This window comes from Dipodomys merriami, unplaced genomic scaffold, assembly GCF_024711535.1.
Source record: "Dipodomys merriami isolate MVZ:Mamm:240054 unplaced genomic scaffold, mDipMer1.0.p SCAF_33, whole genome shotgun sequence".
Lineage (NCBI taxonomy): Eukaryota > Metazoa > Chordata > Mammalia > Rodentia > Heteromyidae > Dipodomys > Dipodomys merriami.
In genome coordinates, this window is record NW_027204826.1 from 17,094,807 (window position 1) to 17,155,754 (window position 60,948).

The 60,948-nt window shown below is 57.9% G+C and overlaps 2 protein-coding genes across 5 annotated transcripts; one reads left to right on the top strand and one right to left on the bottom strand.

Moving 5' to 3' along the window:
* The first annotated feature begins 4,825 nt into the window (after positions 1–4,825).
* Znf710 (zinc finger protein 710) lies at positions 4,826–44,987 on the top strand. 4 transcript variants are annotated; one of them, XM_070043273.1, is made up of 5 exons: positions 4,826–5,268; positions 34,696–36,162; positions 37,693–37,884; positions 39,036–39,210; positions 42,755–44,987. In XM_070043273.1, the coding sequence occupies exons 2-5, from the start codon at positions 34,723–34,725 to the stop codon at positions 42,922–42,924; spliced, it is 1,977 nt and encodes a 658-aa protein (XP_069899374.1). In that variant the 5' UTR covers positions 4,826–5,268; positions 34,696–34,722; the 3' UTR covers positions 42,925–44,987. The 4 variants fall into 4 exon arrangements, with proteins under 4 accessions (XP_069899374.1, XP_069899370.1, XP_069899373.1 ...); XM_070043269.1 differs by lacking the exon at positions 4,826–5,268 and adding an exon at positions 28,795–28,941; XM_070043272.1 differs by lacking the exons at positions 4,826–5,268; positions 42,755–44,987 and adding exons at positions 28,795–28,941; positions 39,405–39,611.
* Positions 44,988–46,059: 1,072 nt separating this feature from the next.
* On the bottom strand, positions 46,060–57,047 carry Idh2 (isocitrate dehydrogenase (NADP(+)) 2). The gene is made up of 11 exons (XM_070043296.1): positions 56,880–57,047; positions 51,058–51,149; positions 49,964–50,129; positions 49,560–49,720; positions 49,339–49,482; positions 48,725–48,861; positions 48,410–48,561; positions 47,699–47,811; positions 47,488–47,585; positions 47,310–47,402; positions 46,060–46,924 (listed from the first exon to the last, which is right to left on the bottom strand). The coding sequence occupies exons 1-11, from the start codon at positions 56,995–56,997 to the stop codon at positions 46,837–46,839; spliced, it is 1,362 nt and encodes a 453-aa protein (XP_069899397.1). The 5' UTR covers positions 56,998–57,047; the 3' UTR covers positions 46,060–46,836.
* Between the last annotated feature and the right edge of the window lie 3,901 nt (positions 57,048–60,948).

Genomic DNA, 60,948 nt, shown 5'->3' on the forward strand with positions numbered 1-60,948 from the left:
AGCGCCACTTCTGTTTATGTGGTGCTGAGGAATTGAACCCAGGGCTTCATGTATGCTAGGCAAGCGCTCTACCACTGAGCCACCTTCCCAGCCCTGACCTCCCCCCCCAAGTCTTATTAAGGTATAATTCACACACACACACACACACACACACACACACATCCATGCATATAATTTGGTGAGCTCAGACTTAGATCACCCCAGCAGGGCAATTCGAGTATCCACTGTCTCCAGAAGTTTCCTTTTGTCCGCCAGAATTGTTTTATGTGGTGAGAATGATTATATTGTTTTATAACAATTGCTTAGATATTTCAAAAGCCAACTTCTCATTCATTTGGAGTGAAAGACTTGGCCCAGCCTTCCAGAAGCTTCCTGGTGAGCTAAGGAGACAGCCGCGCCCCCGGCCCCCCTCCCGAGGTGGTGCAGCCTGAAGTAGTTTACCTCGGAGAAGTTTGGTGAACTGGGAGGAAAGAGGAACTGGGTTTTTGGTGCTGATCTGGGCTCTGGATTGTGTAGTCCACTGTGGGAGGGTATTGTTTCCAAAGAGAAAAGAGCTTTTTGTAAAGGGAGATAAAGGGTGGGAACAGGGAGGATGGGGGAGGAGGAGGAGGAGGCAGGGCTGGGCAGATAGATGTCCGGAGAGAGGCCTGGCTGATGCCATTCTGTGGGTGGACTTCGTGAAGGTCCGGGGCACAGTCTCCCAGCCTGCCCTAGGCCTCCGTGTGTGGCCAGCCCTGTACCTGGGCTCTCTATGTCCACAAGGGCTCCGTAAACATTTATTATCTGTGAGAAGCAGCAGAAGAATGAATTCAACCATCTGAAATAGACCATCTCCGTGGCGCCGGGACCGGACGCTCCCGCGGTTGGTTTTTTGAGTCTTTCGTCTCTCTCTAGGCCAGGAACCCCGTGCTGAGCTGCCTGCTGGGGTTTTCAACCTGCGCCAAGCAGGTCAGGATTATCCATGACTCCCCACGTCCAGCCCAGCCCTTCCTGCCAGCTCTGAGCTCTGTCACCCTTGTTTCCTCTGCTCCTCCCCCCTTCATTGACTGGATTCCCAATGGAAGCCTTGATTTTTTAAAATCAAATATTATCAGGAGGCTGAGATCTGAGGATGGAGGCTCATTGCCAGTCTGGGCAGGAAAGTCTGTGAGATTCTAATCTCCAATGACACGGTAAAAAAGTCAGAAGTGGAGCTATGGCACAAGAGGGGGAGCACCAGCCAGCAGCCAGGAGTAGAAAAAGCTCAGGAACTTCACCCAGGCTCTGAGTTCAAGCCCTAGGACTAGGACCAGTGCGCGCGCGCGCACACACACACACACACACACACACACACACACACACACACGTGAAAAGGTCATATCCTTGGTGGGACCTACTCAGGTCCAGATTTTCCAGTTTACACAACAGTGTCATGTGTTTCCTGGTCCTGAGAGTCCACTCCCCCCCCCAGCTCCTTCCATCAACCCCAGGGGGTGGACACAGAGCACTCAGAGAGGAGTCACAGCAGGAGGCTTGGAGTAAAAGTGGGGTCGGAGGACAGGGCCTCCTTAGAAAAGGAGAAAACAGGGCCAGGAGTGGTAGGGCGCCCCATGATTCTAGCTCTCAGGATTACAAAAGAAGAAAGGGAGGGAAGGAGGAAGGGAAAGAGGGAGGGAGGAAGGAAGATGTTGAAAAGAACTGTAAATTGTACTAGGGGGTGGCTAATCCTGAGGAAGTTCCTCCTTCCACAGTTACAGGAAGTTTTTAATCTTCTCTGGGCCTCAGTTTCCTTGTCTGTAAAATGACGGCACCTAAAATGCTAGAGGAGCCTGACGCGAGGGAGTCTCTGTGAGGTTAGGACGCTTAGATAAAAGTGGAAATCTGCAAACCTCCCACCAGTCCAGCCCACGTTGGAAGGAATTAAGAGGAACCAGTCCTGGAGTACTATCATTTGTGAAGACTGCAACACGTGGGCGTCTCTATCTCTAGACAGGAAGAGCAATTTGTGGCACATTCCCAGGCAAAAAGGACTGCGATATGGTAGGTTTGGAGTAAGGCTGGTTTTGGTGATTTTGTAAAACAACAACAATAACAACAACAAAACTTTACACGTATATAGTCGCTTAATATCCGTGCGCGTACACGTAGAAACAGACACATTCAAGCATCCACTTTCAGTTTTGCTTAGTTGTTTGTTCAGACTCCCTCACAATCAGTTGTGGCCTCAAAAATACAAGGGTCAGATGTTGACACGCAGGGACACACGCAGGAACACGGGTGTCCCATCTTCTTGAACCCAGGGGCTGTGTGTGCTGCACATACCCTCTCCCGATTCACACCTGCTTCTGGGGCAGGCTAGTACTTCCTATCCACCCCTGCCAGGTGCTGGCGGCTCCCAGGCTCTGGGTCTGGTGTGGGTGTCCCCAACCTGGGCACCTTTGAAGGAATGTACTCCCGCGGAGGGCCTGGTGAGTCACTGGCTTCACCCCATAATCTCACGTCCGGGCTGCCAGGGTGGCCTTGCCTGTCCCTCCCTCTTTTATGGTCCTGATGAATAGAAACTCAGGTACCAAATGCCATGCTGGGCGGGGGCTTGGCAAAGCCTGAGGCCAGGTAACTTCCAGGTGGGGACTTCCGGCCACATTTTGGAGAACATTTAAAACTCTGTGGTTGGATTTGCAACCGGTTGAGCCTGGGCTCACGCACACCACCCAGTCTCTGAAACCCCCCCAGCCCTGTCCCCATTGTTTGAGGCTGTGGTTCACCCACACCCTTAGCAAATGGGAGGGGCTCTTGCTGTCCCCCCCTCTCCCACCTCCTTGTGCCAACCCTCCCTCCCAACTTGGACTCAGCCACAGCAAGTGCTTGGATTCCTGGAGCTTCCAAGAACCTGTAGGCCTGTCCCCTGCTACCCTGGGGACAGGCCGTGCTCTTGTCTGATTCTGGCTAGCACAGGCTGCAACTTTCTCCAAGTGCTGGAGGCCAAGCCCCTTCCTAAGTGCTTACTTGGTTTCCCCTTGTCTGTGGCATGGTGGCTACTCTTCTTCCCCTCTTCCTCCTCCTGCCCAGAAGCCAGAGCAAGAACCAAACTGATGGCTGCATGGTTAGCAGCTGGTGCTGCACCTTAACCCCGACCCACTGGATACTTAGCCAGGGTTTGCTGAAAGAATGCTCGATCGGAGCTGTGTTTTGCTTTGAGGAGCAAGTTTGGCATGGCCAAGCTAAGCGGGTAATTCCCGGTGTCACTGGGGGTGTGGTGAGCCAAACCCTGGCTTCTGTTTCCTCAGTCCTAGTCAGGAATAAATGGTGTGCAGAATGGCTGAGGGAGGGTGGGGCGGGGGCCGGGACCTGGGGGACACAGGGAGAGCTCAGGCCACCAGGCTGGGGGGGGGAGCAGGCCCTGAGGGGGAGTAGAGTCTTTGGGGAGACAATGGGGGGTGCTGGGAAGAGTGGGTGGAACTGAGAAGGGGCGAGGCCCTGGACACTGCTGGGGAAGAGGAAGAAGAGGGAGGAAGAGGAAGAGGAGGGAGGAAGAGGAAGAGGAGGGAGGGGGAGGAGTCCCCAGGACGGTCCTCAGCCCTGCCCTGTGTGCAGAAGCCCCTGGGTCCCCACTCTGGCCTCAGTTTCCCCCCCTGCCAGGCCCGGGCGCCCAGCAGGTGCCCAGTACTTACTTGGGAAGTGAGAGTGAGGGCAAGTTTGCCCCGGGAACTTTCTGGGTGCCCCGAGAGCCACCGGCCCGGGGCGGAGGTGGGGGGTGCTCCCACAGGCCTCCCCTGGCTTCAGCTTTGTTCCCCTTTTCTGCTGAGAGAGAGAGAGAGAGAGAGAGAGAGAGAGAGAGAGAGAGAGAGAGAGAGAGAGAAGGAAAAAAAAGGCGTGACTTGATTTTCAAACGAAACTCCCACGGCAAACAAAACGCTTTCAGAGAAGAGAGAGAGGAAGGGGGAGGGGGAGGGGGGGAGAGAGGCTGGCTCCCCCTGCCCAGGGGGGGGAGAGCTAGAGGGAGAGAAAGAGAGAGCTAGAGAGAGAGCTAGACAGTGAGGGAGGGTGGTAGAGAAAGAGGGAGAGGGAGGGAGGGAGAGCCAGGGAGGTGGAGAGAGGGAGAGGGAGGGAGAGAGAGGGGGAGAGAGAGAGAGAGAGGGAGAGAGGGAGAGAGAGGGAGAGAGGGAGAGAGAGGGAGAGAGAGAGACAGGGAGAGAAAGACAGGGGGAGGGGAAGAAAGTAAGAGAGGCAGAGAGGGAGGTTAGAGAGAGAAGGGGGAGGGGGAGGAGGAGGAAGAGCAGGAGTTGGAGGAGGAAGAGCAGGAGGAGGAGGAAGGAGAAGGAGGAAGAAGAGGGGGAGGAGGAGGAAGAGCAGGAGGAGGGGGAGGAGGAGGAAGAGCAGGAGGAGGAGGAGGAGGGAGAGCAGGAGGAGGAGGAGGAGGAAGAGCAGGGGGAGGAGGAGGGGGAGGAGGAAGGGGAGGAGGAGGAGGAAGAGGAGGAGGAGGAGGGAGAGCAGGGAGAGCAGGAGGAGGAGGAGGAGGAGGAAGAGCAGGGGGAGGAGGAGGGGGAGGAGGAGGAGGAGGAAGAGGAGGAGGAGGAGGAGGGAGAGCAGGGAGAGCAGGAGGAGGAGGAGAAGGAGGAAGAGCAGGGGGAGGAGGAGGAGGAGGGGGAAGAGGAGGAGGAGGAGGAGGAGGAGGAGAGCAGCAGCCGCGGCAAACTTGGGCGGCCGCGGCCGGGAAGGAAGTGAGAAACAAAAGAGAGATAAAAGGGCGGCGCTGCGGGCGCCGGGGGCGGGGCGCCCGCACCTCTTCACGTCAGCCCTGCCCCGCTCCCTTCTTCCCGGGAGGGAGGGAGCGCGAGGGGGGAGGGCGAGAGCGGGGGAGAGAGAGAGAGGGAGAGAGGGAGGAGAGAGAGAGAGAGAGAGAGGAAGGGAGAGAGCGCGAGAGCGAGGGAGAGAGAGAAGGGGAGAGCGAGAGAGCGAGGGAGAGAGCGAGGGAGAGAGCGAGGGAGAGGAGGAGAGCGAGGGAGAGAGGAGAGCGAGGGAGAGGAGGAGAGCGAGGGAGAGGAGGAGAGCGAGGGAGAGGAGGAGAGCGAGGGAGAGAGCGAGGGAGAGGAGGAGAGCGAGGGAGAGAGCGAGGGAGAGGAGGAGAGCGCGCGCGAGGGAAGAGCGCGGGCGCGCGGCGGAGAGCGCGGAGGGCCAAGAGCGCGGTCTGCCGCGGGGAGGAAGGAGGAAGAGCGAGGAGGAGGAGGAGGAGGAGGAGGCGGCGGCGGCGGCGGCCGGGACCCACGCAGGAGCCGCGCCCGGACCGGGGTGAGTGTCCCGCGCGGGCCGGGCCCGGGGCGCGGGGCGGGCGCCGCGGCCTCCCCGCCGGCCTCCCCGCCGGCCGCAAACATGTCGTCGTCGTCCGGTAGTTCCCGGTCCCCGCACGCCGGAGCCGGCGCGAGCGAGCGGGCGAGCGGGGACGAGGAGAGATGGCGTCGGGGGGGAGGGGAGAGCGCGCGGACCGGAGGGGGAGGGGGAGGGAGGGAGGAACGAGCGAGCGAGGGACGGAGACGCGCGGAGCGGAGACGGAAGGCCGGCGGCGGCGGCCCGGCCCGCGGGGGGCGCCCGCACGTGGGGCCCGCGCCCGCCCCGGACCCGCGGCTTCGCCCCGCGGCGGCCCTAAACTTTCCTCCCGGGCGCGGTCCCCTCCCCGCCGCCCCCCCTCCCCGCCGCCCCCGGGCTGGACGGCGCGGGCCCGGCCGCCGGCTCCCGGGGCGCGGGGCGGCGTGCGCGCCCTGGGGTCCCCGGCCGGGGCCCCGCCCTCCGCTCGCCCGCGCACCCGCGTCCTGAGGAGGAAAGTTCACGCCCGCGCGCGGGGAGCCCTCGTGGGGAGACCCGCGTGGGGAGGCCGGCGCGGGGACACCCGCGTGCGGAGGCCGCGCCCCCCCCCCCCGCGGCCTTCTTCCCGCAGAGCCCCGGCCTTCCGTCGGGGGCGGCGTCCTTGGCTGTCGGGGACCCTGGTAAACCCGCGCCTTCGGGGCCTGGAGCAGAGCCACCGGGGAGACGCGGCTCAGGCCCGGCCCCTGACCTGTCATCCCAGCTGTCTCCTCGCGACCCCCTGTGTGGCCCCCATGTTCCCCGGGGTGTCCCCCCCGTGGTCCCCCTCCGTGTCCTCCATGGTCCTCCTGGGTGTCCGTCCCCCACCCCCGTGGTCCCCCTCGGTGTCCTCCATGGTCCTCCTGGGTGTCCCCCCCCGTGTCCCTCTGTGTGTCCCTCATGGCCCCCTCGTGTCCCCCTGTGTGTCCCCCGTGTGTGACACACTGGTCATGCGCTTAGGTCACTTCCAGCTTCGCGCTCTCTGGCTTCTCAGTTCAGAGGTGAGGAGTGGGGAAAGGTCTAGAATGGCTGTCGAGTCGGAGGCAGGCAGAGTCACAGGACTACCAGAGATGCTGCACAACTTATGCTTTGTGACCCAAAGACGTTTCTGGCAAGACTGCACTTGGAAAAAGGATAACACCCCCCCCCCCAAAGTCTCACTGTCAAGCCCAGGCTGGCCTTGAACTCTCCATTCTGCTTCAGTGTCCCAAGGGCTTGGGATTACAGGCAGATACCACCACACCCGGCCCTGGTTTACCCTCGGTTTAGACTGGAGTATATAGATAAACACGAGGAAGAGAGCCCCCTGCCCCTTGGAGGACGCAGGCGAAGGTTCGCTGCTCCCACCAGTGCTGATCCTTTCTGTAGCTTGGTGACCCCCACATCCCTCTGACTCCCCATAGGCTGTGCCAAGTAGGGTCTCGGTTTGGAGAACTAAGGAATCTGAACTCCAGACGCCTTGGTCGATGATGGTGCCTCGGCCCTCAGTTCAGAGGAGGTTTGGGCTCCTCTGTAGGAGCCGGTGTACACTGTCTTATTTTCTACGCACTGCTCTGGGAGGTTTGACAGGCACTGGGATTATTAAGGGAACTGGCTATTTTTAATACTGACTTCAAAGTCCAGCAGTTCAGCAGGGTGGAAGTTTAGTCATCAGGATGTCCTAAATTACCATCTTGTTTTATTTTCGGTGGTACTAGGGATTGAACTCAGGACCTTGACTCTGCTGGGCTGGTGCCCTACCATCAAGCCATGCCTCTGGTCCTAAATTACCCTTACTCCCTTTTGTTTTTTGGATCTCCACTACTTCATACTTGATACTTTTTGTTGTTGGTGGTGGTGGTGGTCGAGAGGCCTGAACTCCTCAGGCCTGGTCGCTGTCCTTCAGCTCTTCCTCTCAAAGTGAACGCTCTACCACTTGAGCCACAGCACTGCTTCGGGCTTTCTCTGCTTATGTGGTGCCGAGGAGGAATTGAATCCAGGGCCTCGTGCATGCGAGGCAAGCACTCTACCACTGAGCCACCTTCCCAGCCCCGCCCCCCACACTTGGTACTTGTATGTGGTTTATTTAGGATTGGACAGAGAAGAAAAAATACGGACCTAAGGAAGGACTAGAGCTCCACACAGATGTGCATCTGTGGATTCGATGTACTAGAACGTTCGTTTTGGGGAGTGTGGAGGTCTTGCCTGTGTCTTGTGTTTGTTTGGCTCTGTCCATGGCTAAGCTCTCTTGGTCTAGCCCTCGGTGGGGTCTCCATAAATACTTGTAGAGTGGATGTACTGGACATTAGAAGCGAGCTTTTCCTCTCGTGAGGAGCCCAGAAAAGACGCGCAGAGACAGGGACAGGCAGATGATTGATGGCTGCCGCAGAGTTGTTCGGTGATTCATTGTTTCAAACAAGCTCTAGACAGGTGAGTCGGGAGGGGGCTGGGAAGAGAGGATGGAGAGAGGGTGGAGGTTCCAACAAACAATAGAGCAGGTTGGAATTGGACTCAGATCTGGGGAGAATGATAGAATTTTAGATCCCAGGCCTGGGTTATGGTAAATGCTGGATGTAAGTGCATATACCAGCTCCCTGGTCCTCCACGCCCTTCTTGTTTGACAGCCTGGAAAGAGAGCACAGAGGAGTTAAGTCATCTGTCCAAGGGGCACAGAGCTGGTACCTGAACCCAGGAGACTTCAGACTTGGCCTCTCCCGAATGCTGTGCCAAGGGATCAGGCATTGACGCTTTGGGTTCTTCTGGAAGGGTAGCAGAAGCGAGAGGAAAGCCATAGTCCTTGCAGTGGAGGGAGGCTGGTCAGGTGGCTAGAGGTGTCTCCTGGGGAAACCGGGTAGGGCTGGGGTGACATCCAGGGCCCTTTGCACGGGCTGAGCCCACCCTCTGCTTTGATTCTGGTGGGGATTGTAAAGCTGAGCAATGCCACTTTCCTCCAGGCTGCTCAGTGCTGTCCTGCAGGACCTGAGCTTCTTCTCGCCGGCACGCGGACCGGCCTTTTGCGGACCGGCCTTTTGCGGCTGTATGCTGTAACCACGGCCATGGGGTCCCCCCTTCTGGAGTATGAAGTCTCGCTTCCAGGCAGACATTAAACTAATAACTACATAAATACTCTTTTAATTACAGTTGTTATAAATGCGTCAAAGGAAGAAGTTCAGAGGCATAGGAGCCAATAATTAGGGAGGGGGAAGGGACACCTTCCTGAAGGCAGAGCGCTAACACAGCACCCTGGGGGAGGAGCCTTCTGCTAGGATGCCAAGGTCTTGAGAGAGAGAGAGAGAGAGAGAGAGAGAGTGTGTGTGTGTGTTGAGTGTGTTGGTAATGGGCTTGAACTCATGGCCTGGGTGCTATCCTTTTGCTTTTTTGCTGGGCACTATACCACTTGAACCACAGCTTCATGGTCAGCTTTTCTGCTTAATTGGAAATAGGATTTTCAGGGACTTTATGCCTGGGCTGGCTTTGAACCTCAGTCCTCAGATCTCAGCCACCTGAATAGCTAGTATGACAAACATGATCTCTAGCAGCCAGCTTTAAGAATATTTGGGGGGGGGGGCGGTCATGGGGCCTGAACTCTGGGCCTGGGCGCTGTCCCTCAGCTCTTCAGCTCAAGGCTAGAGCTCTACCACTTAAGCCACAGCGCCACTTCCAGCTTTTTCTGCTTATGTGGTGCTGAGGAATCGAGCCCAGGGCCTTGTACATGTAAGACAAGCGCTCTACCAGAGCCACCTTCCCAGCCCTGTTGCTGAGCTCTTGTACTCAAATTTAGCACTCCACCACTTTGAGCCAGAGTGCCACTTCTGGTTTTCTGGTGGTTCATTGGAGATAAGGATCTCATGGAGTTTCCTACTCGGGCTGGCTTTGAACCAGGACCCTCAGATTTTAGCCTCCTGAGTAGCTAGGATGACAGGTGGGAGCCACCAGAGCCTGGCTCGAGAATAACTTAAAAAAATATTTTTCTATGCAGCGAGCAGTGAGTTGGCATCTCTTTTTTTTTTTTTTTTTTTTTTGTTGGTCGTGGGGCTTGAACTCTGGGCCTGGGCGCTGTCCCTCAGCTCTTCAGCTCAAGGCGAGCGCTCTACCACTTGAGCTACAGCGCCACTTCCGGTTTTCTGGTGGTTTATTGGAGATAGGAGTCTCACGGTCTCTCCTGCCCGGGCTGGCTTTGAACCGTGATCCTCAGATCTCAGCCTCCTGAGTAGCTAGGATTACAGGCGTGAGCCACCAGCGCCCAGCAGTTGGCATCTCTTTTGAAATAAAGGGAGAGGGAAGTGGTCATTATAATTATTATTTAATTTGTTTAATACAAACATCTGCACTGCTTTCAAAGTTGAGTATTGACCGCTTCTGGCTTGATCTTTGCTGAAGAAAAAAAATCCAGGGTAGGGGACAAAGCTAAAGGTGCTGGCCATGTATAATACAAGACTGTAACTTATAGGGTACAGCTTTCAGTGTGTGTGTGGGGGGGAGAGTTATGTCCTTAAGAAACAGAACATGTCCCCATGTGCAGTGTTGTATTTGTTTTCTAGAACATCACAGTGTCAGCCGCGTGTGAGTTTGCACCCAGTTACTCGAATGTATGATTGCATAGGAGGTACTCAATAAATGTTTCCCGAATGTGTACATTTTGGTATTTTTTTTTTTAAGGCTTTTGGCTGTTGTTGGTTCCATTTGGCTTTTTGTTTTTGGTACCCGTCCTAGGGCGTGAACTCAAGGCCTAGATGCTGTCCTTTAGATTTTTCACTTAAGGCTAGCGCTCTACCACTTGACCCACTGCTCCACTTTTGACTTTTTACTAATGAATTGAAGATAAGGGCCTTAGGGACTTTTCCTGTCCGGGCTGGCTTTGAACCGCCATCCTCAGATCTCAGCCTCTTGAGTGGTCAGGATGACAGATGTGAGCCACCAGCGCCTAGCAAGGCTTTTTAGCTTTTGGTCCTAAGTAGGACTGGAGACATTCAGCCGCCTGCCTGGCTGCTTCAGGATCTTCTGATGCTTGAATAATTAACCACCAGCCGCTGGAATGTTCCTCCCCAGCTCTGGGACACCCATCCCTCCCCCAGGCCCAGGCCCAGGCCCAGGCTCCGAGCCATGGGCAGTGAATCCTCTTAAGCTCCGCTCCTGGCTTGTCTTCTGCCCCTCCTAAAGGCCAGCTTGGTAACTCAAGCAGACTTCTTCAGTTTCCTCTGCGGAGCTCAAGGGAAGGGGGCTTGCCCCTTCTCTGGTTGTGGGGGCTTTTCCCCCCTGGTTGTAAAACAGTTCACGTCCTGTCACGCGTGGGATGATAAAGTCTCAGCCTGGAAACTGCCCCTCCTGCTTTTTTTCACTTGGGGGGGGGGGTGGAGGCCCTGGCCTGAGGGATGCCCTTGCCTCTGTTTCCCCAGGTGTTGTCCTCAAGCAAGGTCAAAGGTGAGCTTGCCTTGCCCTCTGACCGCCGTCCCTCCATTGTTCCTGTGGTCACTCAGGAAGGTCACCCCGAGAGCTGGTCCTGAGGGGGCGTCGTGTGGAGTAGAGCGGGTTTAGTTACCATGGCTGGCAGCCACTAGGGTCTTGGCTGTGTTCTAATCCTCCCTTTTCCAGAAACCACTTCCTGGGGCCTTATAAATGCTCTTAGGTGTCTTGTCTTTGGTTTTGGTGCTGGTCCTGGGGCTTGAACTCAGGACCTGGGCACTGTCTGTGAGCTTTTTTTTTTTTTTTTTGTCTCAAGGCTAGTGCTCTACCACTTTGAGCCATAGCTCCGCTCCTGGCTTCTTTTTCTGGTTAATTGGAGATGGTTTCACAGGCTTTCCTGCCCAGGCTGGCTTTTGAACTATGATCCTCAGATCTCAGCCTTTCTGAGAAACCAGGGTGACAGGCTTGAGCTACCCTGGGCCACTCCATGTTAGATTTGAGGACAGAGCTGTGAGAGGTGCGGAGATGTCAGCCAGGCTGGGCTGGGGAAGAACTTCCCTGTCCTGCCCTTCTGCTTGTGGCGGTAGCTCGGGCTAGGGTCTGTCTGGTCCTCTGGGACCCCAGATAGGGCCAGGGCTTAGGTCTTCCCAGAAAAACCTCAAGGACCCCATGCTAGGAGTGCTGGCATGGAGATAGTCATCTGTCAGGAAACGAGCCGGGGTGTTTTCCGGGAGGAAACTGGAGAACAAACATCCTGCCCCCGAGTGGAGACCACCAGCAGCTGGTACCCCCACCCCCAGGCTGAAGATTTCCCGAGCAGCCCAACCCCCTAGCCCTGGAGACACCGTGGGCTCTGGTCAGTCCAGTTCCTCAGGCCCAGGAGTGAGGGGGAAGTTACTAAGGAAGTCACATTGCTTAGGCTAACTTGAGCCTTCCTGTTTCTTCTGCCAGCTTCCTCCTTTCCCATTCTTCCCCCTCTGCCGCCATCCGGGGCCTCTGAGGGCCTTCTCTTCCCAGCTGCTTTGCTCTCAGAAGGGACCGGTCCTCGTGTCACCACCCCTGTGCCCTTCTGTCCACGCAGGCCCAACGCAGCCAGGCCACGGCCTCCAGGAGGCCCCAAGTGCCTCCTCTTAAGAGAACCAGCGTGCCAGCTGCTGCCCGGGTGGGTTTCAGAAAACAAAAACACAAAGGCCCAGTTCCTGAAGGGCCGACAGCTGGGTTTCCAGGAAGCAGGCGAGGACTTGTGCCACGCGGGAGAGACGGGCCCGGGTGGGGGAGGGGCGGTCTCCCCTGGGTGGGCCTTGGGGACATTTTCATTTACCCTCTCCTAACATGTCAGCAATGCCAACCAGCTCCCTCCATCCCTTCTCCTCATTAGGTGTCTGGTGGGGGGCCGTGTCCTGCCCTTCCTCCCACCCGGCCTCTTCCCTCCTCCTGTTCTTGACAGCCCACCCCAGAGCCCACTGTGTCCACGTGGAACTTGTCATTCTGCTGAGGTGGCAGGTTAAGATTTGGAGAAGGTAGGGGGGTCACGTGTGTGTGTGTGTGTGTGTGTGTGTGTGTGTGTGTGTGTGTGTGTGTGTGTGTGTGTGTGTGTGTGTGTGTGTGTGTGTGTGTCAGGGCCTGGTGGTTGTCCCTGAAGCTTTGTGCTCAAGGTTAACGCTCTACCACTTAAGTCACAGCACCACTTTCTGGCTTTTGGTGGTTCATTGAAGATAAGGATCTCATGGACTTTGGTATTTAGGCTGGCTTTGAACTGAGATCCACAGATCTCAGCTTTCTGAGTAGCAGGGATTATAGGTGTGAGCCACCAGCATGGGCTGGGGGTTGGGGGGAGTCCACAGTTAACGATGTTGTGTGTGCTGAGTGGGATGGCTCGCCTGTGTAGTTGGGTGACCCGGAGACTCTGCTGGTCGCTGCCTCCTGGTGCGTTGGTAGCCGAGTGGACGTTTGCCTCTCTGGCCAGGATATAGGACACAGGGCAGGGACAAGAGCAAAAGCACAGGTTGTGTATGTACTGTGATAACAGCCGGACTCCCTCACCCCCCCTCCCATAGCATCTCTCCTTCCCTCTGTCTCCATCTCCGTCTCCTTCTCCTTCGCTTGTCCCCTCTGGGTGGATGGCCACAGGGCAGGCTTCCTGGTGTGTCTCGGGTGCAGCTGGTTGTGTTAGCATCGTCTGGGTGTGAATCTGTGCACCTCCAGTCCTTCTCGTGGCTTCCTCCACTCCCTGACCCCGGGGAGCCTACCTGGAGCCCTGGTTGAGCCACAGAGCAGGTTGGTTTCCCGGCTGTAGGCAAATCAACATTGAAAGCAGGATTGTCCTTAGCCAGGCTGATGGTTGCATAGGGACATTTGGTAAATACCGATAAATGTTAGAGCAAGAATTGATCCTCATAATCCCCAACTGGCGGTGACCAGGCCAGGTCCTCTCATGAATTCCTCTGTCTTCTGCATGGACGGATCAGGCTGTTTCTGGATCGTTACAAGCACATGGAACCCTGCATCCTGTCGTTTTTCTCTCTCTTCCTAGAATATTATGGCAAGTAAACGTCTGAAAACGCTTTGTGTTGTGAGCGCACATAGGCTTTCCAAAACCTTCTCAGCTCCCAATAGCCACCTGCAGGACCTCCATTCTCCCAGGATGGACACCTGCCAGCGTGGGCCCTTTGATTGCTCCACCTAGCCAAATGATTGGACATTTATTTAAAAAGCCAGGTGCCAGTGGCTCACACCTGTAATCCCAGTACACAGGAGGCTGAGAGCTGAGGATAACAGTTTGAAGCCAGCTTGGTCAGGAAATCTGGGAGACTTTTCCTTCTTTCTTTTTTTTTTTTTTTTGTCGGTCGTGGGGCTTGAACTCTGGCCTGGGCGCTGTCCCTCAGCTCTTCAGCTCAAGGCGAGCGCTCTACCACTTGAGCTACAGCGCCACTTCCGGTTTTCTGGTGGTTTATTGGAGATAGGAGTCTCACGGTCTTTCCTGCCCGGGCTGGCTTTGAACCGCAATCCTCAGATCTCAGCCTCCTGAGTAGCTAGGATTACAGGCGTGAGCCACCAGCGCCCGGCACTCTTCCTTATTTCTGACTAACCACCAACAAGCCAGAAGTGGAGCTGTGGCCTTGTATGGAAAAGCTAAGAGACCGGACTGTGCTCTGAACGCAAGCCCCAGGACAGGTATATACAACTATGGCACACTTAAACTCCAGCTACAAACCAGCCTCTGACTAAATGTAAAGCACTCTCCTAAACTGTTATTGGGCTGAAGAGGAAATAAAGAATAGAGTGACATATATTTAGAGAAATGTTGAAAGCCACAACACCATGTCACCAAACCTATGGGAAACAGCTGGCACCCTTCTCTTCCCCTTAAATGCTTTCAGTATTAAAAAGGAGAGAAGAAAAAGAATAAACAGGACATTCAGCCTGAGATCTTAGCGAAAAATACAAACAGCCCTAAAGGAAAAGAAGAAAAAAAAGTAAAGGCAGAAATGAAAACAGCGTTCCAGTGAAATTAGCAGATACATCCAAGCGAAGATTGTTTCTTTTTTTGGTGGGGGGGGGGGGGGTCTGGTCATGGGGCCTGAACTCTGGGCCTGGGCGCTGTCCCTCAGCTCTTCAACTCAAGGCTAGCGCTCTACCACAGCGCCACTTCCAACTTTTTTCTTTATGTGGTGCTGAGGAATTAAACCCAGGGCCTCATGCATGCAAGGCAAGCGCTCTACCACTGACTGAGCCACCTTCCCAGCCCCGAAGATTATGTTTCTAAACAGACAAGTCCACTAACCTCTGGCAAATGATTTGAGCAATAAAATGGATAAAGGAAACACAATAACAAGAATGGGAAAGGGGACAGATCTGGAAGAGATTTTGAAGATAGAAAATTGATGCGGAGAGAATGAGGGAAGGTGAGACATTGCTCCAGAAGAAATGTACTCTTAGCTGGGCATTGGTGCCTCACATCTTTAATCCTAGTTACTCTGGAGGCTGAGATCAGAGGATCTCAACTCAAAGCCAGCCGAGGCAGGAAAGTCCTTGAGACTCTTATCTCCAATTAAGTGGCCCTGTGGCTCAAAGTGGCAGAGAGCTACCCTTAAGCAGAAGAGCTCAGGGACCACCCCCAGGCCTTGAGTTCAAACCCCAGTACTCTTTATCTGACTTATGTAATTGTGACCCCTGTGTCTATCACCTTCATAATAGTAATTTAAAAAAAAACACAACAGTAGCTGAAATTTGAGAATCTCAATTACATGGGAGCTTTTCTGCAGCTGCATGTGTACCTCCTTGGGGAGGGTTTAGTGATTTCTTATTCAAGTGCTGCTTCCCCTAGCCCAGAAGTTGTGTACCCCAAGTGTCATGGCTAGTTAATTTCAAATTTGGTAAGACCCTCAGCAGCACACTGTTCCTTGGCTTTAGCCAGAAATGGAGAGCTCTCCAGTTCATTCTAAAAGTCAGTCACACGGATAGGCCTGAGCATAGTGAAGAGAAGACCCTGTTACACAATCCAGAAATACACATACACATACACACATATTTTTGGTCGGTTGTGGGGCCTGAATGCTAGGCCTGGGCACTTTCCCTCAGCTCTTCAGCTCAAGGCGAGCGCTCTACCACTTGAGCCACAGCGCCACTTCCAGCTTTTTCTGCTTATGTGGTGCTGAGGAATTGAACCCAGGGCCTCATGCATGTGAAACAAACACTCTACCACTGAGCCACCTTCCCAGCCCTCCAGAAATATTTTACACACAAGCTACCCATCCCAACCCCATGTTCTGAGAAAAAGGAAGAAAGGTCAATATCAGGAGAACTTAATTAGTAACTGTGCTGTGCTAGTGAGTTAAAGAAGTAAAACTACTACAATATATGTAAGGGGAGAAATTGATTAAATTGAACAGCCATTTCTCCCTAATCAATATGCTGTAAAGGGAATCGAAGGGTATGTTCTCAGCATGATAAAGTATCAGTGTTATAAATAACTAATAAACACTGGCGGCATCGCTGGTACGCCCGAAACGTGATAATGCCACTGTGGTGATCATTGTGCTGAAGCAGAGACAGAAGAGTGTTAGAAATAGAAAAATGGTAAATCTGTAAATCGAGCTACTCAGGAGGCTGAGATCTGAAGATCTAGCAGAAAAGTGGGTTGCAGGAGATGGCCAGGTGCTTCTGTGCGCATGCGTGCGTGTGCATGCGTGCGTGCCCACGCACACGCCTTGCTGGTGGCGGCCATCAGTTTCCTGCTGATTAGCTCTGTTCCTCTCTAGCAGCCAGCAGAGCCGGGACGGCCCGTTGGCTGAAGCTCCTCTCTACCTTCCCCAGCCTCCCGCTGGCTCTTGAGTCCCCCGCTTCCTGCCTACCTGGGGTCCCTGCACCCTTTTGCAGGCCTTTGCAGCCCCGCTTTGTTCCGTTTCTGGGCAGGGTGCCCAGGTTCCCACCGCCTTGGGTTTTGCCTGCAGGTGTGTTGGTTTCATTTGCACAGCTGGCACCTGGCGGGACTTTGGAGTCCCTGCCAAATCATCCCCCAGTTGGACCAGAGAGCTTCGGTCATCTGAGTGGCCGGCCGTTGGCTGTGTCGGGAGGCGCGGGCGGGGCTGGGATGCGGGGTCCCTCTTGGGCATCGTCACGCCCGAGCAGCAGGACAGGCAGACCTGGCAGAGGAGGTGAGCACTGGGGGGTGGGGCGCTGGGCCAGGCCATGGCGTCCGGGTGTGTGGCATGGGGGCCTGTGTGGTGTTGATGTCACACGCGCCACGCTGAGCTGGGGCGGAGGAGACCGTAGGCGCCCCATGTGGACAGACTCACCATGGTTGCTCTACTGCCCTTGCAGGCAGCCGGCCGCAAGGGCTGGGCTCCCAGGGCAGTGATGTCCCATCTCTTCTGGTTGTTTTGTCTTTGGCTGGTCCTGCCGCCTGAGCCACAGAGCCACTTCCTGCTTTTTCTGATTAGTTTATTGGAGATAAGAGTCCAGTCCTCCAAATCTCAGCCTCCTGAGTAGCTGGGGACAGACAACCTAACATTCCCAATCTGGACCGTTTCGTGTTCTCCCAGCATCTCAGCCAAATCTGGCCAGGCTTTTTCTTCAGCTGCAAGCAAAGCCCTGACTGTCCTAATGCCCAGTGTGGCTGAGCCCACCGCTTAGGGACCCACATGAGTGGCACACGTGGTGGCCACACGTGGTCAGCCTGGCGCCTTCCGCCCAGCCAGTGAGGATGTTCTCGGCAAGGTCAGCCAGGGTCATGCAGGACTGGCCATCACATTGTCAGCCAGGTTTGAAGATGAGTAAGGATTTCAGGATGAGGACACAGCCCTACACCCCCAAGTCGGCCCAGCCATCAGTGTGGCTGCTTGCGGTGTTCTGTGTGGTCACAAGTTGGGGTGCTCTGTGGTAGCCTGGGGACTTGACCTCCAGAGTCACTGAAGCTCCTCTCCTGGTCCCAAATCACTTCTTTTTTTTCTCCCTTTTTGCTGCCTGTCCTGAGTTTTGAACTCAGGTCCCGGGTGCTGTCCCTGAGATTTTGTGCCCAAGGCTAGCACCACAGCTCCACTTGCAGCTTTTTGGATGGTTCATTGGAGATGAGCGTCTCACACAGCCTTTCCTGTTGGGACTGGCTTCGAACTGGGATCCTCAGATTTCAGCTTCCTGAGTTGCTGGCATGACAGGCAGGAACCACTGCCACCCGCTGCTTCCTTTTTTTGTTCTTTATCTAAACTCAGACACTCCCTTCCTCCCATCCCTGCGGCTTCCTTCCCCTCCTCCCTTGCCCCCCCTTCCCCCCATGGCTCCTATCTCTCTTATCTGGGGAAGCCCTTCTCTCCCAGGGCCTGGCACGGGGGAGGTCCCTGGAGGAGGCCACTGTGGATGGTTTGGGCCAGTGTCTCCCTTCTGAGTGCTGGCCCTCCCCCGGGCCCTCTGGCTCTGTCCAGATGGTCGGTGCTCATCCGGCGCCGGCGGTGAGCTCTCATTGTGAGCGTTTGTCACTCGCCACATTCAGCTGTCAGCCTCGCCGGCCGCAGTGGCAAGAACGCCTGCTCCATTCCCCGGGGACATGCCAGGAGGTGACAGAACCGACCTGGCCATCCATCCCAGGGACAGCAGCTCCCACGAGGGCCAGGGCAGGGCGTGGGAAAGGTTAGGCAGAAGCTGGACCTGTGAGTACGTGGGCTCTCGCGCCCCTCGTGATGCGGCCTTCCCGTGACCCCGTCTGTAGCCACAGTCCCCCTCCCCCCCATACTGGAGGCCGGTCGGCCTTTCTAGAGTGGTGACTTGTGGCTTCTGCACAGAGGCCTTCTGGGAAGGGAAGGGGAGGGAATAGCAGAAGTAGGAAGTCAGGAGTGGGGGGAAGTGGTCCCCATCGGCAGCCCCTTGGGACGGAGTGATGCTCGTTGCCTGGTGTCTGGGGTGCTGTAGGCCCACGTGTGCACTGAGGAGGCTGGGCAAGGAGGCCCGAGCCCCTGCCCGGCACAGGGCCTTCCTCCACCAGGGGCTCGGCCTCTTGGACTTCAGAGGGGGACCAGCCAGGACCTCTGGGGGAAGAAAGCTTGGTTCTCCCACCCGTCCTGCCCAGCAGGAGAAGAGGGCTGAGCTGGGCTGAGCTGGACCACTGCAGTGGCCGTGAGCCAACAGTTTTTAACCAGGAGGGAGCCCCCGGAGTCAGCACCCCAACTCAGGAGCCACAATGAGTCCACACATAGAGTGGTAACATGGATATGGTCCCGGGGAGAAGACACTGGCAGCTTGGGGGGGCGGGCAGCCGGCCAGAGCTGTGCCACCCAGTGACTTCCCCACCGCCCGCAGGGCGGGGAAGGACGGGCCGGTCCCTGTCTGTGGCCTTTTCTATCTACTCCAGCGGATAGTATTTTGTGCAATCTAAGGGCTTGAACTCGGTCAAGGCCTGGGTGGTTGTCCTTGTGGCTCCACCACTTGAGCTACAGCTCTGCTTCCAGCTTTTTGCTGGTTCATCGGAGATTAGAATCTCATGGACTTTCCTGCCTGGGTCGGCTTCAAATCTCCATCTGCAGATGACAGGCGTGAGCCACCGGTGTTCCGCTCAGACTGTATGATGTTTTTGTTTTGAGATTGCCAAACTTGACAGAAAAGTGAAGAGCCGTTGGCCTGCCCCTTGTGGCCATTTGTCACAGACAGGTGGTTGTGGGGTATCAGTTTGAAAGCGAGGTGCTTGACCCCTAAATACCTCAGCCTGGTATGTTTCAGGAGGCTGATGTGCTAGGCCAACCTCTGGGGCTGAGGGCGGGGCTCAACTCAACCAATCGTTACTGCAGCCAATTACCTGTGTACACAGCCCCACCCACAGGCTGGACTACTCAGAGTTCCCCAATTGTCCTCCACAAAATGAGTTTTCCTGGCTGTTTTCCTGACCCAACAAGCTTCCTGCCTTTTATTCCATTTTGTTTCCTCAGTCTTTCAGCCCAGAAAGGCCTGGGTGCTGGGTGTGGATCTGTGTGGTGAGGGCTTTGCCAGCCAGCTGCCTTCTAGAATGGCGCCTGCATTTGAATAAGTTCAAGTTCCGTTTGCATAGTTTCAGCACTAGCCTGCCGGTGTCTTCACTGGGTCTCCGGGGAGGTCCTGAGCACAGGGTGCCCCTCACCCCCCACGTTGTTCCCTTTGTCCTTGCCAGTGAGTCAGACACCCCTCAGCAGGTGTAACTTTATATTGTATTTCTGCCATGTCCCAGCTGACTGTACAGATGATTGTAGGCACTCTGCAGCAAGTCTGACCGGTCGGGCAGGTGTGTGTCCCGACCCGTGGGCCGGCAGCTGGGGGACTGGGCACAGATACCACGGTTTGGGGGCGGGAGACTGGATCAGGTGCAGGATGGCTGCCCTGAGCTGCTGGGTATAATGGGATATGGGCCGGCCTTCCTCAGGACTCCAGGTGGTGGCTCTGAGCCTTTGTCACCAAGGCCCAGGTCCCTGCTGGAGCTGTGCCGGTCACCTCCAGCCTGGACCTGCCCTGACTGCCAGCTGTTACACACTCCCCTCCCTGTGCCTTGCTGGCTTACACCTGGGATCTGGGAACGCCAGATAGCCACAGCCTGGTAGGAGCCAGCTCAAAGGCTCTGGCCAGGATGCCCCCCTGGGAGCCTCTACCTGAGACCTGTGCTGTGCGTAGTCTCTACTCCTTGGGGGTCTAAGGCTGCTGGCGAGGTCCTTCAGCTGGGAGGACACGTGCGAGCGTGGCAGGCGCTGTGGACATGCAGGCTGGGGGCAGGGCTGCAGGGAGAGCTGACCACTGCCTCCCTGTGGGTCCGCAGCCTCCTCCCTCCCCAGTCCCCATCCTGTCCTCCAGGCTCTCCCCACAGTGTCTTCTCCACTGCTTTACCTGGGGCAGGAGCGGAGCTCGGCATCCTGTCCCTCTTGAATTTCTACTCGTCGTGTGTGTGTGTGTGTGTGTGTGTGTGTGTGTGTGCGTGCGTGCACGTGCGCATACATGGGGGTATATGCTAGTACACGTGTGTGCATGGCAGTACTGGGGCTTGAACTCAGGGCCTACACACTGCCTCTTCGCTTTTGCTCTAGGCTAGCATTCTACCACTTGAACCACAGCTCCATTTCCAGCTTTTTGGTGTTCATTGAAGATCAGAGTCTCATGTATTTTCCTGCCTGGACTGGCTTTAAGTCTCAGTCCTCACACATCAGCCTCCTGAGTAGTTAGGATTACAGATGTGAGCTGCCAGTGTCTGCCTTAATATCCTAAAGCAACTCCTTGCAGCCTCCTGGGAAAGTTTTCCTGACCCCCGTCTGCCCAGATCTGCCCTTTGACTGGACTGCTTCAACGCCAGCTCTTGAAGCCAGGCAGGGCCCTTGGTGTGCCAAGTTGTAGCTGCCCAATTTCCTGCCTGCTGCTCCTACCATGCGATAGGATGGTGAATATGAGGTTAGTGCAGCTCATTCACTGACACCACCATAGCAGTATGTGGGAGAGCAGGCTGGCACTAAGTAGGCACTCAATAAACACTCATGGCTATTTGCATATGTTGAACTGAAATGCAAAAGTGTCTTTGCATTGTGGTTCTATTAGGCTTTAGCTCCTGAGCTCCTGTGTCTTCTCCAGAGGTCCCTCTGTCCAGCATCCTTGAGAGCTTTGGAGCCTCTGGGTCCTGTTCTAACTTCAGCCTTCTTGACAAAGATGGCAGAGTCCCTGCACCCCCTTCCCGCTGCCCACACCAGATGCGCCTCCTGCTTCCCGGGGCCCGTCGGCCTCCATTGCTTGTAATCACAGCCCACACCCCTGGGCCAGCATAGACAGAGCTCAATAGACAGGGAAGGCTGAGACTGCTCAGTCAATCAATCAATCAATAAACCAATCAGTCTTCCTCCCACAGCCTCTCCTCCCTGGCGTGTCTCATTACCCAGGTCTGATGATCAGGCAGAAGCAGCCTCTGCGTAAAGGTGACCCCATTTCAGGTTTGTCAAGGCAGTCAGGAGGGGCAAGAGAAAAGCAAGACAAAGAAGGGCGCCCCGGATGTGTGTCTGCCGTCTCCGGGGACGTCTGGGAGCCTCGGTTCCCGGGCGGGGGCCGTGTGCGAGCACGGTCAGCCCACGGCTGGTGTGTGCAGACAGGACGCGAGACGCGCAGAGAGCCCACACGGTCCTCCTGGGCTCACCAAGACCCCAAGCCCAGTCACAGCAGCACACACCTATAGTCCAAGCTGGGAGGCCAAGGCGGAAGGATTGCTTGAGATGAGGGGTTTGAGGCCAGTCTGGGCAATGTAGTGAGATGGCCATCTCAAGGAGAGAGAGAAAAAAGAGGAAGGGAGGGAGGCAGGCAGCCAAGTGTGGCAGTGCACACCTGGCTTCTCAGCAGTTGTGAGGCTGAGGCAGAAACATGGCCGGGCCAAGGCCAGCCCGGGCCTCACGAGACTGATGACCGTCGTAGCCGGGCTATGAGGAGGACCCTATCAACACAAGAACAGCAAAGAGAGCCAGGAGCTGGTGGCTTATGCCTTTAACTCCAGCGACTCAGGAGGCTGAGACCTGAGGATTGCAGTTCAAAGGAAGCCTGGGCAGGAAATTGTCACGAAGCTGGAAGTGGAGGTGTGGCTCAAGTGCCTTCCTTGATCCCTTCCTCTTTTTTTTCTTTCTCTCTCGTTGAGATGACCACCTCACTATATTGCCCAGACTGGCCTCAAACTCCTGATCTCAAGGCTCAAGGCGCTCGCCTTGAGCTGAAGAGCTGAGGGGACAGTGCCCAGGCCCTGAGTTCAGGCGCCAGGACCAGCAAAGAAAGAAGGAAAGAAAAGCAAGCAAGCCCACCCTTTCCCCTTCCGTATCAGCCCCTCTTGAGACTCGCGGGGCGCAGTGCTTTCCTTCAGTGCTGGCCTTCTGAGCATCACTGTGGGTCCCGCTGATGCAGTCCCAGGGAGTAAGGCCCTGGTGTCCGAGTCCCCCCCAGCCAGGGCCCCGGCCTCCACTGGGGCCCTCGGCTGCCCAGGCCTAGAGCTGTCCCCATGAGTTTCTCAGTCACTACCAGGTCCAGGACAGGGGCAGCTGACCCTGAAATAGAGCTGATGGCTGCCAGGGAGCCCTTCTCGGGGTGCCATGAGTTTGGGGGATGGTCACAATAGCTCTTTGATGTCTCTCCCAGGAGCCCACTGTATTTTCCGTACTTTGCGCAGTGAACTTACGGTTCTCAGCCTCTCCCTCTCCGGAAAGGAGAGAAGGAGGAAGGAAGAAAGGGCTGGCATTGTCCTGTGATTGGCACCGCGTGTGAATGGGGCCGCTGCTCCTTTTCAAGCGCCCCTTTCCATCCCCTGCACGCCACATTCATGCTGGAACATTCTTTCTTTCTTTCAAAGCTTCTGTCTTTCTCTCCCCCGCCCTTTGTGTGTGCCCTCCTTCCCCTCTTCTGCCTTTCATTCCCCCTCTGCCCACCTCCCTCCGACCGCTCTCTTCTCCTCTTTTTTCCCCTCCCTCGGCTTCTTCTATTCAGTTCCCCTTTTTCTCTTTTCTTTTTGCCTCCCTTTTTTTTTTTTTCCTGATTCTTTTCTTCTTTTTCCTTTTGAATAGCGCTTGTGTTGCGAGGGAAGGGAGCAGTGGAGAAATGCTTTCATTCCAGAAGGGAGCCCATGGGTGGTTTTCTTTTTTTTTCCTCCATCACTTCCCAGCATGCACTGAGCTCATGGGTCTCCGTCGGCTCCGTGTTGAGGAGTGGCAGTGTGTGGGAAGGGTCCCTGCCAGGTGAGGGGCCCCTGGGAGCTGCAGAATGGAACGCCAAGCCCAGCAGCTGGGAGGCACTGTGAGCTGCTGCCGCCTCTTCTGCTGGCTTGGGGGGGGGGGAGGCTGGTGTTGGCAAGGTCAAAGGTGAGCATGGAGCCACACGTCGCCCCTCTGTCAGTGCCCAGACAGGGCTTGGGCTTGTTAGAGATGCTGTGGTGAGCTCACGAGAGAGCTGGGCACTTGCAGACTCCCTGTGGCTGCCCCATAGCTGCGGGAGCCGTGTGCCCCAGGTTGACCCGGCCCCAGAATGTCCCTGGTGAGGAAGGATCTGCCAGCTGTGGCTTCACACACAGCTGTGTTGTCACATCATGTGCGACAGGACCAGAGGTGCCCCCTGCTACACTCCTACACTACCTGCTGTAAAACCTGTTTGGGCACCTGCTTCCCTGCATAGAGTTAATCACAGCTCCCTTCGTATGCTGGCACTTTGATGGTTTTGATGTTGCTGCTATGACTCATTGTGGTCCTGAGGTCAGAGACTATACTGTGTGTGTGTGTGTTTGTGTGTGTGTACACGCGCGTGTGCCCATCCTGGGGCATGAACTCAGGGCCTGGGCGCTGCGCCTGCACTCTTCCACTCCTCAAGGCTAGTGCTTTGGAGCCACAGGTGCCACTCCGGTTTTCTGGTGGTTCATTGGAGACAAGAGCCTCAGGAACTTTCCTGCCCAGGCTGGCTTCGTACCACCACGGCCAGATCTCAGCCTCCAGAGTAGCTGGGATGACCGGGTGAGCCACTGGGGGGGTTGGGGGGGTAAAGGGGGACGGGGGGGGGCGGGCATGGCTGGAGCCACCAGGCTGTCATCTCTGTTGTCATTCTCCCAGACATTCCCCAGAGAATGCCACTCCACCCCTCTTACTCCACCCACTCCTCCAGCCAAGCAGGATCGCCACCCGCCAGCCGGGAGGAGTGTGTGGACCTCAGGAGCCGAGGCCTGGAGGTCAGAGGGGACAGCTTCTCCTCCTCCACACTCGTGCCTGGCCCGCGGTGGGAGTGGGTGCTGCCTGAGCATAGAATCGGGGGTGTAACTTGTCACGGCAGCTCCCGCGGGCTCCTCGGGGACCACCTGTCTCCCCCTCTCCCCCCCCCCCGTCTCCCTCATCCAGAGAAGAGGCCGGGGTCTCCCCCAGGAAGATGCGGGGGGGGGGGGGAGCCAGGTAGAGGCTGGCAGGAGCAGGGAGGGGTGGCGGCCGGCCGGCATGGAGGAGAAGGGCGGGCTGTGAGTCAGGAGCTCCAAGCCTCCTGGAGGGCGGGGTGGCTGCACGCTTCCTCACACCCACTGTGTGGAGGACCCATAAGCGCCTGGGGGAGACACGGAGGGGGGGGGAGGAGGGGGAGGAAGGATGGAGCAGAGCCGTCACCCCAGCCTGCAGGTGGCGGGGAGCAGCAGGGTTGTTCCCCTTTAAGAACGGGCATCAGGACCTGGCTGTGTGGCCCCCAAGCTAAGAATAGCAGGGAGGCTGCAGGCTCCAGCTCCTGTTTAGTACTTCCCAGGCGGAGGCCTGCCTAGACTCCAGGCCAGCCACAGGCCAGCCACACGCGCAATCTGCTGGGAACATTGTCCTTACAGCTGACTGCCTGGGACTGGAGGCGTGTGCACCACGGATGCTCGTGGCGCCGGCCGTGGTGTTCGCATGCGGGCTGAGCGCCTCCTCCCTGTGTGTCTTACTTAAACCGTCGCTGAAGGCTTGGACTACAATGCCTGACGCCCTGCAGCGCGGTGCATGGACAGGCTAGACTGCCGTTCCACCCAGGGACTATGAGGAGAGACTGGGCGTACGTTTTCACGACTGAGCCCTAAGGAGCCTGAGGCAGGAGGATGGGGAGCTCAAGGCCAGTCTGGGCTATCTTACTGCACACTGTCTGGTGGGGAGGAAGGGAGGGAGAGGAGAAGGAAGGAAATGGAACAGGTGCAGCCATCTGAGTAACAAGGGAATATACGCTGTGGATGGAATGGTGCCGGCAGAGGCCACTGTATTCGTAGGTTACAGGTGGTACCTTATGTGTCACCTGCTTGGATGTCCCCTGTTGTCATCGTTATATGGGACAATTTTTTTTTTTGAGCCAAGGCATGGGCCTGTCCCACAGCTTTTTTGCTTGAGGCTAGTGCTCTACCACTTGAGTCACAGCGCCACCTCTAGCTTTTTTGCTGGTTTACTGGAGATAAGAGTCTCAGTGACTTACTTGCGCAGGCTGGCTTTGAACCGCGATCCTCAGATCTCAGCCTCTCGAAGAGCCACCGGCTGTCCTCTGTCTGGAAGTAGTTTACCTCCAGAGTGTGCTTTGAGCAGTCATATTCTGAAGGCTTCCTCCACCTTCCTGGATCTCAGAAAGGTCCAGAAATAAGTTGGTCCCCAAGGGTATCGTTGTGAACCAGCCGTGGGCGCCGTGGGCTTGGGTGAGGATTAGATGAGGTCATGTGTTTGCCCGGGCCGCGCAGCCCCTCTCAGGGCCGTGGGCCAGTCTGTCCCGCTGGCATGCGGGCTTTGTCTGTACACACGCTGCCCAGAATCTTCTAGGAAGGTTCTTCTGTAAAAGTCTGTAAACCACAGTGGGCCTTCTTTGGTTTGGGGTATGGCTGTCCCTCTTCTCCTGTCCTTCATCCTGACTATCTGAGCTCTTTGTCGAGGGCGGGCGGGCGGGGGGGGGGGGGGCGGTGTTTCCAGGAAGAGGCACACGCCTGTGTGGAGGGGGGCATGCTGGGTTTTGTAGTTCACCAGGCAGCGTGGTCTTTTGGGCTTTGCACCTGCAGGGGTTGTGAGATCTGAGGTAAGCGATGAGGTTTTCTCACTCAGGCCCCTGGCCCAGGGCCATCTGTTGGTCCCCTGCTCCGTCCCCTGTGACCCCAGCCCCCAGGGGCTCTCCTGAGGGCTGAGCACTGGAGTCGGAGTTTCCTGCGGACTGAGGTTCATGCCCAGCCTCTTGTTCTTTCCTTGAACCCGGTCAAGTTGATGTGTTTCCTCGTGCTCATCCTGGGCCGGGTGGTGTGTCTGGTGTGCATGCACGCGCTGCAGCGGCGAGAGCCAGGCTTGGAGGCACAGCTCAGCTGGTAGAGGGCCAGCGGTGAGCGAGTGCTTCAGGTCTCCTGTTGGAGACCCAGTCTCAGAACAGGAGGAGAAACGAATCAAGCTGGGAGTGGTCCTGTCTCAAGTGCAGTTCCACCCTGGTAACCTGGCTCCTCCTTAGTATCTGAGTCTTCTCTGGCCTTCTTGGAGAAGCAGCTGTTGGGGGTGGGAGAGTTGCTTGTTTCGTGTGTGTGTGTGTGTGTGTGTGTGTGTGTGTGTGTGTGTGTGTGTGTGTGTGTGTGTGTATGTGTGTGTGTGTGGTACTGGGGTTTGAACTTGTGGCTTCATGCTAGCTTACGTTGTCAAGGGGGTGGCCTATCCTCCAGCCCAGCCTTCGGTCAGTTGCTTTCGAGCTTGGAGTCTGGGACTTTTCAGAGAGGTCTGGTATTGGAACTTGAGCCTGCAGATCTCCTGAGTGGCTGGAATTACAGGCAGGAGGCACCCACCCAGGCAGGGCCTGGAGGACCCCCTCACAGCCGCTGGGGAACGCTGGCGTCTTGTTTTATTGGTGTCGTCTGCTGGAGTCACACTGGCATTCAGGTCACCTGCGTCTGCGTCAGATCTGGGCACCATGGCCCAGAGCCCCCACCCACGGTGCTGCTCACCATCCTGGTCCCTCAGCGAGAATCGGGTTGTTCTGGACACAGGCTCAGGACCTGCCCGGAGCCTGCCTGCACCTCCCGTCTGTCCAGCACCTCGGCCTCTGTGATCGAGGATGCCTCGCCCCAGGCCTCCTCCTCCTGTGCCTCCTGGGACGGCCTCTCTGCATGCCCGTCCCTCCCGGCTGGACTGTGCGGTCAGGTGTGGGTAGGTGGACTTGTGCTCCACTCACGTGCGTGTGACGTCTGCGTGTGTACGCTCAGCCAAGCCAGCCGTTCCTCCCTCCCCCGGCCGCCCAGGCCGTACGTGAATGGAGGAGAAGCTGTGTTACTCTGAGCCTGGCATCATTCTGCAGAATAAATGCTGATCACGGCAGGCACCGGCTTTGGGGGTGGGCGGGGAGGTGGCGCTGCCCGGGTCTCTGTGGGCGTGGAGGCCGGCTGTGGGAGGGGAGGCCGGCCCCGGCCCTTGGCACCCGCCTTCTCGCTGCTCCGGTCATCGGCCCCTTCCGTCTCCAGGCTTGAACCTGGGTCTTTTTTTATTTTTTAAACAGAGTTATTCTATACTTTGTGGCACCCCATGAATTTCCTGCCTGATATACTTTGCGCTGGTGTGTGTGCCTCTTAATCTCGTCTCAACCTAAGAGTGGGGTTCTGGGGTTGGCCATCTTCTGGGCCTGAGAGCAGATGGATGCTGATGTCCTAGTGGCAGTAACAGCCCTTTCCCTGGGGCCCTCCCGTGCGCGTCAGCCCTGCTGTGTATAGCCTTCTCTCCAGAGCTCACCATTTGTGTTATTTCCCTTCCCTTTTATTTTTATTTTTTCCAGTCCATCGTGGGGCTTGAACTGTGGGTGTGGGTCCTGTCCCTCAGCTCTTCAGCTCAAGGCGAGCGTTCTACCACTTGAGCCACAGTGCCACTTCTGGTTTTCTGATGGTTTATTGGAGATAAGAGTCTCACAGACATTCCTGACCAGATTGGCTTTGAACCACAATCCTCAGATCTCAGCCTCCTGAGCAGCGAGGATGACAGGTGTGAGCCACTGGTACCTGGCTATTTTTTATTCTTGTTTGTTTGTCTTGCCAGTACTAGGATTTGAATTCAAGGCCTTATACTTGTTCATCTGACACTGCTACTGATGCCACACCTCCATCAACCCCATTGTGTGTGTGGGGGGGGTGTATCCTAGTATCTTAATCTTCTCACAGTAGTTACAGGTGTGAACCGCCAATGCCTGACTCACCACCTTGAACTTAAAGTGGACATGAGGTTAGACTCAGTTTTCATTTATGCCCTGACATATTGGGAAACTTGGCCAAGCCCCTCAGTACCTCTGAGCCTTAGTTTCCTCCTCTGTAAAATGCCCTTTGTTAGTAAGCTGCTAGGCTCCGTGTACACGATCATCCGCAGGACCTCAGCTGGACCTCAGCTGGACCTCTGCCGGCCTAGGGGAGGGGCTCGGTGTGTGTAGTCTCTCCCTGCTGCGGTCTGGGGGGCTGTGTGAGGAAGTCCCGCCCACAGCGGCCCCGCGGAGGGGCCGTCCTGGCTTCCTCCTCCTCCGGCTCCCCAGAGGCCGGGCCTGCCTTTCAGGGGAAGTGTGGTGTCCTGATCACTCTGGGGGCCCGGGCTCACTGTGTCCTGGCGTGGGGTGGGCCAGAGTGTCACACTACCTGTGGGGCATCCACAGCCCATCCACGGTCACCGTGAGACCCGGGGGCCCGGCGGGGGTGGGGCAGTGAGGAAGTGTGGCTGGTCCTGTGGCTGGGGCCGTGGCAGCGGCCGTGGGCTCCAGGCTTCCCTTCTCACTGGGCACAGCGTGGCTGCGGTTCTCTCCCCCCGCCCCCCGCCTCCTGGGGTGTTTGGGGCCTGGCTGACCACACCTCGCTGGGCATCCTGCCACTGCTCCATCCTGGGTGGGGCGCAGCTTCTGGGGGGAGCAGGGGTCCCTCCCCCCCATGGGCCCTGTTCTCTAACCCCCACCTTCCCATGATCCTTCCTGTCCAGAGGACCGCACTGGAGGGGCCGGGGTGAGGGGTGGGGTTTCCCTTCCTTCCTTTTTTCTTTAAGCAAGAGATGAGTAAATGTCCTGAGGCCACAAGAGAGGACTCTGGAGGGGACCAGAGGGAAGTGGAAGGAGGGAGAGGCAGGAAGCAGAGTGTGTGTGTGGGGGGGGGAGGGTTGGACTCCCCTGCACCGGAGGAGAGATGGAAGGAGAGAGATGCCGGAATGCTCCACCGAATGGCAGAGCGAAGGATGGGGTTGCCATGGAAACGGAAGAGGGGAGGAACAGAAGGAGAGGAAGACAGGATGGAGAAGGCAGGGCTCCGGGAGGGAGGAGTCCAGGCGCAGGGTGAGGAGGGGGAGAAGGGGAACCGAAATCCCACCAACAAGAACGCCGACAGGGCAGGCCCGGCAGGGCCCCCGCACCCAGCCTGCGGGGTGCCTGCCTCAGTTTCCACACGGGTGAGATGAGAATGTTCCTCCCTGCTCCTCAGGAGCCCTTAGGTCTAGAGGGAAGTACATGCCTGCTCGCAGACTTCCTTCTCTGGAGATTCTTATCTGTGGCCCTGGAACTTGTGAAGCCCACTCTGGGTTTGTGGTGGCTGTGGTTGGCTTGCTTGGTGTTCTGTGATGTGAACTTGGTGACTTTGGAGTTCACCCGATCACCTTTGTTGGAGGAAGAGTTTTCTTTTTTCCTTCTGGAATTGGAGGAAAGACAAGGAATCTTCCAGAAACAGGAGGCCGGCTGTCCCTTGCCCTGCGTGTGTGCAGGGGGAGGAACTGGTCAGGAAAAGGAAGTGGAGGAGGGGGTGGAGAACCCATCAGTCTCTGAAGAGAGGGAAAGAGGGTTAGACAAGACCAGCGGCCGCCTCGTGGGGCTTGTGGGTTGGTGGCAGGAGTTGGGGCTCAGCGAATCGCTCTACAGAGAAAAGGGGAAGCTGAGGCAGAGAGAGAATCAGGGCTGGCGGGAGCTGGAGGCCTTGCACAAGGCCCCAGCATTCGGCTTTCCCTTCCTCTTCCTCTGGTGGGGGGGAGGGGGGGTTACCTGTGGGGCCGGGAGAGGACTGTGGGGAAACTGTGGGGAAACGCCAGCCAGGTTTCACTTCCCGGTGAAGTCTGGGTTCTGCTGGTCCTCCCTAGCCCCAGGGGAACAAGGACCCAGAGCCTCCGCACCCTGGCCGCACAGCTGGGATAGCCTGGACTGCCCAGTCTTGGCAGGCTGCTGCCCCCCGTTGGCCAGCTGCCCCGGGTTTGAGCTTTGCTGGGTGCTAGCTGACACCTAGTAGGCGCTCAATTGAGGCGTTGGCATCAGACTCAGTTGTGGGAGTGGAAAGAACCGGATGAACAGGCCCAGGGCAAACCCGTCCCCGTCAGCCGCAGGAGTGGGCGTCCTCTGGAGCCGAAGCAAAGCCGCCGTCGCAGGAGCCCGAGCCCCTGTGTCTGGGGTCGGTTTGTGTGTATTTCTTGGTGGTTGTTTTTTTTTGAGCTTGTACGAGGGCTTGAACTCGGGACCTGGGCTCTGTCCTTTAGCTTCTTTTCATTCAAAGCTGGACCTCTACCAACTTGAGCCGCATTTCCGGCTCAAGTTGGTTGGAGATGAGTCTTGTAGGCTTTCCTGCCTGGGCTGGCAGCAAACTGGGATCCTCAGATCTCAGCGGGGAACCACCAGCGCTTAGTTGATTTGTGTTTAGAAACCAAGGCTGGCCTCTTTAACTCCTTCCCAGGGCTGGGATGACAGGAGGGCACCACCATGCCCAGTTCTTTTAGTTTGTTGAGATGCCGCACTCGGTGGTAAGGGTTCGTCAGAGAATATCTGCACATAACCATGTTGCTCTGGTGGTTCTTTCTCCAACATAGCTCTTGCCCTTCCAATCCCAAATCAGATCGGACTTTTGTGGGGGCTCAGCATCTGTGCCCCGATGCCCTGAGCCCGCTGGCCTGCCCTGCCTCCCTCCACAATGGGGTGGGAGGGGTCTCAGGCCAGGGAGGAGTGACAGGGCCCAGGCCCTGTGCAGACGAGGAAACCGAGTCACCGGCCCAGGGCCACAGGGTCACAGGGCTGGGAGCAGAGCACTGCAGCTTGTGGGGGGGGGCTGCTTGGGGGTGAGGAGGGGCTGCTGGGTCTCAGGGGTCACACGTTCCTCCCTCCCCAGGGACAACAGCAAGCTGAGGGAAATGGCTGTCCCTGTCCCCACCTCCCAGTGCCACAGCGGGTCCCCTCCCCCTCCAGGGCTTTGTTTCTTGGCCTCTACAGCCTGCCTCTCTCCTTCCTTTCCCCTTTCCCTCTCCTCTCCTCTCCTCTCTTCTCCTCTCTACCTCCCTCACTGCGGCTCCTCCTCTACCCCTCCTTCCTAGTGTCTTCATTTCCTCCCTTCCCCCACGCTCTCCTTCCTGTGCGCCCTCCCCTTCTCTCTCCCTTTTTTCTCTTTCCTTCCTTCCTCTCTCCCTTCTCCATGACTTCCCTCCCCCAACTCTCAGCACAACGACATTCAGCTTCTCCTTCCCTCTGTCTTTCTGTCTGTCTGTCTGTCTGACTGTCTCTTCTCCCTGCCTTGGACATTTGCTGTCTCGGGTGCTGTGTGGAGACCAGGTTAGCGCTGCCGAAGGCCCCGCTGCGTCTAGTGGATGCCCCGTCCGAGGCCGGAGCCCTCTGAATCCCTCTATTTAGGACGTGGGGGGGCTTTTGTTCTGTGTCCTTGCTCTTGGGGGGCCGGTGCCGCTGGGGGCGGGGGGCTGCACCCACTGGGCTTTCCTGCCGCTCTGCTCTGGGCATGGGAAGGGGTGAACCAGAGGCTGGTGTTGGTGAGGCGGGCCCGCTAGGGGGCGCTGCCCAGCCGCTCCTCCGTGCTTGGAGACTACAGGCCCAGACGCACGCGTTGCCCTCCCCCAGGTGGTCAGTGTGAGAGAAGGAGGCTGGGCTCGCTGGCAGGGGGCGGCTCCTGCTGGCTCCCAGTGACTGGGACAGCCTCCAGTAGGCCCAGTCAGAGCCATGAAGTCTGCTAGGGGCATTGGGCCGGGGCCACTCCACTGCGTTGTGTGGCTGTGAGATAGTGGCGGCATCTTACTCCTGGGGGTGCGGGCGGGCGGCACTGAGCTCCAGGCGGCTCCTCTCCCAGCCTGACCACCTGTTACTGCCGGGCACCGGCCTCCCGGCCATCTCCTCACCACCCCTGGGGGAAATGGGGAACACAGAGGACCGGGCTTGAGGCCACCACGTGACCCAGAAGCCACTGGGATTTGAACTTAAGACACAGTGCCAACTTCCTAGCGTACGCCTTGCCAAGATCAGCAGGTCCTGCCTGGGGGAAGTCTAGAGAAAGTGCCAAGTGCATTGCTGGCTCAAAACCACAGCGGACACACAGGGAGCCAGCCGGGTGCTGTGTCAGGCAGCTGGGCGCGGGGCGGGGACACCCCTAGCCTGCTGAGAAAGCGGGGTGGCTGCCTGCCGGCACCGCCACAGCTGGGCGTGGTGGGCTCCTCCATGGGTCGGCAAAGCAGGCCCCCCCCCGCCCCCTGCTGCCGGAGCTTCGCCGATGCTTTTTGCACAGATGAAGGAAAAAACGCTCAGTTCTTAGCCGGGCCCTCAGAATAAGCAGAGTTTTCCTGAACTTGGGGCCTGTGGTTGAGAAATATCTCTCAGTTCTGTATCCTACAAACTATCGTGGTGTGTGTGGGGGGGGTGTTGTATACTCAACACCCAGATCCTCCAAACCTCGGCCTCGGGTGGCGGTGGGTGCTTAGGGTTTTGAAATGCATCTTATCACCTGCTGATCTTGCAAGTTTAGAAGGGGAAACTGAGGCACGGGAGAGTGGCTGCACAGCCACCTGGGACAGCTTGGGGCTTGAGGCCAAGCTGCTCCTGGTTAGCTGTCCTTTCCAACAGCTGCTGGGGGACAGGGCCTGAGCCCCTGCCCTTTCCCTCCCGACTCCTCTTCCTCTCCCCCTTTCCCCCCCTCCCCCGTTCCAGATGGACCCCAGTCCCGCCACGCTGCCTATGACCCCACAGTGCAGAGCTGCTCTAAGCTTAATCTCCAGTGTCTGTCTCAAGACAGTTCCTGTCTGGGGTATTTATAGACTCTGGAAGAGGAAGCTCCGCTGGGGGGCCGCAGCCCCGGGCCTGGGCCTGTTTCCTGAGGAAGAGCTGTCCGCTGCCCACATGCCTGGCTCCAGCCCTGGGAGTGAAGCCCCTGGTGTGCATGCATTGCCCTCCCTCTGCTGGGGCAGCCCTGGGCACGCCGAGGTGCACCATAGGCCCGGGAAGCCCTGGTGGGCGCAGGAAGGAACAGCTCGGCTGGGGCTGGCACCCCAGGGCGGGCGGATGGGGGGACGTGCTGTATGCTATGCACAGGTGCACAGGGCTGGCTGAGCAGGTGCATGCCTGGGCTGCTGGCGTCCAGGAAGGGAGGACACGCAGTGCCAGGACAGGTGGGTGGCCTGGCTTCGTGGACAGGAACTGGTTAGATAAGAGACTGACTTTGAACCTGGGAGCTAGTGTTTTTTGTTTGTTTTGGTGGGGTTTGAACTCTCTGGGCCTGGGCGCTGTCTCTCAGCTCTTCAGCTCAAGGCTAGCGCTCTACCACTTAAGCCACAGCGCCACTTCCTATTTTTTAATCAGCATGAGTGTGTGTGTGTGTGTGTGTGTGTGTGTGTGTGTGTGTGTGTGTGTGTGTGTGTGTGTGTGTGTGTGTGTGTGTGTGTGTGTGTATTCCCCCTTGGGTGCCATTCTTGGAGCTGGTTTTCCATTACTTGAGGCTTGGCTCTATTTCCGGCTTTTTGGGTAGCTAATTCGAGATTAGTGTCTCAAGGAGGGCTGGGAATGTGGCTTAGTGATAAAGTGCTTGCCTAGCGTGCATGAAGCCCTGGGTTCAAGATGCTCAAGGACTTTTCTGGCCTGGCTAGCTTCGAACCATCATCCTTAGACCTCGGCCTCCTGAGTAGGTAGGAGTATAGGTATAAACTACTGGCGCCCAGCCGAATTTAGATACTTAACTATGTAATGTTTCCTTAATCGAGAAAAGTAACGGTCCTCTCCTCAGACAGGCGTTTTGCACCAGAGCTGACGAGGTGGCAGCCGATGTTGGAGACCAGATTTATTTTTGTATGTTGACTTGTTTTTATCCTATATATAAAAAGCCATTCTCCAGCCAGAGCTATGGCAAATGGTGACAGTTGTTTAACACCTCACAGTCGTCTAGAGGGCTGTGTAAAATTAATTACCCCGGTGGCAGAGCCAGCAGGACCGCTGCAGGGTTGAACGTGGTCTGTGTCATGTTTGAGTTGATGCTGGTTTTGACCAGCTCTTCACATAGTGGCATTAGTTTTTGCTTTTTTTTTTGGTCAGTCGTGGGTCTTGAACTCTGGGCCTGGGCGCTGTCCCTCAGCGAGCGCTCTACCCCTTGGGCCACAGCGCCACGTCCTGTTTTCTGGTGGTTCATTGGAGATAAGAGTCTCATGGACTTTGCTGCCTGGTTTGGCTTTGAGCTGCGATCCTCAGATCTCAGCCTTCTGAGTCGCTAGGATGACAGGCGTGAGCCACTGGCACTGGACAGTTTTTGCATTTCTGAGTTCAGTTTCTGAAGACTTCAGGAAGGACTTACAGGGTACAGTTGGCAAATCATGGCAGTACAACCTCCCCGATCGACATGTGGGAAGACAGGCCGGTGGGGCGGGGCTTATCCAGGAGCCCACAGGGAGATGGGTAGATACCGTTAGCTCCGTAATTACACGCGTGTCCAGCTCTCCCGGCACGGAAAGAAAGACCTCGGGTCAGCATAGCCAGTCCTGTCCATGCTATATAGAACTTCCCTCCCCTCCTCTCCCCTCGTCCCTCTCTTCCCTTCCCTCTTTCCTTCTTTCCGTGCTGGTACAGAAGGGGTTTGAACTCAGAGCCTTCTGAGCTCTCGTGGCGTTTTCACTCGAGGCTGGCCCTCCACCCTCCGAGCCATGGTTCCACTTGCAGCTTTTTGCTGGTTCATTGGAGATTTCAGAGTCTCTGTCTTACCTGCCTGGGCTGGCTTGGCATCTCAGGTCTCAGCCTCCTGAGTGGCCGGGATTCGGGACGTGGCCTGGCGGCAGTAACCAGCGTCCCCTCCTCTCCCCACAGCGATGCCCTCCTAGGCGCCGCCGCGGGATGGAGCGCTTCAAGGACTCAGGGACACAGACCGACGCGGTGGTGGTGCTCTCGCTGGCTCAGGCTGCCGTCCTGGGCCTGGTCTCCGAGAATGAGCTCTTCGGGGCGACCATAAGCGCCGAGGCCTTCTACCCTGACCTGGGTCCCGAGCTGTCCGGGGCCACCGCGGGGGACCCCGGGCCGCCGGGCCCTGACATCTACCAGCTGGCGTGCAACGGGCGCGGGCTGGAGGAGCCGGTGGAGGAGGAGGTGCTGGAGGTGGAGGCCGCCTTCGAGAAGCACACGCGGCGGAAGACGCGGCCGCCCGTGCGCCTGGTGCCCAAGGTGAAGTTCGAGAAGGTGGAGGAGGACGAGGAGCAGGAGGTGTACGAGGTGTCGGTGCCCGGGGTGGACAAGGACGGGGGTGCGGCGGCCGAGGCGGTGGCCGAGGCGGCGGCGGGCGAGGCGCTGGTGCAGAGCAGCGCGGTGCGGATGATGGACCTGAGCGCCTTCGGCCGCAAGCTGCGGCCGCTGCGGCCCGCGCCCCGCACGCCCCGGCCCGAGCTGGACGCGGCGCCCTTCGAGCCCCCCTTCCCCGAGCCGCAGCCCGGCGCGGCGCTGCCGGGGCCCGAGGCCTTGCCGGCCGAGTGCGGGTTCCCACCGGCCCATCTGGCCCCGCTGGGCGACCCCGAGGTCCCCGCCCTGGCGTCCCCCGAGCCCGGGAAGCCGGAGTCCGGCTTCGTGTGGCAGGAGGCCGGGGAGTTCGAGGCGGATGCGGCCGGCTCGACGGCCGAGCGGCACAAGAAGGCGCAGCTGGACCGGCTGGACATCAACGTGCAGATCGACGACAGCTACCTGGTGGAGGCGGGCGACCGGCAGAAGCGCTGGCAGTGCCGCATGTGCGAGAAGTCGTACACGTCCAAGTACAACCTGGTCACGCACATCCTGGGCCACAACGGCATCAAGCCGCACTCCTGCCCGCACTGCAGCAAGCTCTTCAAGCAGCCCAGCCACCTGCAGACGCACCTGCTCACGCACCAGGGCACGCGGCCGCACAAGTGCCAGGTGTGCCACAAGGCCTTCACGCAGACCAGCCACCTCAAGCGCCACATGCTGCTGCACTCGGAGGTGAAGCCCTACAGCTGCCACTTCTGCGGCCGCGGCTTCGCCTACCCCAGCGAGCTCAAGGCCCACGAGGTGAAGCACGAGAGCGGCCGCTGCCACGTGTGCGTGGAGTGCGGCTTGGACTTCTCCACCCTCACCCAGCTTAAGCGCCACCTGGGCTCACACCAGGGCCCCACGCTGTACCAGTGCCTCGAGTGTGACAAGTCCTTCCACTACCGCAGCCAGCTGCAAAACCACGTGCTCAAGCACCAGAACGTGCGGCCCTTCGTGTGCACCGAGTGCGGCATGGAGTTCAGCCAGGTGCACCATCTCAAGCAGCACTCCCTCACCCACAAGGTAAGCCCGGCGCTCCGTGACAATGCACGCCCAGCATCGTCCCCCCGGGGGTTAGCTGCAGGACCACTCTAGCAGGAAATAGAAGGGAGTGTCTGCTTTCTTCAGCTGGCACCCAGGGCCCCCACCTGTCATCCTAGCTACTCGGGTGGCTGAGATCTGAAGAGTGGGGTTCAAAGCTATCCTGGGCAGGGAAGTCTGAGAGACTCTTAACCTCCAATGAACCACCAGAAAACTAGCAGTAACATTGGGGCTCAAAGTGGTAGAGTACTAGCCCTGAGCACCAGTGCTCAGGGACAGCGTCCTGGCCCTGCGTTCAAGCCCCACTGATAGGCAAAAAACAACAACAACAATAAAGGCAAGCAAGAGCACAAGGCCCTGAGTTCTAGAACCAGGTTAGTTGTTTTGTTGCTAGTAATGGGTTTAAAGTTGTGCTTGCTAGGCAGGTGCTCTTTGGCTGACCCACGCCTCTAGTCTCCTGTGTGCGTGTATGCGTGCATTGTGTGTGTGCCATAGCTTTAAACTCAGGGCCTGGGTGCTGTTCTGAGCTCTTTGCTCACGGTTAGCTAACGCTCTACTTGAGCCACAGCTCCACTTCAGGCTTTTTTGAGTGACTGATGATAAAGAGTCTCATGGACTTTCCTGTCCAGGCTGACTTTGAACCCCAGTCTTCAGATCTCAACCTCCTGAGTTAACTAGGGTTACGGATGTGAGCCAGCAGCACCCAACTCTAAATTGATTTTTTTTTTTTGTAAATTGATTTTTATTTTTTTTATTTTTATTTTTATTTTTTTTGCTTATGTGGTGCTGAGGAATCGAACCCAGGGTCTCAGGCATGCAAGGCAAGTGTTCTACCACTGAGCCACCTTCCCAGCTAAATTGATTTTTAAAATAGGAGAACTTACTAAGTTTTTTTCCCCCTCAGTCCTGGGGCTTGAACCAGGGCCTGGGCACTGTCCCTGAGCTTCTTTTGTTCAAGGCTGGTACTCCACCCTTTGAGCCACAATGTCACTTCTGGCTTTTTCTGTGTATGTGGTACTGAGGAATCGAACCCAAGCTTTATGCATGCAAGGCAAGCACTCTACTGCTAAGCCACATTCCCAACCAAGAATTTTGTTTTGAATGAAATGTTTATAGGACCCCCCTGCAGGACCCACAGAGCGTCATTTGAGAATCACTGACTATCTTCTCTCTTTTCTAGATGGGAGGCCGGGCAGAAGTGGGGAGGACGCTCTGTTGTTTGCCCCTCTGTCTGAATCTTTCCTTTCAGAATGGGTCAGATAGATCTGATGCCCAAGGACTGAGAGATGTAGGAAACACTGGGGAAAACCACGCGTGCATGACTGAATGAACACACGTGTGTCTCTGGGCGTGGGCACAGTCCTAAGTGTACACATGTGCGGGTGGCAGGTTGGTAAGGCCACTTATGGCCTGCCTTCTCCCGGCGGTGCTCAGCAGCACCCGAGAAAGAGACACATCTTAGGCCCTGTCCATGATGGCACGTGTGTCATTCTCTCCCCCCCACCCCCCCAGGGTGTGAAGGAGTTCAAGTGTGAGGTGTGCGGCCGCGAGTTCACGCTGCAGGCCAACATGAAGCGCCACATGCTGATTCACACCAGCGTCCGGCCCTACCAGTGCCACATCTGCTTCAAGACCTTCGTGCAGAAGCAGACCCTCAAGACACACATGATTGTACACTCGCCTGTGAAGCCATTCAAGTGCAAGGTACCCGGCGGACGCCTCGCCTGCCGGGGGGTGCGCGGACAGGTCAGCCTGGCTGGGTGAGGTCCACAGCGCAGAAGCTGCGGAAGTTGTGTTGGTGGAGATTCGGGGACTCAGGCAGTAGTCCCAGTGCCACCGCCACTGCCGAGGCCCGGGTCTGGGACTCTGTGGTGACGTGGGAGTCCTGGGCTTTTCAGCCCCACGCTGGGAGAGGAGGGGGGCGGCCACCCACGTCTCAGTGGATGGCCAGCAGGAAGGGGCTTTGCCCGGGGCCCATGGCTCATACCTGTCATTCCAGCTACTCAGCAGGCTGAGATGTAAGGATCAGCATTCAAAGCCAGCCTGGACAAGAAAGTCCAGGACAGCCTTTTTTTTTTTTTGTCAGTCATGGGTCTTGAACTCTGGGCCTGGGCGCTGTCCCTCAGCTCTTCAGCTCAAGGCGAGCGCTCTACCACTTGAGCCACGGTGCCATTTCCTGTTTTCTGGTGGTTCATTGGAGGTAAGAGTCTCACAGACTTTTCCGCCCCAGCTGGCTTTGAACTACGATCCTCAGATCTCAGCTTCCTGAGTAGTTAGGATGACAGGCGTGAGCCACAGGCGACTCCATGATAGTCTTTTTGTTTTTGGTCTGGTTGTGGGGCCTGAACTCTGGGTCTGGGCACTGTTCCTCAGCTCTTCAGCTCAAGGCTAGCGCTCTACCACTTGAGCCACAGCGCCACTTCCGGCTTTTTTTTCTGCTTATGTGGTGCTGAGGAATCGAACCCACGGCGGCATGCATGCAAGGCAAGCGCTCTACCACTGAGCCACCTTCCCAGCCCCTCTATGACAGTCTTATCTCCAGTGAACCACCAGAAAACTGGAACTGGTGTTGTGGCTCAAGGTCTTGAGCAAAAAAGGCTGGGGCCTGAGTTAAAGCCCCACAACTGACCAAAAAAAAAAAAAAAAAAAAGCTGGAAGTGGAGTTGTGGCTCATATGGCAGAGCACCAGCTTTGAACTCTAAAGCTAAACAAGAGCCCAAGGCCCTGAGTTCAAGTCCTAATACTGGCACACTGAAGTAAAGTAGAGGGGCTTGCTCGGCCCCGGGAGGAGGCCCCCGGAGACAGGAGGGGTGGAGTGGGGCGGGTCCTGCGGGCTCACGGCTGCTGTGTTCCAGGTGTGCGGGAAGTCCTTCAACCGCATGTACAACCTGCTTGGCCACATGCACCTGCACGCTGGCAGCAAGCCCTTCAAGTGCCCCTACTGCTCCAGCAAGTTCAACCTCAAGGGCAACCTGAGCCGGCACATGAAGGTGAAGCACGGCGTCATGGACCTCGGTCTGGACAGCCAAGGTGGGTGGACGGTGCGCAGAGGACGGAGCGGGAGCCCCAGCAGCGTGCCGCCCGCGGGAGCCGCCCGGCCAGCTCGGGGAGCGGGGAGGCTGACCAAGGCCGACTCCTCGGTGGGGTGGGCTCAGAGCTGGAGAAGGGGGTGCCCGGGGGGACGTGCTGGCAATGACGGTGGGGTATTTATGTCTGCTTCCTAGGAGTGACGAGAGCACGTGAAAACAATAATAATAATAAAAGTAATAACTTATGTTGGTTGCGTGCTGTGTGACTGTGGTCCCCACAGCGGGGTTTTGCTCTGGCACCGCCTCCATGCCCCCACAGAGGCAGAAACTAAGGGGGGGAGACCTTGGGGGAACTCACATGGGATCACAGCTCACAGGAGGCCTTAAGTAGATGCCTCGTTCTCGGGAGCTGACATTTGATAAAGGACGGTGGGGGGGAAGGACAGACACAGGGAGGGGTGGGAGAGGACAGTAAAGGACGGCGGAGCGCCCTGCGGGTGTTTGAAGGGCACACAGAGGCTAGCGCCGAGCTTCCCAGCAGCCGAGGCAAAATGTCACACAGGCTCTGCCGGCCCGAGGGCCCCCCCCCCCCCCCCCCCCGTGCTCAGAAGAGGTATATACATGGGCCTGCCATTAAGATCTGGGAGAAATTTCCGGAGAGAATGCCACCCCTCCACAGCCGGTAGACGTTCCAGAGGCTGTGACAGAACTTCCCCGGGGGTTCACGGCCTCTCCCTTCAGCCCTGGCCGCACAGCTGACCAGCGGTCTGTCCCTCTGAGATGGGGGGTGACTGGCGCCTGGGATTACAGGTAGATGGCGGCAGTCAGCACCCTGGCCTTGGTCTCCAGCAGTGACCAGCGGATGCCCTGAGCGTGGGACTGGCCTCCTGAGCTGAGAATCTTTGGCATTCTTATCCCAACTGGCTGGCCGTGCACCCCGTGCACCCCTGGGTGCCAGCCCCTCCACCCCAAGAACCGCGCCCTGCTCTCCACGGGGTGATGGCGCTGCAGCTGGGGAGGGGTGCTTTGAGCCGGTTGTACCCCAGCTCCCCCAGGACGGTTGAGGCCGCAGGAGGGCGGGGTGGGGGGCACCTCCAGCGGTGCCCAGGTCCTCACGGGGCTGCTAGTTAAGGACCCCATTTAGACACACGACCCCCGGCCTGAGCGAGTCCAGACCCCAGGTCCTGGTGGTGGCAGGCTCTCTGGTGGCTTCTGGCGCTGGCATCCGTCATCCATGTCGCTCAGCCACCCGGGGAAATGATGGAGCCGACGTTGCCTGCATGCCTGGTGCCAGGACGGCCAGACCCTGGTCTCCACCCCGTCCTGTCGGCCACCAGCGATGCTTAGGGTCCACCAAAGGACACGGTGCCGTGAGGGGCTGCTGGCCTGTCACCTGTCACCCGCAGGTGCCAGCGTGTTCTAGGTGGGGCCACCGGTGCACTGCATGGCTGTCACCCACAGAGGCAGGTCACTGGAACAGCATAGTAATAGGTTATGCCCTAGCCCCAGACTGGATTGAACCAACAAAGTTAATGATGACCAGGGGGCCCCTGATAGAGACCCAGGGGGAGACACTCTCACGAGTGTTTTGTAAACCTTCCTTGCTCATAACCAGCTGTGTAACTGGAGGGCGGGAGCGGAGCCAGCCTAGGCTCTGGGAGTCGGGATGGTTGGCCACGTTCTGTGGGATCAAGCAGACCCCAGCGAGGTCGATGCTGCAGGCCCAACTAACACAGGGCTCACGCCGCCGTGCGCCAGGACATCAGGGGACCACTGCAGGGCTGGGAAGGCGGCTCAGTGGTAGAGCGCTTTCCTCGCATACTTGAGGCCCTGGGTTGGATGTTTCAGCACCACATCAACAAAAAAAGTCAGAAATGGCGCTATGGCTCCAGTGGTAGAGCGCTAGCCTTGAGCTGAAGCGCTGAGGGACAGCGCCCAGGCCCAGAGTTCAGGCCCCATGACCGGCAAAAAAGAAGAGAGAGACCACTGGAAGCTGGGCAACAGATTGTCCACAGGACATCTCTCCACCCATAGCACGAGCTGGGATTCTTCCTCGTGGTCCCAGGATGGCTGCCAGGGCTCATGAGTGTGAACAGTCAGGGCCTTCTCCTTTTAGTGCTTGAACGTCATTGGAGAGAAGGTTCTCGAAAATGACTAGCAGTTATCTCAAGACCAAGCAGCCAGTTTAGATCGGGGAGTTTGCCCCCTAGACGACATCTGGGTGTAACTGGGCTGGTGGTACTGGAATTACTGGTGGAGATCAGAAATATAATATAACCCAGTGCCTTGCAGTAAACAGGAAAAGGAATTAGGGCCCCAGAGCTAATCCTGCCAAGGCCCAGAACCCCTACATGTACTTACCAGGGCCAGACCCAAACGCATATTCTCAGTGGGTGGGCAGATACATAGGGGGTGAGCTATAGTTCCTGCCAGCCAACTTCTCTGAGTGAGCCTCTCCCTGCCAGCCTATCTCCAGCTTGCTAGGCTTGCTAGGCAAGTGCTCTACGGCCCCAGCCTGCCCGCTGATCTCCTGGAATACCTCCATCTGGCTGATGTTAACAGTCAGAGCTTTAACAAATAAGATTTCAGCCGGGCGCCCATGGCTCATGCCTGTCATCCTAGCTACTCAGGAGGCTGAGATCTGAGGATTGCAGTTCAAAGCCAGCCTGGGGAAAGTCCATGAGACCCTTTAATCACTTAGAAAACCGGAAGTGGTACTGCGGCTCAAGTGGCAGAGAGCTTGCCTTGAGCTGAAATGCTGAGGGACAGCGCCCAGGCCCAGAGTTCAAACCCCATGACTGACAAAAAATAAGATTTCAGTTTGATAAAAACAGAGCAAGCTGCTGTGGGTGTGTACACAGGTCTTGGGAGAGGCCGGGAGTAGACTCTGAGCTGAAACAGGTTTGAAGCAGGAATGCTGGCAGGAGGTCAGAGGACAAAACTGCTCCCTCCCGCACCAGAGCAGCTGCCGCGGGTGACCTTTGACAGCCTGATTCACCTCTCAGCCTCAGCCTCGATTTACCCACTGAGACTGCTGTCAGCAGGGGATGAGACACGGGGCCTGGGGAGGGTTAAACGCAAGGCCTTACAGAGCCCTGAGCAAGTGCAGAAGGACTTCCTGCTGCAGTGACCGAGATTTCAGCAGGGGCCACGGGGAGATAGCCGCCCGTGTTCCCACCAGGCCCCAGGCCTTGAGAACGGTCAGCATAAGTAAGCCCTGTGCAGGGGGCTCATGCCTGGCGTCCTAGCTTCTCCAGATGTTGAGATCTATGCACGTATGGATCGTGGTTCAAAACCAATCTGAGCAGAAAAGTCCTAGAGACTCCACCTCCAGTGAGCCAGAAAAAAATGCTGGGCAGGAGGAGGCATGGCTCCAGTGGTAGCACGCCAGCCTTGAGTGAGACAGCCAAGCGAGAACACCAGACCCATGGGCTCAAGCCCCAGTCCCGGCATACGCAAGGGGAGTCATCGCCGAGCCTCTTGGGTGGGGGTGACAGGCTCCCCGCAGAGCCACGTCCAGGCCTGACTCTTCTCTTCTCTTCTAGACCCCATGATGGAGCTGGCGGGCCCCGACCCCTCTGAACTGGACAGCCAGCAGGAGATGGAGGACTTCGAGGACAGTGGCTACACCTTCACCGGCGTGGACGGTGGCGCGGAGGCCAGCGCCCTCACCGAGCAGGCCATGAAGGAGATGGCCTACTACAATGTGCTATAGCAGGCGGAGGGCCAGGCCAGGGGGGGAGGCCCCGGGGCGGGGGGCGGCCCACGGGCCCCGCCCCAGAGCACAAGCTACTGCCCCGCGCCCCCTGCCCTCCCTCTGAGCCATGCGCCCCTCGGGACCTTCAGACCAAATGGAGACTGTACTACTGGCCTCGGCCTGGCGAGGAAGGGGACCGGAGGCCGGGGCTGGTCTCCCAGGCCTGCTGCTGTGGGTGGGTGGGGACATGCTGGCGGGGCCCGAGGGGCCTGACCGCTGAGCCAAGCCTTGCTTCTCCTCCTCTAGGGGATCTGAGCTCCCGTGCTGGCCAGCACTGCCCCTTCCCCGCCCGTCACTGAACTGCCAGGCGGGGCACTGCCGTCTACCTCCTGGGCCTGCCCAGCCCCCCCCTCCTACCCCCCTCAGACAGCCTCCTTCCCATCAGCCCCTGGCCCTGCCCGGCCGCCATGTTGGGGTAGTTAAGTGTCCCATCACCCTGTGCCATCCTGTGTGGGATGCCACAGTGTCCCCCACCCGAGGAGATCCGGAGACACTCGCAGGGACCCCCGCCCCGGGCGGTGACAGGGTGAGGCGTCTCTGGGGACCCACGGGGTATCCTCAGGGGAGGCCAAGGACACCTGCCGGGGAAGGGACCACCGCAGCTTCTTACAAGCATGCAGGTGCCCAGCATGGGCCCGTCTCCAGGCGCCCGGAAAAGGCGGCACGCTTAAAGAGGAGGACCACAGAAGGGAAACTAAAGAATTTTTTAGCGAATGGGGGTATTTTGAAGATAATTTATTTCCTTTCTAAATTGGTTGTCATTTGTTCCCTTCCCTGCACCCCCCCCCCTTTTTTTTTTTTTTTTTTTTTTTGGCTGGAGATGCATTTTGTTTTTGTGGGATTTTTTGTTTTTGGTGCCAGTGCTGGGGCTTGAACTCAGGGCCTGGGCGCTGTCCCTCAGCTTTTATTTTTTTGCTCAAGGCTAGTGCTCTACCACTTGAGCCACAGCTCCACTTCCAGCATTTTTGGCAGTTAGCTGGAGATAAGAATCTCATGGGCTTTCCTCCCAGGGCTGGCTTTGAACCAGGACCCTCAGATCTCAGCCTCCTGAGCTGCTCGGATGTCGGGGCTCTGGCTTGGAGAACCGGGGGTGCCTGGGGAAACTGGGCAGAAGGCAGAGGGGTGACCCAGGCCACCGGCCTCTCTGCTGCTGACTCTACTTCCTCCTGCCCTGGAAACCACAGCGGCAGGCCCCCAGAGCAGGGAAGGAGCACATTCAGGAACTCGGGGCCCATGGGCCCCCAGCTCCAAGCTCCTGGGGTCTGCATGGGGAGCCATGGGTGGCGGAGCCCTTCGCCAGAGATCCCAGGATGAGCTTGGCGTGCAGAGGCTGCTCCCCACCCCACCCCTCCTCCCTAAGCGAAGGAGTGGGCCTGGCCTGGAGGGGCGTGTGGCGGGAACTGGGCCGCACACGTTGGCTCCCCGCTCCAGGGCCCCGCCCTCCCTGCGCCCACCACGCCCCTCAGGTGGCAGTGACCGCAGGTCCCTGCACAAGACGTTTTCCCCTGCTGAGCAGAAGGCTCCCCCCTGTAAACTACCTCTTCCCACAGCGTCTTTCTCCCCCCTGGTACCAAAAAGCACCCCGTACCTCCTCCCCTCCTGCCAGCACAGTGGCCTTGGTCTTGGGAGCCGAAGGGGGAAGTCTGGCCTGGGTGTGGGGGCAGGTCACCTCCAAAATCAGCAGCAGGTTCCTCGCTTGAACGCCCCCGCCCCGTGGGGCCCGGTACCTGGGCACCGCAGAGGGGCGGGCGGCGGGCAGCACACGCGCACAGTTCCAGCCCAGGTGATCCTGGCCAGCTCCTGTCCTCCCCCTCCCCGCCTCCCCGGGGGAAGGCGTGGTGGGGTGGGGGAGGGGATAGAAACTCCTGGACGAATTCCATTCTAACTTATTTTGACGTGTACACAAACCAACTCCTTAGAGACTCCTCTTGTGCCGAGCCCTACTGTGTTTTTACGTTCCTGTTGAAAAGAGAGGTTTACTTAGCAATAATTATAAATAAATGGAATATTCTTGAGTGAGAGTGCTCCTTTCCACAACTTTTGGGGACTCCCCTCCCCCAGAAGGGAGGCTGCTGTGTCTCTGTGGGGGAGGAAAGCTGTGGCAGTGGCAGAAGGGTACAGGCTAAGGTCCCCAACTCCCACCCCTTTACCCCAGGACAGAAGCCCCAGCTCCTCCCATACCCCGGAGGAAGTTGAGCAAGTGGGGCTCCCGGCATGGGGGAGGCCTGGGCCACAGCACAGAAGCAGGAGCGAACTTTGGCTGCTAAGTAGTCCCTTGGTATTTAGGGGAGGCTGGTGGTAGGGTCCCCCCATACCTTGAGGGTACCAAAATCTAAAGGTGACCAGGTCCTCTGTAGAACAGAGCCTACATGCACTGTCCTGTCTACCACTGGCGGGGATGAAGTTGGATTGAAGCTTGATAGGCGGTGCTCTGCCACTTGAGCCATGCCCAGCGTAGGCATGTCTTACTCTCATCTGTTTGAGACAGCACTATGAACTACATGACCCCGGACAGCCTCAAACTCGTGAGTGCTGCGATTCTAGGCACCACACCTGGGTCTTTACAAATATTTTCACTCTGAGGTTGGTGGACCTCAGGCAGAGTCTGTGTGTGTGGAGGGCTGACTGTACTATTAAGTACAAATTACTGGACTCAGATGCAGCTCAGTGGGAAAGTACCACCTGGGATATGCAAAGGCAGACCCTGGGTTGGGGGGGGAGTTACTCAATTTTGTTTGCCAGGACTCCCCCCCCGCCAGTCCTGGGGCTTAAACTTGGGGTCCTGAGCGCTGTCCCTGAGCTGCTTTTGCTCAAGGCTAGCGCTCTACCACTTGAGCCACAGCGCCACTTCTGGCTTTTTCTGTGTATGTGGTACTGAGGAATTGAACCCAGAGCCTCTTGCATGCTATTTAGCACTCTATCACTAAGCCATATTCCCAGTCTAGCATGTGCTTTTAGGGTGACTTTTTTTATAATCACCTTACTCTTTGGTTTTATGAAGCATGGTGCATACGAATCCCAGGGGCTGGGGCCCAGTCACCCTTCACAGCTGGCACCCAGGGAACCTGGTGTTACCACAGAGAAAAGGGCAAATAGAGACCAGGTGACATTTATTAATATCCAGATCTGGGTACCAGTGCATCACACCTGTAATCCTAGCAACTCCTGAGGCTGAGATCCGAGGATCATGGTTCAAAGACATCTTGGGCAGGAAAGTCCATGAGATTCTCAAATCAACCATCAAAAAAAAAAAAAAAAAGCCAGAAGCAGAGCTGTGGCTCAAGTGGTAGACTTGAGTGGAAAAGTTCCAGAACAGTGCCCAGGCCCTGAATTCAAGCCTCAGCCTTGGCACACAGACAAATACAGATATCCACATGATTGGGACGCTGGGATGATCCCCAAGTAGAAAGCCAGATGTAAGAGACCATGCTGGGAGGTACCAGGGAGCTGTGGGCCTGGCCTGGTGCCGGGTCCCACAGTCACCCCCTAATGGAGGGGGCACCCTGGTCTGTCCCTCTGAGGGCTGCTGCCCCAGCTGCCCCCTCCCCTCAGGAACACACAGCAGACGGTTTTGTGAAGAGCTTTTTAGTAGCTAAATAGGACCGCGTGTGTTCAAGGTAGTAAAAAGGGCAATGTGGGGCACTGCGGGGGGGGGGGGGGGGGGGGGGAGGGGCGGCACTTGGGGAGAAAGGCACTCTTTTGAAAACATCTCATGAAAAACAGATTTCTCCTAGAAAGAACTCCAAAGAGCCGGGCTGTGCGGCTCAGCCCTAGCACCGGTGGGGAGAGCCTGCAGCCGGGCCGGGCCGGGCCGGGGCTGGTGCAAGTCCCGGTTGGCAGCCGGCAGTGTGCAGCCGGGCGGCGCCTCCCCTAGGGCTGGCCCAGAGCTCTGTCCAGGTTGTTCTGGATGGCGTCCAGGAAGTCTGTGGTGTTCAGGTAGTGTTCATTCAGCTTCACGCTGCCAAGGGAACGCCAGGGAACATCAGGGGCTGCTCACTCCTCCCCAAGGCCATTGGCCAGACCCCGCTAGGGCAGAGCCCCCGCATGGCCCTCTCCTGGCTGCCACGGGCCATGGGAATCTGTGGTTCACTACCCAAGAGCAGAGGAGCACCGCAGATTCCACAGGCACGTGGGAAGGCCGGTCTTTTTGTCTATGTGACCAGCACCTGGATGCAAGCTGTCCTGGGAAGAGCTGGGCCACAGTGATGGCCAGGATGGAAGATCTGGGTGGAGCGCTGGGCCTGCCCCAGGCCCTCGGCAGCTACCCTTGTCCCCGAGGGCTCCCCAGCTCCACCCAGCCGGCTGCGCTCAGCCCTGCCTGCTGCCCGCCCCAGACCACGCACTTGCTCAGGCCGTGGATGCAGCCGGCCAGGTCTTTGGTCATGGCTCCGCCCTCCACGGTCTCCACGCACACCTTCTCCAGGGTCTGAGCGAACCTACAGAGGTGGAAGTTGGGGGTGGGGCATGCAGGTGAGACCCTGCAGCGGGCGGGCCCTGGCGCGGGCCTGGCCTCCGTCTCACCTGATGAGGTCCTGGTTCCCGTCCAGCTTGCCCCGGTGCTCCAGGCCCCGCGTCCAGGCAAAGATGCTGGCGATGGGGTTAGTGCTGGTAGGCCGGCCCTGGGGACGGGGGTCACAGGTCACCAGCCTGTGTGGACGCCGGCTCCCAGCCATCCGACAGGGCCAGGGGCGCTGGGCTCTGGGGTCCCCGTGTACCGCGGGCCCTCCCTCACCTTCTGGTGCTCCCGGTAATGGCGGGTGACGGTCCCATGGGCAGCCTCCGCCTCGATCGTCTTCCCATCGGGGCAGACAAGCACGGACGTCATCAGACCCAGAGAACCAAAGCCTGAGCGGCAGGAAGAGCCTCCTGTCAGCCCTGGCTGAGCTTGGCGCCCCAGCCCTGCCCCGGTGCAGCCGCGAGGACCTGGACTACACAGGCTGCCAGCCAGCGGCGCTGGCATGCTAATACACATCCCCACCTCTAGGTACCCCCGAGCCTGGCACGCTCCAAGGTCCTAGACCCCAGACGCCTTCCTGTAGCTCCCAGGGGGGCCGTTTCAAGAAGAAGAAGGAAAACTAGAGCACTGGCTAATTCCGAGGCTATCTCTGCTGGTTTGGGGCTACTTTCGAGCCTTGTGATTTATTTCCAAAGTTTCTCAACTCCAGAAGTCAGTTCACAAGGTCTCTCCCGTGATCAAGGGCTCGGGAGCCGCAAGAACAACTCCGCGGCACCAAAATAAGCACGCCCGCACACCCAGGAAGACAGAGTGGGTGCCTTGCAAACACGAAGAGGATTTGTCTTTGAGTTTCTGCTTGCCCCTCGTCAGGCCACCTGTGTCGGTGAGCCATGGTTCTTGGTGGGCTTTTGGTTTTTGAGACAGTGTGTCACTGTGCAGGCCGGGCTGCCTCGAGCCCATGAGAGGCCCGGGGTCCTCCCGGCGTACCCTGCGCCAAGATGTCTGACTGCACGTCTCCGTCGTAATTCTTACAGGCCCACACAAAGCCGCCCGAGGACTTGAGCACCTGAGCCACCATGTCGTCGATGAGCCGGTGCTCATACCAGATCTTGTTCTTGTCGAAGTCGGTCTTATAGTGCCTGGGAGCAAAAGGGCCTGTTGCGCGAGCAGAGGGCGGGAGGCTGGCAGGTTAGGGACCCCTCCCCGAGCCTCAGCGTGGAGCCCAGGGCACCGGGACCCCACTCCCCACACCCGGGAGGGAGGAGGCTATCTTCGGGAAGCAGCAAAGAAAGAGGCTGTTACTTGTCAAAGATCTCCTGGAAGAGGTCCTTGAACCGCCCGTCATAGGCCTTCAGAATGGTGTTCTTGGTGCTCAGGTACAGCGGCCACTTCTTCTGAATGGCGTACTGGAAGCAGCTGTGGGCGAAGCCCGAGATGGACTGCAGGAAGAGCAGGTGCAAGCTGCCAGGGCGTGCCAGCCGGGCTCCGCCAGCTCTCCTCCATGTTCCCGGACCAGTTCCTTCCAAAATACCACTCAACCCCAGCCACCGAGGAGTGGGTGTCTGCGATGATGGCTGGTCTATGATCCCCCCACCACACTGCTGGGAGCAAGCAAGCAACCTCTCCACCTTTGCTTTGGAAGGCTCTCCTCCTCCTTCAATTCCTGGACCAGATGGCAGGGGTAGGCCCACGGCTACCAGTTCACCTGTACTACTGCCTTCACCAATCAATGTATCCAATCAGAGCCCTTCATCCCCCCAGGCCTCAGTGATTGGATCAGAGACAGTCATGTGACCCAAGTAAACACTCCCTTCAGATAAAGCAGCCAGGCAGGCAGGAGATGAGCCCTGGGAGCACAGGAGAGGAGCGGTGGGCTGCAGAGATGGAGGGAAGGCCGGGAGGGGCCCGGGGCTCACCTCGTCCGTATTGTACATGCCCATGCCCACGCCGCCCGCGGGGAAGTTGTACACCTCCCACTCCTTGGCACCGCTGCCATCCTTGGGGGTGAAGACCACCTTGAATGTGCCAGCCCGGTCCACCACGAAGTCTGTGGACTTGTACTGCGGAGAGGAGAGGGGGCTCAGGCCAGGGCTCGAGTGGGGTCCAGAACGAGACCCCGTCTCCCAGCGCGGCCTACCTGATCGCCGTGGGCGTGCCTGCCGATGGTGATGGGTTTGCTCCAGCCCGGGACAAGCCGGGGGATGTTTTTGCAAATGATGGGCTCTCGGAAGACAGTCCCCCCGAGGATGTTCCGGATGGTTCCGTTGGGGCTCTTCCACATCTTCTTCAGCTTGAATTCTGTGAGGACAGAGACAAGGTGGGGCGAGGCTGATGCGGGCGCATGGAGCTGAGCCTGGGCCGCGGGCCCCGTTCTCCACGTCACCACGTCCAACGCGGAGGGAAAGAGCTAGCTGTCTGGTGAGCCCTAACCACCCTCCATCCCTCATTCTGGCCCCCATGCCACCCCAGGCACAGCTGAGCCCGAGCAGCTGGCAGGGAGAGCCGGGGATCCCTGGCGCGCGCCCGGCCGTGTCCTGGCACCTTCCACGCGGGCCTCGTCCGGGGTGATGGTGGCGCACTTGACGGCGACACTGTACTTCTGGGTGGCCAGTGCGGAGTCGATGGTGACCTGGTCATTGGTCTGGTCACGGTTCGGGAGCCCGAGGTCGAAGTACTTGAGCTGGACATCCACATGGGGCAGGATGAGCTGCGGGACAGGCGGGCGGTGCCTCAGTCCTGGCTGCAAGCCTGCCCCTCACGGGCAGACCTGAAGTCTGGACTATGGCAGGAACACCCGGTCAGGACAGAGTCAAGGAAGGCCCATGGAGAGGGCACAGGAGAGGGCTGAGGCCTGCCCCTCCTCTCGGGAGCCTGTCCAGCGGTTTGGCCTCCAGAGAGACTGGAGCACATCAGTTCCAGATCACGCTGCCCCTTGCGTGGGCCAAACCCCTACCTGTACCATCTGCTGGGGCCCAACAAGTGAGCCACATCCCAGGCTCGACCCATCTAGGTTTCTCCAGACAGTGAACCCCTGTGCTTGGAGACCTTCACGATCAGAAGTGAAGGTCTCAACAGCTAGGCATGGGGGTGCATGCCTGTAATCCCAGCGCTCAGTTAGGAGGATCATGACAGCTAGAAAGTGAAACCCGGTCTCAAAAATAACTAAGTATGTGGAAGCTGGGTACTAGTGGCTCACACCTGTCATCCTAGCTACTCAGGAGGCTGAGATCTGAGGATTGTGGTTTGAATCCAATTCAGGCAGACAAATCCAAGAGACTATCTCCAGTAAACCAGCAAAAAGCCAGAAGTAGAGGCAAGGCAGAAAAGCCAAGCAAGAACATAAGCATTGAGTTCAAGACACACACACACACACACACACACACACACACACACACACACACACACACACACACACACACGCACGCACACACACACGCACCCCAATTCATTCTCTGCACAAGAAAGTGCAGCCAGAAGGTAAAAGCATTGTTGTCCTCCAAAAACCAGTGAGTCCTGGGGGCCTAAAGACCCCGTGGGAGCAAACCCTCAGCCCCTGCCTGGAGGAACCTCCCCCCACCCCCACCCCCGTCCCCTCTGCCCCCCTCCCCTCCCCCCCCTCTCCCCGAGGGCCGCACCTTCTCCTTAATGAACTGCCAGATGATTCGGGTCATCTCGTCACCGTCCATCTCCACCACCGGCTTCTCCACCTTGATCCTCTTGTCAGCATCTAGCAGCAGGCGGGGCAGGTCACAGCTGGGCAGGTGGGAGGGGGACAGCGTTCCCCCCTTCCCCCTCCTGGACAAGCAGCTCCCTGAACCCCCGTGATGTCCACCTCAGTCCGGCCCCCTCAGATCCTCTCCCCAGGAATATGCAGAGACCAAGAGACGGAGAGGCCCTAGCCAGGGCCCTTGTCCAGAATCAAATTGAGGAAAGGCAATCCAGGAGCCCCTGCCCCCCAAGGCTGGGAACGCAGCCTTTCCTGAAGCAGCACCCTGCTGCTCCTCGGGGGCCCACAACCTCATAGAGCGCAGGGAGATGGAGTCCCTATCCTCTCCTCCATAGCTCTCCCTCCCGCACTTCTAGCAGCAACTCTGTATCCTTCCAATAACATTCTCTCAAGATTGAGAAACTGAGGCTCAGTTTACCACCCAGTGACCAGGACCAGGCATGTGCTCCCTGATTCAAGCCGCCTCACACGAGAGTTAGTCTATAGCAAAAAAGCCAGCAGGTGGCCGTGTGGGGTCCTGAGCCGGAAGGGAGGAGAGCAGAGCAGGCACCAATAGGCTCTTTGAGAGAAGTCTGACTTGTGAGGAAAACCAAGTCTAGGAAACCCAGGGAGGCGGGAGGCGGGAGGCTAATGCATCAGCGCAGATGGGACAGCAGCCCGTGTCCCTGCCCGCGGCCTGGGGCAACACTACAGGGAGGCTCAGACCCGCAGCGGCCAGGAAACACCCAGCAGAGAACGCAGCCCTTTTCCAAGCAGCACCTCCACCCCCCTGCACACACCCTCGGAGAGCGCAAAGCAGACCAGGGTTGAAAGCACAGTAGGAAGACATGGACAACAAGCCGACAGGTGGACAGAAAACAGAAGCCTGTGGAATACAAGCCTCGGGCTGGGCTGGGGACACAGCTCAGCTCCACAGCGGAACACGTGTCCAGGGCGTCTGAGGCCCTGAGTTCAATTCCTAGTACTGAAGCAAAAACAAAGCTGGGTCCCTGCGCCTGTAATCCCAGCTATTCAGAAGGCTGAGATCTGAGGACTGTGGTTGGAAGCCAGCCTGGGCAGAAAAAAATTCTGTGAGACTCTTTATCTCCAATTAACCACCAAGAAAGCCATAAGTGTGGTTTAAGTGGTAGAGTGCCACCCTAGAGCAAAAAAGCTTAAGGGACAGGAACCCAGGCCCTGAGTTCAGCACACCGAATAAATAAATAAGTAAATAAATAAATAAGGCCCTTTCTAGCAGTGAAGGCCTTTGGGAACATTGTGTTGTTACACAGACTCATCACAAAGACAAAGTTATACAATTCCACTTACGTAAGTCACCTAAGAGTCAAATTCACAAACAGAAGTGGAGTGGTGCAGCCAGGCGGGCATGGGGTGGGGTAGGGAGTTAATGTTGGATGGATATAGAGTTTCAATTTTGTAAGATGAGAAAGTTCTGGAGATGGCTGGTACATCTGGGCACACTAAACATGTCTAACACTAGTGAATAACACTCTTGAAAAAGGTTAATATACAGGACTGGGAAGGTGGCTCAGTGGTAGAGCACTCGCCTTGCATGCCTGAGGCCCTGGGTTCAATTCCTCAGCAACATATAAGCAGGGGAAAAAAAAGCTGGAAGTGGCGCTGTGGCTCAAGTGGTAGAGCGCTAGCCTTGAGCTGAAGAGCTGAGGGACAGTGCCCAGGCCCAGAGTTCAGGCCCCACGACCAGACCCAAAAAAAAAAAAAATCTGATCATTTAGCTAGTCACTGGTGGCTTATGCCCGTCATCCTAGCTACTCAGGCAGTTGAGATCTGAGGATGGCGGTTCAAAGCCAGCCCGGGCAGAAAAGTCCGTGGGACTCTTATCTCCAATTAACCACCAGAAAACCACAAGTGGTGCTGTGGCTCAAGAGGCAGAGTGCTCACCTTGAGCTGAAGAGCTCAGGAACAGGGCCCAGGCCCAGAGTTCAAGCCCCACAATGACAGACACAGATACACACACACACACACACACACACACACACACACACACACACACACACACACACACACACGATTGTCGATTGTCGGGACTGAAGGTGTGATTAAATGGTAGAGTGCTTGCTTTTGCTCATGGCCTTGAGTTCTATGTCCCAGTACATAACAAATAAATACAGACCCACTTAAACAAATAAAAACAATCGAGTCCTGTCTTGAAGAAGGGACCCCACAGCAGAGGCCAGTCCCTGGGGCAAGGCCAGGTGCGTGAGCGCCCCCCTTCTCCCAGCCGGCCTCCCATGCTCCAGGTAGCCCCAGATCATGGGAGCTTGAGGCCCTGTGGAGGCTTGGCCGGCATGGTGGGCATTGTCACACTCTGCCTTTCAAGGACAAGGGTGGCTGCACACTCCTAAGAGGAAGAAGCCACCAGCAATTTCCAACACTGTCCCAAGGGGAAGGGGGTAGGACAGAAGGAGACCAGTCACGAGAGGCCCATGGGGCCTCTTCCCCAGCTGGGGGAAGGACTTTAAAGCAGCCCTGTTTCTCCTGGAGCCCCCCCCCCCCCGCCGGAAGGCAGCCCAGACACCTCCATGATCTTTTTTTTTTTTTTTGTCGGTCGTGGGGCTTGAACTCTGGTCCTGGGCACTGTCCCTCAGCTCTTCAGCTCAAGGGGAGCGCTCTACCGCTTGAGCCACAGCGCCACTTTGGTTTTCTGGTGGTTCATTGGAAATGAGAGTGTCACAGACTTTCCTGCCTGGGCTGGCTTTGAACCTCGATCTTCAGATCTCAGCCTCCTGAGTAGCTAGGATGACAGGCGCCCAGCCTGTGTTTCCTTTTTGATAGAAGATTTCACTAACTTCTGCTCCCGCCAGCCTCGCCCACCAGCCCCTCCACCTCCCAAGCAGCTAGAGCAGCTGGGATTCCAGGGCCTCCAAAGCTCCCTGAGGGATGGGATCCGTCCTGCTTATATTCCCAGTCCTATCCCCCGCACTTTGCACAGCATCTGGCTTGAACAACAGGGAAACAGAACACCTGTTAGGGCACAGCTGAAGGTTAGATGAAGGTTGACATGGTCTAGGGCCAGGGCTGCCCTGTTTCCTCTCAGCATGCTGCCACCTCTCCCACCAGCTGCCCTGCTGGAGCCGGTGCCACACGGAGGCTGGGCAGGCCTGGCTAGCAGAACGCAGCCCAGGCCCACCGCAGCCCTGCCTCGAAAGGGCTCACTACCCCGGAGAAGCAGACAGCCCTCCCACCGTTCCTATCTGCCATGCGCTCTGGGGTGTGTGGCTTGGTGCTAGAGTGTGCCTGGTGCGTGTGAGGTTCTGGGTTGGATCTCCAACACCAAAAAAAAAAAAAAAAAAAGAAAGAAAAAAAGAAATGCAGCCAGATGCAGTAGTTCACACCTGCAATCAACCCCAGCGGCTGAGAAGGCCAAGGAGGAATTCATCACTAGTAAAGTCCTGGCTGAGCAACTTTAGGAGAGCCTACCTCAAAGTATCAAAGGACCGAGGATGTAGCTGAGCGGTATAGTTCATGCCTAGCACTGCAAGGTCCCAGGATGCAAGTACTTCAAAATAAAAGTGGTCTTGGAGGTGTGGTTCCCGTGGTAGAGAACCAGCCCCTGAGCTTTTATTTTTTTTTTTTTTTTTTTTTTTTTTTTTGCCAGTCATGGGGCCTGAACTCTGGGTCTGGGCGCTGTCCCTCAGCTCTTCAGCTCAAGGCTAGCACTCTACCACTGGAGCCACAGCGCCACTTCCGGCTTTTTTCTGTTTATGTGGTGCTGAGGAATCGAACCCAGGGCCTCATGCTTGCAAGGCAAGTGCTCTACCACTGAGCTACCTTCCCAGCCCCCCTGAGCTTTTAAAAGGGTCAGATAATGGAATTGGAGTCTGAGTCTTGGAAAACAAAACAAAAAATAAAATAACAACGCTTTGGCATTTTTAGCATGAGCTCATCTGTAGTATAAACCCACTCCTGATTTTTCTTCCAAGGTTAGTGCACTGAGGGGCAGTTTCCACACTGCCTGCTCCCAGCCCCAGGGGCCCAGGAGGTCTCCACACCGGACAGAACATCTGGGAACTGAGCATTCAGGAAGACAGCAAGGTCTGCGGTGACCCGGCCAGGAAGAGGATGAGGGCAGGCAGGCTAAGTCTTTCTTGCAACGGTTCACCGCGCAGAGCCACCAGCCACCCTGGCTGGAGGCTGCCTGGTTAGAAAGAGACCTGGGCTGGAATTTGACCGGCAGCAAAGTCACAAGACCAGGCTAGCCAAAAAATATTCTTTCCTTGTCGGTGAGGGGAATGCCAGGGATCCTGTCCCCAGCGGCTGCGCCAAGTCCCAAGTGCCGGAGTCCTGGGCAGCAGGTGCTGACAACCCTTCCTCCACCCGGCCTGAGACTTTCAGAAGCTGCAGCTGACGGCTCCCTCCCATGAGCCCCTGGCACGTCCTCCTTGGAGCCCGGCACTATGGTCAGCGAGGTCCTCCGTCCTTTTGTCTTTCCCCTTTTAACAGTGCAAGGAAGAACTGGAGAGATGCCTGTGGTCCTGGCCTGGCCGCTCGGGTGGCGGCTCAGCAGACTGAGCTCTAACAATCGCAGTTCAAAGCCAGCCAGAAAAGGTCTGCGAGGCTCTTTATCTCCAAGAAACTACTCAGAAAAAAGCCGGCTGTGGCTGCGGCTCCAGGGACAGAGCGCCAGCCGAGCACAGAGGCTCAGGACGCGCCGGCCGGGGTTCAAGTCCCAGTACCGATGAAAAACAAATACAATTTAAAACGACCCGAGGCCCGGGCGAAGCCGCGGTGCGACGAGTCTAGAAGTAGAGGCAGTGGAAGGAAGACGGAGGCCTCCCCAGCGGGAAGGAGGACGGAGGCCTCCCCAGCGTGAAGGAGGACGGAGGCCTCCCCAGCGGGGCTCGGCCCGCACCACGACAGCCGGCGGAGCGAGCCAGGGCCGGGATGGGGAATCGGAGGATCCAGGGATCCAGGAATCGGGGGATCCGGGGATCTGGGGTCCAGGGACCGGGAATCGGGGGTCTGGGATCGGGGGATCGGGCCGGGCAGGGGCGCGGCGGGCATGCGCGCAAGGTCCGGGGTGGATTCCCAGACCCAAACAGTGAGTGGGGGGGAGGGGGGAATGAGGAGTGGGAGGGAGGGGAGAGGAGAGGGGAGGGCGGCGGGCGGCGGGTCCCGAGGCCGGGAAGCGCCTCCCGCGCCGCGGCGGGGCCGGCGGGGCGGAGCGGCGACCACACAAAGGCGGGTCCCGGGCCAGCTGTCGGATAGGGCTCCGAAAATAACCGCCGAGGGGCGGGTGAGCGCGGGGCGGGGCCCGGGGGGCGGGGCCGGGGGCCCGGGACCGGGTGAGTGCGAGGCAGGCCGGGGACCGGGAGCCGCGTCCCCCCGCCGGGTCCACCCAGGGGCGCGGGGCGGGGCGTCCGGAGCCCCCCTCCCGGAACGCCGGGGGCGCTGGGCGGCCCCGGGCCCGGCCCCGACGGCGATCGCCCGCGCCCTTGCGGCCCCCACCTCGCCGCCCGCCCCTGTGTGGAGCCCCGCGCCCCCGATCCCCGCGTGGAGCCCCCGCCCCCGTCCCCCGCGCCCCCGACCCCCGCGTGGAGCCCCCGTCCCCGTCCCCCGCCCCCGACCCCCGCGTGGAGCCCCCGTCCCCGTCCCCAGCGCCCTCGATCCCCGCGTGGGCCCCCGCGCCCCCGTCCTCCGATCCCCGCGTGGGCCCCCGCGCCCCCGATCCCCGCGTGGGGCCCCCGCCCGCGTCCCCCGCGCACTCACAGTGGCGCCGCGGCGGCTCCGCCGGGCTCCGGGCGCAGAGGCCCGCAGGCGCCCAGGCGGGGCCCGCGCAGCCGGGGGCGGCGCGCAGCGAGCGGAGGACCCGCAGGAAGCCCGCCATCCCGACGCGGCGAGGGCCAGGGCCGGATCCGCGCGCCGGGCCGGGCCGGGCCTCCCGCACGCGGGGCGGGGCCGCGGGCCGCGGCCTTATTGGGCCTCGCCGGGGAGGCGGGGCCGGGCCGGGCTCCCCCCCCCCCCGCCCGCCCTCCCCCGGCTCGGCCCCGCCTCCCCCGGCTCCCCGCCCTCCCCGGGCCTCCCGGGTTCGCGCCCCACCGGAGCCCAGCGTCCCGGAACCACAGCCGGCTCGGCCCGCGCCTCTTCTCCGCGGTGAGCGCGGCTGCGGCCCAGGAGTCCCCGGAAACTATGCCACAGCCCTCGAGTTCCGCGTGGGGAGGCTGTGTGGCCCCGGCCTCCAACACGGGGCCTCCGTCTTCAGGATCGAGCCCAGGCTCCAACACGGGGCCTCCGTCCTCAGGATCGAGCCCAGGCTCCAACAAGGGGCCTCCGTCCTCAGGATCGAGCCCAGGCTCCAACACGGGGCCTCAGTCCCAAGGAGCAAGCCCCGGCCCCCTCGGGACCTCCTGCTCGCCAGGCAAGCCAACCCTGGCTGCAGCCAGCCCTGCCCATTTTTATGGGCTTGGGTGGGAAGGCTGGCAGCACCCGGCGTTCTGGCCACCGCCACCAGCTGGCTCCCGCCCGGCCGCTTTCTACAGTGAGAGCCCACAAGGGCTGCCGGTGTGTTTCGAAAACCCCCACAAATCCTGCGTTCCCAGTTGCATAGACTCAATCCAAATAGGAGCAACCTTTCTGTCCAGTGTCCCCAGCCACCCACATGCGTGCCCGCACACATGCGCACACACACATGCACATACACACACAGCCTCATAATAAACACTGCCAGGTGGAACTGCCCCAGGAAGGTGACCTTGAACTGACTTCAAAGCTTCCCTCCAGGACAATCAGGCAAACAGAACTGTGGCTCTGGTTTTGGAGTCCATTCAAGTGCACCCACAGGGGCTGCATTAGAACCGCGCTAAGTCTAAGCCTCTGTCAAAGTCCTGGTCTGGAGCCAGTGTGTACCCCACCAAACCCTTTCCCTTTCCCTTTCCCTATTCTCTCAATTCTCTCACGTAAAACACGGGTAGAAGCCGGGCGCTGGTGGCTCACGCCTGTAATCCTAGCTACTCAGGAGGCTGAGATCTGAGGATCGCGGTTCAAAGCCAGCCCGGGCAGGAGAGACCATGAGACTCCTATCTCCAATAAACCACCAGAAAACCGGAAGTGGCGCTGTAGCTCAAGTGGTAGAGCGCTCGCCTTGAGCTGAAGAGCTGAGGGACAGCGCCCAGGCCTGGAGTTCAAGCCCCATGACCGACAAAAAAAAAAAAAAACACGGGTAGAGGGGCTGAAGGCGTAGTTCAGGCAGTAGAGCACCAGCCTGTGGGTGTCAGAGTCAGGCCCTCAGTTCAAATCCTGGTCTTAGAAAAAAAGAAAATACTGGAAGCCGAGCACCCGTGGCTCACGCCTGTCACCTAGCTGCTGCTGCAGAGGCTGAGATCTGAGGATCACCCCACAAAGCAGCAGGGGCAGGAAAGTCCATAAGACTCTTGTTTTCTTTTTTTGTCGGTCCTGAGGCTTGAACTCTGGGCCTGGGCACTGTCCCTCAGCTCTTCAGCTTAAGGCAAGCGCTCTACCACTTGAGCCACAGGGCAACTTCCAGCTTTTTCTGCTTATGTGCTGAGGAATTGAACCCAGGGCCTCGTGCATACAAGGCAAGCACTCTACCACTGAGTCACCTCCCCAGCCCTATTTTTTTGTTGTTGTTAGTTATGGGGCTTGAACTCTGGGCCTGGGCGCTGTCCCTCAGCTCTTCAGCTCAAGGCGAATATTCTACCATTTGAGCCACATTTCCACTTTCAGTTTTCTGGTGGTTTATTGGAGATAAGAGTCTCATGGACTTTCCTGCCTAGGCTGGCTTTGAACCAGCCTCCTGAGTTACTAGGATAACGGGCGTGAGCCACTGGCGCCTCTAGAGGTCAGTGTTCACATCTGTAGAGCAGAGAGGCCAAGGGTGTTGTGTTTGTGTGTCAGTACTAGGGCGTTTATTTTGTGGGGTGTCTGTAAACAGAGGGTGATATTTGGCACTGAGAGGTGAGGGACAGTCTCTGGACCTAACTTGGGTCCTAGCTCATCCAAGAAGGATAGGCCTTGGGCTGGGAAGGTGGCTCAGTGGTAGAGCGCTTGCCCAGCATGCACAAAGCCCTGGGCTCGATTCCTCAGCACCACATAAGCAGAAAAAGCCAGAAGTGGCTCAAGGGGTAGAGTGCTAGCCTTGAGGAAAAAAGAAAAGAAAAGAAGAGATCAGGGACAGTGCTCAGGCCCTGAGTTCAGGCCCCAGGACTGGCCAAAAACAAAAGAAGGGTGGACTGCAGAGTCCCTGGGCAGCTGCCTGGACCCAGCCACGGCGGAGAACAGTGACTCAGACCTCATTCCTGGGCTGGAGAACAGCAATGCCATTATTAGAAATGGGAAGATTGGAGGGGAGCAGGCGTGGGGGAGAGCTATTTATGGGTCCCCACTGGCTTCCTGCCATCTGACTGGTCCCTAGCCCCACCTGATCTGCCTGCCACGTTTCCTAACACCTTCCTGCCAGAGCAGAGTCCTCTACAGCCACCCCGCAGCCCAGACACCCGCAGTAGCTGCCACTGGGTAGAACAGTAAAACCAGGATCACATGTGCCACCCACGGCCTCGTCCTCTACCACCATCCTCCTGCTTTTCTCAAGAACCCTGCTCCTGGGCTGGGAAGGTGGCTCAGTGGTAGAGCACTTGCCTTGCATGCCTGAGGCCCTGGGTTCTATTCCTCAGCATCACATAAGCAAAAAGAAAAAAACCGGAAGTGGCGCTGTGGCTCAAGTGGTAGAGCACTAGCCTTGAGCTGAAGAGCTGAGGGACAGCGCCCAGGCCCAGAGTTCAGGCCCCACGACCGGACCCAAAAAAAAAAAAAAAAAGAAAGAAAGAAAAGAAGCCTGCTCCTAGCCTCGCCCTTCCTCTCACTTTCTGATGGACTGGGATCTGAGTCTCGGTTCTGGATTTATTTTGTTTTTGTGAGTTTGTCTGTGTGCTGGTATTAGTGCTTGAACCCAGGGTCTGGGTGCTCTCCAGATTTGTATGTCCTGGTTGGGAATGAGGGATACAACCCTAAAGGCCAGTCTTGAATCTTGAACGTATGTGACCCTATCTCAAAAAAAAATTTTTTTTAATTTAAAACACAGATACATGGCGTGTGTGTGTGTGTGTGTGTGTGTGTGTGTGTGTGTGTGTGTCCTAGGACTTGAACTCAAGGCCTGGCACTGTCCCTAAGCTTTCGTGCTCAAAGCCAGGACTTGACCACTGGAGCTACACCTCCACCTCCACTTCCGGCTTTTTTGGTGGTTCATGGGAGATTGGCGTCTCCCTGACCTTCCTGGCTGGGTTGGCTTCCAACCTCAGCCTCGGCGCCCAGCTACACACCTTCAGCTAAAAACCAATGGTAAGTTCAGTCCAGATGCCCAGGCCAGACTTTCTGGTAGCTTCCTTTAAATGAGGGCTTTCCCTTCTATGGCTTTTTAAAACTCGGGGAGAGGAAGTGAGGTAAGAGGGGGAGGGCACCCACAGCGGGCTGGAAGAAGCCCAGGGCTCCAGAAGCAGACACAGGACAAAGACCAGAGCAAAGTGACCCGGCCCTGGGAAATTTGCTTCTCACACTGGAAGACTGCTGGGACCCTGCCACCTTTCCCACCGATGAACTGCCAGGAAAGCGGGGAAGGTCGGGGCCAGAGTCAGGACGAGGCACCAAGCTGCATTTCTAGTGATTTCATTTCATTCATCACACACACACACACACACACACACACACACACACACACACACACACACACACACACACACACACACACACACACATCTTTTAAATCTTGTTTAGGCTTGGCTCTGGTGGCTCATCCCTGTAATGGTAGCAACTTAGGAGGCTGAGA

Coding starts and splice junctions, on each gene's coding strand:
- Znf710 (XM_070043269.1), top strand. CDS start 28,810: ATGCCGGAATGCTCCACCGAATGGCAGAGCGAAGGATGGGGTTGCCAT. Junction 28,942..34,695: donor GGGAGGAGTCCAGGCGCAGG/GTGAGGAGGGGG, acceptor CTCTCCCCACAG/CGATGCCCTCCTAGGCGCCG. Junction 36,163..37,692: donor AGCACTCCCTCACCCACAAG/GTAAGCCCGGCG, acceptor CCACCCCCCCAG/GGTGTGAAGGAGTTCAAGTG.
- Idh2 (XM_070043296.1), bottom strand. CDS start 56,997: ATGGCGGGCTTCCTGCGGGTCCTCCGCTCGCTGCGCGCCGCCCCCGGC. Junction 49,483..49,559: donor GGCACGCCCACGGCGATCAG/GTAGGCCGCGCT, acceptor TCCTCTCCGCAG/TACAAGTCCACAGACTTCGT. Junction 47,812..48,409: donor GTCAGACATCTTGGCGCAGG/GTACGCCGGGAG, acceptor CCTGCCGCTCAG/GCTTTGGTTCTCTGGGTCTG.